This window comes from Helianthus annuus, chromosome 16 (genome assembly GCF_002127325.2).
Source record: "Helianthus annuus cultivar XRQ/B chromosome 16, HanXRQr2.0-SUNRISE, whole genome shotgun sequence".
Classification (NCBI taxonomy): Eukaryota; Viridiplantae; Streptophyta; class Magnoliopsida; order Asterales; family Asteraceae; genus Helianthus; species Helianthus annuus.
The window spans coordinates 28,631,206-28,703,294 of record NC_035448.2 but is presented as its reverse complement, the minus strand read 5'-3'; the positions used below and the strand labels follow the sequence as shown (position 1 = coordinate 28,703,294).

Sequence of the window (72,089 nt, the reverse complement as noted above, 5' to 3'; positions counted from 1 at the left end):
AGGCATACACCTGACAGTTGCATTATGTAAAAACTGGTAATCCACTTAAAGGAATCAACCTTGTGGGTATTATACCTGTGGCGTGTCAGTTAATCTTAACCGGCTCTTCTAACCGGCTTTGACGGACGACAAATAAGTAAAACTGTATACAAGATTATTTTTAAATAATTGTCCCAAGTTATAAAAGATATTTTGTGCCTTGTGCATTCAAACTAATTTTCTTAAACTCTTTTCAAAATGAGTCAGTTAATTGTATTTACCAGTGTAAACTGACGTATTTTTCAAAAAGGCTAAGTGCATGTACTAGACGAAATAGGCTGGCTACTCCTGGCATCATTACTCAAGTCTTGCAAGCTTTAGATGTTAAAGTCTGTTGAACAGTAATCTTTTATCTTTTGATCCGCCTGTGGATCCTCTACAGTCCGGTTGTAATACTTTGATATTACTATTTATTCGGTTGTAATGTGATTCATCTTTTGCTTCGGCTGTGCATTTAAATTGTGTTGTTTGACTATGATGATATCAACTACGTCACGATACTCCCCACCGGTAATACGTGGAAATATCGGGGTGTGACACTCTTATATAAATTGTTGTTTTTGTTTGAGCATTTCTGCAATGTTGTTAATTATTACCTACATAGGTGGTCAAGTGAAAGGGAATTCAAGCTCTGCTACATTAACATCAACAAATATTTGCTTACTTGGGTTATGTTTATTTCTTTATAGAAAATTTGATTTAAAGGATAATTATTTGATGTTTTCCCTACAGTGACGGTGGATGGTGTTTTATACTGCTCTAAGCTTCGAACATCTAAATCAACAATTACTGGTCGGTAACCACCACTTACATATTTTGATAATGAGTAACTGTATGTATACATTGGTTTTAATATCTTCCTCCTGTTTAACATTTTGTTCTTTCTAACTAATCAATATGTTCTTAAGTTCCAAAGAGCTCCCATTATGTGGATTTATCACAACTAGCTGATTTTCCGACCCCGCGTTGCGGCGGGGATCCAATGTCTGCAAAACGCGTGCCGACAATGCAAACGGATACCGAATATCAAAATATAGATAAAAATGACGTAGTAACGATAGTTACTCCGTCTAAAAACGATTTTAAATAATCTAATATATAATATTAGGACCCACACGTCTTACACGTTGGAAATTCGATTGTTTTCAGTCAGTTATGACGTTACTAACACGTTAAAATATGGATGAGCTTGGTACCGGTAATGGCACCGAAAGTACCGTTCCCGAAAATCATCGAAATTAGGTACCGGGCGAAAATACTCGGTACTATACGGTATGTTATTTGAAGGTAAAAATTAGTAAATACAGGTATGGTGCTAACGATTCCGAAAACACCAAAAGGTGGGTACCAAATTGGTACCAATACGATACCGGTTTGATTACAGGATTTGATACCATTTGCTCATCAATAATTTAAATATCCAAGTTAATTTTACATGTTACAATTCATTCATTATAGAAAAAGACAAAAAAGAAAACAAAAGAAGTTGTGTATATAAAACCTAATTAAAACGAAATACAATTTACTTACCACGTGTATGAAAAGCAATTCAAACGGTGCCATTACTTGCGTTGCTACGTGGCATGAACTCAAAAGTGATGTTAGGAATGAGCTCGGTACTGAAAACCCCCAAAAGTGGGTACCGGTACCGAATATACCTACTACGGCACCGGTAAGATACCAATATTTGAGGGTAAAAACCGGTACCGAAAATATCAAAAGCCGGGACCGAATCGATATCGAAAATGTACCCGGTTTGGTAAATTTGATACGGGTACCAGTACCATTTGCTTATCCCCCTATGTGGTGTTACTATTCATTTGGTAAGTTAATTTTAAATGTTACAATTCATTCTTTACAGAAAAAGACAAAAAAGAAAACAAAATAAGTTGTGTATATAAAACCTCATTCAAACGAATTAAAATTTACTTACCAAGTGTATGAAAAGCAATCCAAACGGTGCAATTACTTGTGTTGCTACATGGCATGAGTTCGGTACCGAAAACCCCTAAAAGTGGGTACCGGTACCAAATATACCTGGTACGGCACCAATATTTTAGAGTAAAAATCGGTACCGAAAATATCAAAAGCCGGGACTGAATCGGTACCAAAAATATACTCGGTTTAGTAAATTTGATATCGATACCAGTACCATTTACTTATCCCCTATATGGTGTTAGTAATCATTTGACTGTGTTTTTAATATATAAGTAATAGATAATATCTACCAGGTACATGTATGGTTTTAATTAATTAATTAATATTCTTGGCTTACTAAACATGAGTAAATATGATTTTAAGCGAATATATGGTCCTGAAATTAATAATAAATAAATAAATGGTAATTAGATATCGAGTACGAGCTAGATTGGGATGGATTTCTGAAATTAATAATAAACCTGTCAGGTCGACCTGAACACGACCAGCTTAGCCATACTTGTTCACCGGTTTGACTCGTAACTAACCAGAGGTTATTTAGACTAATCCCAACCTAAGAATTTTTGTGTCATGTTAGAATGTCTAGTCGAACATGACCAGCTTAGCCAAACTTGTTCATTGGTTTGACGTGTAACTAACCAAAGCTTGTTTAGACTAAACCCAACCCAAGAATTTAATAATGTGTGTATTATTAGAACATGGTAATGTCAAACTATGAATTATTATTTTTTCAAAATAATATAAATACATATATGACGTTACGAAAACTATTGAAAATCCCCAAATTCCATCCCTAGACATACAAACCCTAGCCCTAAAATATCATCAATCAATCTGATCGGAATTTGTCAATGGAAGGCGAAGGTACGTAAGATCCACGAATGATTGGCTCTTCTTATTCACGGTGACTTGTTCCGTTTTGGTGGTTTTTTTTTTTTGAACGGAAACTTTCATTAAAACGCAAACAAACAAGCCGACCCACAGACCGGGACGACCAAAAACAAAACAAAAATTACATAATTACAAATCTACACCACTCCACCCAAGAAACTCCCTTAAACTTCGATCTATTGTGAAACCAAAGATATACCAATGCTTTTATTTGGCTGCAGATGTTGTCGACTTTAACCGAAATACCGTTAAACCTGGCATCATTTCTTGCCAGCCATAAGCACCAGCAGGCGACAATAATGATCCCTTGGAACGCCACTTTAGCACCCTCCGAAAGGCCCGAGAACAGGTGCCATTCCAGCAGGTCCTTTACCAAGAAAATCAGAAAAACGGGAACTTTACACCAGGCCGTAATCCAGCTCCAAACCCTCTCCGCCACCGGACACGAAGTAAAGATATGATCCACAGATTCGTCACAGCCATCGTAAAGGCTGCAGGCCACACTACCAACAGAAACATTCCTGTATCTAAGAGCTAAACACGACGGGAGCTTACCCATTTCCGCTCTCCACGCAAGGATGTTACACTTTAAAGGGACCAAATTACACCATTGAAAAACAAATCTACTGCTAACATCCAACCCAAAAATAAGAAGCTTTCTCACGCTTGCAACAGAGAAATTACCTTTAGAATCGGCAATCCAGCGCCACCTGTCTCTCCCGCCCGAAAACACAGCCCCCTGACTTAGCTCAAACAAATCTTGAAATTCCGTAATTTCCGAAACCGCATCTGGAACCCTCTTCCACCGCCACCTGAAAGTACGGCCCGAGTCATCTTCTACAATACGGTCCGAGACCTTGCATCTCTTATCCATCTCCAAACGGAAAAGATCCGGAAACATAATTCTTAACGGCTCATCCGCAAGCCACGGGTCCAACCAAAAGAAAACATCATTACCATCACCAATGATACCTTTGATACAATTACGCAACGGGGACCCGTTAATCCTGAATTTAGAGAAGAGCTTCGCTATGTTACCCCACACGCTCCGTTTTGGTGGTTGGTTTCAAATATTGGCTTGTATAGTCATTCGTTGTTATAGTTTAATCCTGTCTTGTTAATTGAATTCATTACTCTGTGTGTGCGTGCGTGTCTGTAATAATAATAATAAACAAAGAAAATAATGAACAGTAGTTTCCTTCCTTCGATGTTGTTATATATATACGTGTGTAGGGGAAGGTTCATTTCGGAACACAAAAAAAGTGGGGAACATCGGGAAACCGACTCAAACGAACTCTGATTGGACTCATTACAGCGGCGTTGGAACCGGCTCGTCAAACCCTAACTAACTAAGATCTCTTAACCCTAAACCCTAAATCCTAACTCCTAAACTCTAAACCCTAAAGCTAAACAATAAGGCTAAAACCTAAGCTAAACCGTAAAATCTAAACTATAAACCCTAAAAGCTAAACCCTAAAGGCTAAACCTAAAGCTAAACCCTAAAGTCAAACCCTAAACCCTAAAGCTAAACCTTAAAGCTAAACCCTAAAAGGCAAACCCTAAAAGGCAAACCCTAATATATTTAGGGTTTAGGGGTTATGATTTAGGGTTAAGAGATCCTAGTTAGGGTTCGACGAGCCGGTTCCAACGCCGCTGGAATGAGTCCAATCGGATTCGTTTGAGTCGGTTCCCCACTGTTCCCCACTTTTTTAGTGTTCCCCAATGAACCTCACACTATATATATATATATATAGGGAGAAGATCATGCGAGAACCACCTCTTATTGTGAGAACCGCAAGAACCAATGTGAACACACCAAAAATGCCTAAAAATAGCTAAAAATCACACAAAATTTTTTTTTTGAATTTTTTAATATTTTTTATAAAAAAATCACTACTTTTCGAAGGCAAAAAAAAATTTTAATTTAAAAAAAAAAATTCTTTTGGCTTCTAAAAGTAGCGATTTTAACATAAAAAATATTAAAAAATTCAAAAAAAAATTTTAGATTTTTTTTAGATTTTTTTTAGATTTTTTTTAGATTTTTTTAGGTTTTTTGGGGGTTTAGTTTTTAGCATTTTAGCTTGGGGGGGGGAGGGGGTTTAGGTTTTTTTTTTTGGGGGGGGGGGTTGGGGTTAGGTTTTTTTTAGCATTTAGCTTTGGGGGGGGGGGTTTAGGTTTTTTTTGGGTGGGGGGGGGGGGGTGGGGTTTAGGTTTTTTTTTGGGGGGGGGGGGGGCGGGTGGGGGTTAGGTTTTTTTAGGTTTTTTTTAGATATTTTAGGTTGTGTTCACATTGGTTCTCAAGGTTCTCACAATAAGGGTGGTTCTCGCATGAGCCCCCCTCTATATATATATATATATATATATATATATATATATATATATATATATATATATAGGGTAAGGTTCATGCGAGAACCACCTTTATTGCAAGAACCGCGAGAACACAACCTAAAATAGCTAAAAAAACCTAACACTCCCCCCCAAGCTAAATGCTAAAAACTAAAACCCTCAAAAAACCTAACCCCCCTCCCCCTCACGCCCAGCTAAAATGCTAAAAACTAAACCCTCAAAAACCTAAAAAATCTAAATTTTATTATTTTTTTAATATTTTTTTATGTTAAAATCGCTACTTTTAGTAGCAAAAAAAAAATTTTTTTTTTTGGCTACTAAAAGTAGCGATTTTTTTTATAATTTTTTTTGTGTGTGTTTAGCTATTTTTAGGTAACTTTGGTTGTGTTCATATTGGTTCTCGCAATAAAGGGTGGTTCCTAACGGATCTTTGTCCTATATATATATACTAGGTTATAACCCCGTGTATTACACGAGTCGAATAAATGAATTTTATATACTAAATAAGAAAACAATATATCTTTAAAAACCTCTTTTATTGCACGGATTGAATAAATATAATTTTATATATTAAATAATAAAAATTTATATCTATAAGAACCATATTGTACGAGTTGAATAAATATAATTTTATATACCAAATAAAAAAGTTATATCTTTAAAACCGTTTGTTTTACACGAGTTGAATAAATGTAATATTGTTTACCAAATAATAAAATAATAGATCTTTAAGAAACCTCCTTTATTACACGGGTTAAATAAATGTAATTTTATATACCAAATAATAAAAAGTTAAATCTTTAAAAATATGTGTATTACACGGGTTGAATAAATGTAATTTCCGTTACTAAATGATAAAAAATATACACACTTAAAAAAACCCTGTGTATTGTATGAATTGAATAAATCTAATTTTATATATCAAATAATAAAAAGTTATATCTTAAAAAACTTCATCTATTACACGGGGCGAATAAATGTAATTTTATATAGTAAATAATAAAAAGGTATATCTATAAAAAAACCACGTGTATTACACAGGTTTAATAAATCTAATTTTATATACCAATAATAAAAAAATCATATCTTTCAATATACTAATGAATAATACTCGATACGCGATGGATATGGTGATTGTGAAGATGGTTCTTGAAAAGAAGATATATTATTCAAGAAGCAAATCAATATCTATTTGAGTGATAAAATGTTGGTACCAATTCCGAAAAGTCGATTTATAAATTATGTAATAAAATTGATATAATAATTTTTTTAGTAATGAAAATAAAAATATTTCATATATTAATACAAAGTTTGGTTTTCGTGATAAATAATTTGTTTTATTTAAAAATATCTTAAATTAATAATTTAAATTTTAGAATCATATTTTATTGGAAAAATAGAAAAATGGTATTCAAAATTTAAAGCAGGATGAAATTTAATATTAGTTCATTATTCATTTAATTAATATAAGATAAGTTTGGAAATGAGGCGAGAAAATCATTAAAAAAAAGATGTTGGGGTCCAAAAAGGTTAGAAAAAAAGACGTTGAGTGCTCAGATGTTAAAAAAATCATTTTTGGGCTAAAAGGGTAAAAGTGATATAACCACATGGGCCAAAATCGTAATTTACTCTAATATCAAATTAGATAACTAAATGAGGCGAGAAAATCATAAAATAAAAAAAAGATGTTGGGGTCCAAAAGGGTTAGAAAAAAAGACGTGGAGGGCTCAGATGTTTAAAAATTCCTTTTTGGGCTAAAAGGGTAAAAGTGATATAACCACATGGGCCAAAATCGTAATTTACTCTAATATCAAATTAGATAATTAAGTTTAAATTTGAAGTAAATAGATAAATATAAAAGTAATAATTAAACTAAATAATATTTAGTAGGAGAATTATCTATAATTAATTAGAAGAGATTAAATTAAAATTATAATTATCCATAAGACATGGCCTAATATGATGACAAGTGTCCCAAAGTTAGTTTCTTTTATTATATGTATAGATATGTGTGTATGTGTGTGTGTGTATAATAACTTCTGTTGTTAAGTTTTAAAAATTCTTTCATTGTTGTTATATAGTGTTTCTTTTTTTTTTGGGGTGTCTGAGCATTAATTAATCTTCAAGATATCTGCTGCAATGTTGTTAATTATTTACCTATAGGTGGTCAAGTGAAAGAAGGGAATCCAAGTTCTGCTGCATTAACATCTACAAGTTTGCTTGGGCTGTGTTGTTGTATTATTTCTTTACAGAAGAAAACTTGATTATTTCCCCACTTTCCCTACAGTGATGGTCGATGGTGTTCTATACCACTTTAAGCTTTGAAGCTCTGAATCAACGATTACTGGTCGGTAACCACTTGCATACATCTGATGATTTATTTTCTATGCTTCTTATAATGAGTAGTAATAACTGTAGGTAGATGATCCTGTAAAAAGTGCTCAAAGTGTGAGAAGTGTGAGAAGTGTATTATAACACTATATATAATACTATATAACACCATATAAACACCGTATAACAATATGTAACACCATATAATACCATATAACACTATGTAACACTATATATCATTATATAACAAATATAACACTATAGGTTGTCTGATAGCATGTCTATGATAGATGTATAGTGTTATATTTGTTATACGATGTTATATAGTGTTGCATAGTGTTATATGGTATTATATGGTGTTACATATTGTTATACGGTGTTTATATGGTGTTATATAGTATTATATATAGTGTTATAATATACTTCTTACACTTCTCACACTTTAGGCCCTTTTTACACTATCCTTACCCAATAACTGTATGTATACATTGCTTTTAATCAATAGGTTCCAAAGCTCCAAAGAGCTCCCATTATGTGGATTTATCAGAATATCCACCTGGTACAGGTATGGTTTTAATTAATTAATTAATTAATTAATTAATATTCTTGGCTTATTAAACATGAGAAAATATGATTTCAAAAGAATATATTTCATTATTGAGAGCTGTCTCCTGGAATTAATAATAAATCGTTGTAATCAGATATCGAGTACGAGCTACACTGGGATGGATCTCGTGTAGTTTCAAAAGTACCCAGATGGGCTCACGAGAAGTGGCTCCGCAAGTATCAGAATGATCCTCCTGAAGACACCTCACCAAGTGAAACCACCTCGAGAGACGCTGCTGCTGCTGATGGTATTATTAAGATATTTGACCTTTCATTTTGTAAAATGACTATATTGCTGCTGCTGGTTATTACTAACAATGATAATAATTCCTGGTTTTGCCTCACCATTAATAGGTGGAAAGCACCCTTGTGAGGATCATCCAAACTCTGCATTAGGAACTGCTGCTGGTAAACACTCGTTTGGTTGGGTTGATCCAAAAGAGACTCACTCTTTATTATTATTATTAGCTTTTTTTAATCATGTTTCTTTTGAACAATTTATGTATTTATTATTTATGCTTAATAGGTACAAAAGCTCTTAAGAAGCGCCCTCATGAGGATCTTGTTGAGAAGCCATCACCAACTGCTGCTGCCTACGGTAACCACTCGGGTGTATATATTTGTTTTTGACAATTGAATTCATTTACTGTTTTAGGGTGTCTGCTTGTGTGTGTAACAAGAAGTTTGTTGTTGGTTAAAAAGAAGAAGAATTTCCTACTAAAGTCACTCAAAAAGTTTTTAACTTGTAAAGTTTTCATACCAACCAAATAGGACTGACGGGGATCCATTCATATGATCAAATTGCGGTTTTTGTGTTTGTTACTTAAAAACGTAATTGGTATGTTAATTTCAAATCACTCTTTCAACCGTATTTTAATAAGGTAAAGAAAGATCTGTAATCTACGACGATCTTCGCTTGTAGTGGTTGTTTTCTCTCAACGTTTGGATTATTAGTTGATAAGTGGAAAGCAGCGCCCTTGTGAGGATCGTTGGGTTGGGTGATCCAAAATCTCTCTGTTTTAATAAATGTTACTAGGTTTCCCTTGTTTATTTATTATAATATATAATTAATAATTATTTAATTAATTAATTAGTAGGTGGCAAAGCTGAAGTTAGTGGTTTGAATTCATCAGCAGGATCAGGATTTCCATTTTCATATCCATATGCATACGCATACGCATACGCAGATCCAAGTGCATCTGCATCTGATGATTATCCAGGTCACAAACAATCCTGAAATTAAGTTTCATATTCTTGGCTTAAAAGGAAATAATAATAATAATAATAATAATAATAATAATAATAATAATAATAATAATAATATAATAATAATAATAATAATAATGTGATATTTGTTTTAGAGGGGAGCGAGTTGAACAAATTATTATTTATTTAAATTTAAAATTTCCTGGCTGGGTATATTTATTTATGAAATTTAAAAGAAAATAATAATGAATCGTAATCTGAATCTCAGGCAAGTACGCATATTCCGTAGAGGATGATGGTCGCGTAGTTCTAAAAGTCGATGAATGTGTTGCACTTGCACCCCTTATTAAGATAGGTGGTATCTACCCTTCTGAAGTGATACGAGAAGGAGTTTATTACGCTCCCAAGGTATGACTCGCCTTTTATTTTCTACTAGTAGGGTGCCCGCGCGATGCGGCGGGGGCGACACTTTGCATTGCAACACTCGTTTCTGTTAGTTTTCTTATTCCTATAATATTTATGATAACATTAATGTGATGGATATATGTCATAAGTTTACACATATGTAAAAGTTTTGTTTTTTTATAAAAAATAATAACCAAAAGACAAAAAATATTGTTTTTTTTTGTATAAAAATTAATAATCAAAAGACAAAAAATAAAAGATAAGTTGTTATAATTGTAAAGTTTGTTTATTTTATTGGTTAAATTATAAAGTATAATTTTATTCTTTAAAGTTCATAACTTTTTATAAATATCCACATAGTACTCATCCAATAAACTTTAAGTTTAAAATTTTCGTTGTTATAAAAACAAAAAATAGTATTTGACTCGTAAGTACGTTTTAGAGCTTTAACTTAAATTGTTAAATTTCGGGTTTTTACAAATATAAAAAATTTATATTTTTATAAGATTTCATAAACTGTTTTTATAAACAATAGGATGATAAGAGTTTATATCTTTATTAACTTTATATCATACTAAGTTCAAATTTTTAGTTCGTAACTAATCTTATCTATATGAGTCTACTTTTAACTAATAATCCCTAAAAATATGCAACACAATCTACTACTATGTATCTAGTCAAGTTGGTAAATAATTATTTTAGAACTGACTAATATTATCTATAACAATATAGTTGAACTTATAATTCCTAAAAATTTGGAACCCAATTTAGAATTTATCTAGTAAAGATTGTAAATTTCTGGAGTATTTTATTTATATTACTTGTTATAAAAATGTTTATAAAATAATTATTTTTTATTAACTTTATATCATAGTAAGTTCAGTTTTTTAGTTTAGCTTTAAAGTTTATTACTTTATTACTTTTTAATTAAAAAATGCAAATTATTAGATAAATATCCAAGAATAACTGCAATAATTATTATTTTTTATTAGTTGACTTATAATTCCTAAAATTTTGGGACATAGTTTACTATTTATCTACTAAATATTGTAAATTAGTATTAAATAATTCCTAAAATTTTGGGATATAGTTTACTATCTATCTACTAATCCGTAAATTAGTATTAAATAATTCCTAAAATTTTGGAACATAGTTTATCTTCTATCTACTAAATATCAAAGTTTTGTTTTGTTATAAAAATTAATAATAAATAAAGTATACAAAAATTGTTTTAAACATGTAAAGATTCGTTTGTTAATAAAAAATACCAAACAAATGACAAAAAATAAAAAATAAGTTGCCATCGTTATAAAGTAAGTTTATTTTGTTGGTGAAATGATAAAGTTTATAATTTTATTGTTTAAAGTCCATAACTTTTTTAAATATCCACATCATACTCATTCAATAAACTTTAATTCTAAAATTTTCGTTTTTGAAAAAGTAAAAAGTAAAAAATAGTAAGTGACTTGTAGGTACGTTTTTGTTTTGGTCAAAAATCACACAAGGATAATGTAACCAAACTTTATGAAAACGGGGTATGATGCTTGGTTAATTATGAAAATAAAGGATCACTTCTGTGATAAAGATGCAAGGACACGATGATTTATACGAGGAAAAAGCCCTTGATCAATGAATGATCTCCGGCATAAAAAACCTCGGGTGATGGCAACTACCGATCACCAACTTCAATATAACAAAAATATGATTACAACTTTGGATGATAATGAGCTGAGTACAAGGATCACTGAGTGTCTACGTGTTTGAGAGTTGTGTCGTACGTCGTGTGTGTTCTTCCGAATGAAGAAGGGTGGTACTTATACATGTGTAGGTGACCTATTTTAGGTAAAATGACTAATTATCAGCTCATTACCCCTTTAGAAATAAAGACAATCTAGCCTAAATTGCTGCCCATAAATCAAGCCTAGTTTCCATATCCTGTGCAACGTCTTTCTTCGATTAAGCTCTTGCCATATTTGTGAAGACGCGTTCCTGGATCATGATGTCTAGAGCATATCCTGCTAGATGTTCCTGCAAAACAATATTGTATTGAGTGGGAGTGGCCGTTAGTATGAGGATCACCATAATCCCCCATGATCCTGATCTTGAAGTTCTGCGGAGGATCACTGTCTGCCAAAGAAACAAGGATCACTGGTTAGGATCATGTGTAAGGATCACCTATAATAAAAATCCAGCCCAAACAATTGCCCCCAAAATATAAGGAGTTAATTGTAAATAGACGAGTTATATTTTGTTTTGATCTTATCTCTAACGGGCGATTCCGGATAACTAGCCGTTACACATGGACTAGCCGTTGTGATAATTACGTCACAGATGTGACAATCCCTGCAAATCATCATTATAAATAGGAGATAGGGTTAGGATCATTCGGTATTTAAATTCGAGGTATCTTCCCTTTATAATCACAACCGAAGACTTGATCAGGTATCCTCTTCTTCTCTCTTTCCCTTCTTCCTTCCCTTTGCTCTGTTTTTTGCTTCTACTCTGTTTCCGTCTTGTCATAAACATGTTGCTCCGGAATTCTCCACACAAGGATTCTAAGAAGGATAGTCCTTTAAAAAGCCAGGGGATTATCAAGGATTCTCCTACGGAGAGGTGTTGTTTTACTGATGTTCACATAGACAGAATTCGTCATTGTTTTCCGGCGAATGCGGTTTTCAAGTCCTTCACACCTACCGCTCTGAGTGATTCTGTTTCGGACACCTGGGTGGCTTTTCCTGCTACTCCATTCACCATAGGGTATTCATATCCTTTTCCATCCTTCACCCAATCTTTCTTTTCTTTAACCGGCATCTCTTATATCCAAGCTATGCCGATGATCTGGAGGGTTCTGTATACCTTCGAAAGGATCATTGAGCAGAGAGGGATTGATCTGGGGATGACGGAGTTGGCCGAGTTTTACGATCTTACCACTTTTGGCTCTTACCGGTATCTGCTGAAACGGAAAGCCGGGGAGGATCACCCTGTCTTCAAGGTCACCAAGAATGATCCTAACTGGAAGCGTCGTTTTTTCTTTGTTAGAAGGGATTCCATCCCGGATGGGAAGGATCTGCCCAAAGAATGGGCCACTCATGGTAGGATAGAGGATCCTCTAAGGATCATTGTCAGCCTTGTCCCATATGATGAGGATCACTAATATCTCTTTTTATTTCTTGTGTAGCTATATCCATTGCTCATCTGAAATTAAGCCCTGCTGCAAAAGAGAGAGTTCTAGCTTTTAAAAAGCTTGATCCTGAAGTTAGAAGCTTCCAAATCACTTTCCAAGATTCTCAAGAGATATCCTCTGCATCTGCCACAATGTCAAGTAAGTATCCTTATAGAAAGTAAGTTTTATGTAAGAGTATTTAATTTAACAAGAGAACTTATCTTGTTTTTGAATTGTGTAGGTGCTGGAAAATCTGCCAAGTCTGCCAAATCTGCCTCCTTGTTTGGGATTGATGATCTTGCCAAGGTCACGTCTTCGAAGAAGAAGACTTCGGTTGCTAGTCCTTCTGCTTCAGCCCCTAAATTACCCATTAGGGGTAAGGGAAAGAAGAGGAAAGTTTCTGAGGATCTTCAAGGATTCTCTCTCCTCCGTCAGCAATTTCTTGATTCTGTCAACGAGGTCAGGATCACTGCCCCTGTTGGTTATCCTGATGGTTTTTGAGGATCACCCGTGTCTGACGTTATATCCTGTTGTTTTTGCAGAAACTTAATGAAATAGAATCTTATGTTGGCCACGTTGAAGATCAGGATCGCCAGATTGCCGACCTTCATCAAATGGGTGTGCTGAAGGATCTCAAGATTACTGATCTTGAGAAGAAGATCCGGGCTGTTAAGGATGAGGCTGTCAAAGCATTGATCAAGTTCGATTATAAGAAGCATGACATTACTCAGGACGCTAAAGTTTCTGCCGCGATAGCTATGTACAAAATACAACTGCAGATGGCCACGGAGGCTCAGGATCCTTCTTTTGATAAGAGCACATGGAACATTGAAGGCTGGAAGGCAAGGCTAGCAGAGTTGGAGGATGACGATGATGTTGAGGATATCCCTATGCTTGAAGGTAGAGATGCTGGTAAGGATCAGGGGGAGGCGAGTGGAGCTGGTGGTGATGGTGCAGAGAAGGTTTGAGCTGCAAGATTGGGCAATGATGGAAACTTCTAGACATAGCCGGAGCCCAATTTTTTAAATTTTGATAGTAGTTTGTGGTTTTGAAACAATTATGGTTTGTAATCTTCGAACAATAGTTTTTAGGGTTAAGGATCCTGGATCCTTCGAACAATGGGTAGGATTGCAAAAGGTGGAGGGATCCTCTGTTTGGGGGATGAAGCCTTTGTGATCCTGCCGCTTTTATTTCCTGCAAAATGCTAAGACCGCATAGACAATGGACACCCTTTGCCAACCCATGTGGACGGGCCACGTTTTGCTGGTAGAAATGTGGGTTGGCAATTTTGACAATCTTTTGAAAGGGTTAATGATCCTTTTGTTTAATAATATAACTTAACTTTTCTGGCTTATCTTGTGTTGTTATCCTTCAATAATCCTCTTATTTCTCAATTGCTGTGTTTGTTAAAATAACAAGAGTTGAAAAAGTGTTTAATAATCTTAGGATATGATCCTAGATCAAATATCCTCATATTGAAAATTCTCAAAGAGTTTTAGTTCATAGGTTCGGTTGTCAAAGTATAAGGGTTGGTTAGGATAAAGAGTATAATCAAAAATAGTCAAGGGTCATACCTGAGGATCCACGTTAGGATCCTAACCTTCAATCAAGATAATCGTAGATAAGACTTTGATAGTTAATAAGGATTAAGGACCCTTATATGTTTAGACTTCCAGAACCTGAAAAGCGAGATATAACTTGGGACTAAGCCAATGTAAAAGATAAATTAGTAACTGGGGACGTGCCCAAAGGATAACTGAGAATGATCCCAGAGGATCACTGGGGACAAGCCCATAGGATAACTGGGGATGATCCCAGAGGATCACTGGGGACAAGCCCATAGGATAACTGGGGACAAGCCCAAAGGATCGTATGTAAACTGGAGTATGGCCCTTTCTGGCAACTATCCAAACTTAGTGACATGAAAATGTCAAAACCTTAGCTAACGTGAAAACGTTAGAAACCTTAGGAACGGATGTATGGTGCGTCCACCATTATACGTAGGATCCTAAATATAGCCAGTACGATGAGGTTGTCAGCCCCGAAAGTGGGTACTGGTCCCAAAGACGTGAACTATACCAGGATCATCGTGCGCTGCTGGTGGAAACTGGGGATAATCCCAAGGATGACTGGGGTTGTACCCAAGGATCTGTGGTGCTTTTGGAGATCTTTGACGATTTGCTGAAGATACCTGAACTATCATAACTCAAATGGTTTGTGAGTAGAGGATGAAGGATACATGATCCTTATCCTTAGGAAAAAAGTAAGAAAATGCAATAGTTTTAGGATAAGCATATTACCAGAGTAAGGATCACCGATATCTCTAGGATCCTTCAAGGATTCTTCAATGTAAGGATCACATGCAGGAAGGATCATGTTCACATGAAATATTTCTTTAAGTGAACAGCATTCCAGGCTCTTGGTAACAAGTTTCCTTCCATGGTTAGCAACCTGTATGCCCCCTTTCCTGCTTCAGCTTCAATCAAGTAGGGACCTTCCCATTTTGGTGCTAGCTTCCCGTCAGCAGGATTGATAGTATTTTGAAATGCTTTTCTCAACACCATATCTCCGACTTGGAACTTCCTTATCCTGACATTCTTGTTGTAGGCACCAGCCATCCTTTGTTGGTAGCTTGCCATCCTTATCCTAGCTAGATCCCTGTTTTCCTCAATAGTATCCAAATCCTGAGCTAGGATTGTAGCATTTTCTTCAGGATCACGAGCACTTGTTCTAGCAGTTGGGATCACCATCTCTGTTGGGATCACTGCTTCTGCCCCAAATACTAAAGAGAAGGGTGTTTGACCGGTGGCATTCTTGGGAGTTGTCCTATCAGCCCATAGCACATAAGGTAACTCTTCTGCCCATTTCCCTTTCTTGGATCCTAGCTTCTTCTTCAGATTGTTGATGATGATCTTGTTGGATGATTCTGCTTGACCATTGGCTTGTGGGTGAACTGGTGTTGATGTGATCATCTTGATTCCCCAACTGTCACAAAAGTTAGTGGTTCTGCTTCCAATGAATTGGGAGCCATTATCACATACAATTTCAGAGGGAATGCCAAATCTAGTTATAATGTTTCTTTTAATGAAGGATATGACTTCCTTTTCTCTGACTTGAGCGAAGGCTTCAGCTTCTATCCATTTGGAAAAATAGTCAGTCATGGCAAGCATAAATACTTTTCCACCAGGTGCTTTAGGGAGCTTGCCAACTATATCCATTCCCCATCTCATGAATGGCCAAGAGGATGGTATGGGGTGTAGTAATTCAGCTGGTTGGTGAAGGATATTGCTATGTCTTTGGCAAGGATCACACCTCTTAGCATACTCTATAGCATCCCTTTTCATGGTTGGCCAGTAGTATCCTGTTCTAAGGATCCTCGAGAATAATGCCCTGCCCCCAGTGTGGTTTCCACAATCTCCTTCATGGAAGTCCCTCAACACTTCTTCAATTTCAGGATCCTCAATACATCTTAAATATGGTCCTGCAAGGGATCGTTTATATAGCACATTATTCAAGATTGTGAATTGAGATACCTTGATCCTGAAAGCTCTAGGATTTTCTCCCATTGGAATCTCTCCGTTTTGCAAGTATTTCATTATTGGTGGGATCCATGATCCTGAATAAGGTTGAGCTTCTTCACTAGGGATTACTGCAGTATCCTCTACTATTTCCATGGCCACCTGATTTTCAATAGCAGGAGCCAGGATATGGATGATAGGGATACTTATATCTTCTGGAATCTTTAAGGATGATCCTAGGTTGGCCAATGCATCAGCTTCCGTGTTATCCTCCCTTGGTACCTGTGTCAAGCTGAAAGAAACAAAAGAGAGTGCCAATTCTTTGACTATCTCTAAATATTTGGTTAGTTTTTCACCTTTAACAGCATAGGATCCGTTAAAGTGATTAGTGATCAATAATGAATCTACATATACGTTAAGATACTTTACCCCCATATCCTTAGCGATTTGTAAGCCAGCAATTAGGGCTTCATACTCAGCCTCATTGTTAGTTGCTTGGAACTCACAGGCTATGGAGTGGGGTATTATGTCCCCCTGTGGCGATTTTAGTAGGATCCCTAGCCCTGTGCCTTTGATATTTGAGGATCCGTCAGTGTGTAGGATCCAGGGATCCTTGGTCTCATCCAGCTGCTGGACCTCCAATTCTGCTTCCTTTTGTAGATCACTACTGAAATCAGCCACAAAGTCAGCTAGTGCTTGAGATTTAATGGCTGTTCTTGGTTCGTATCTTATATCATGGGCACTAAGCTTCACTGCCCACTTAGCCATTCTCCCTGACATATCCGGTTTCCTAAGGACATTCTTAATTGGAAAATTAGTTTTAACAACAATAGTATGGGTTTCAAAATAATGCCTTAACTTAGTCGATGCCATGATTAATGCAAGGATAAGTTTTTCGAGGTGTGAGTACCTGGATTCGGCATCAAGTAGGCTTTTACTTACATAGTAGATAGGATATTGTGTACCTTCGTGATCCTTAACAAGGACAGCACTTACAGCGGTTGAGGATACCGCTAGATATAAGGATAACACATCTCCTTTTTCCGGTTTTGCTAATGCTGGTGCTGAGGACATATACTCTTTTAGGGCTTGTAAAGCATTCTCATGCTTCTCGGTCCATTCGAACTTCTTATTCTTCCTTAGGATATCGTAAAATTCTCTGCATTTTTCTGAGGATTTCGATATGAACCTGTTCAAAGCTGCTATCCTGCCTGTCAGTCTCTGAACATCCTTGGCATTGGCAGGAGATTTGATATTTATTAATGCTTTGATTTGTTCCGGGCTTGCTTCAATGCCCCTCTGGGTTACCATGTACCCTAAGAACTTTCCTGCCTTAACACCAAAATGGCATTTTGAAGGATTAAGTTTCATGTTGTAACTATCAAGGATATCGAATGCTTCTTCCAAGTCCCTTAGGTGATCCTCAGCTTTCTTTGACTTGACCACCATATCATCTATGTACACCTCCATAGTTTTTCCAATTTGATCCTTGAACATCATATTTACCAGCCTTTGATATGTTGCACCTGCATTTCTTAGTCCAAAAGGCATGGCAATATAACAATATAAACCGGTTGGGGTCATAAAGGCTGTATCCTCTTGGTCAGATGGTTCCATCTGGATTTGTTGGAATCCAGATGATGCATCCATAAAAGTTAACAGTTCATGCCCCGCTGTTGCATCCACCATAGAGTCAATGTGGGGTAATGGGAAAGGATCCTTGGGACATGCCTTATTCAAATCAGTGAAATCGACACATACCCTCCACTTTCCGTTTTTCTTCTGGACAACAACCACATTGGCTAACCATTCTGGATATTTTACCTCTCTGATCATACCTGCTCGAAGTAGTCTCTCTACTTCTTCTTGGATAATGGCATTCCTTTCTGGTGCAAACTTCCTCCTTTTTTGATGGATTGGCTTGATAGACCTGTCAATGCCAAGTTTGTGAGTAATAATATCCTTAGATATACCTGTCATATCTTCATGTTTCCAAGCAAAGGTAGATTTTCTTCTTTTGAGGAAGGATATCATGTCTTCTTTCATTTTGCTAAGGATCCCTGATCCGATATAGATTTTTGATTCAGGATCACTAGGATCCAAGAGGATTTCATCTACATCTTGTTCCCTTGCCTCCAAGACATTCCTTGGAGGATACTGTAATTGCTATTGCTCCCTTGGCTTCGAGGTTGGCTTCATAGATGAGGTATAACAATCTTTAGCCTCTTGCTGATCACTGTCGATCTTGATTATTCCCCATGGGCTAGGGAGCTTCACACATTGATGGTAGGTAGATGGAACTGCTTTCATGTCATGTATCCAAGGCCTGCCAAGGATAACGTTGCAACAAGACAAACAGTCAATAACACAAAATTTTTGGTAATTATGTAATCCTTCCACGTAGATTGGGAGTTTGATGTCCCCCAGAGTTTTCTTCGTTTCCCCACTGAATCCAACAAGCACGGAAGATCTTGGTATGATGTCTGATTCTGGGATTCCCATCTTCTTCAAGACATCAAGCTGGATAATGTTCACTGAGCTCCCTCCGTCAATAAGGATCCTGCGGACAAAATGATTAGAGATAAAGAGAGTGATAACTAAGCTATCATGGTGAGGATCCTGAACGTTAATGCGATCATCCTCATCAAATGTTATCATCTTCCCTTCTGAGACACTTGAGGTTCTAATAGGCCTTTCTCCATTATCCATTTTTGATTCTTTTGCATGTCTTTTGGCCGCTGAAAAGGATGTACCACAAATGTCTGATCCTCCGGATATGAAGTTAATCACTTGTGCGTTTGCCGGAGGTGCTGGAGCCTTTTCAGGGATCCTTTCAGGATCCTGGATCCTTTGCTTTTTTCTCCCCAGCAATTCTTTTAGATGCCCCTTGCTTAGCAGGTATCCAATTTCTTTTCTTAAGGCTATGCAATCTTCAGTTAGATGCCCGAAATCCTCATGGTATGCACACCATTTGGACTTATCCTTAGTCCCGGATGGTTTATCATTCTTCCTGGGCCATCTGGCTTTTTCACCTAGATTCTGCATTGCAAGGATCAGTTCATGATTATCAACGGAAAAACAATATTCTGAGATTGGAGGATATTCTTCATCATCCTCCTCTTGGTCAACAGCATGCACATTCTTGTTCTCGTTTCTATGGTAGGATTTGAACTTGTTGCTTTTGAAGGAGGATCCTTGCTTATCTTGTTTTGAGGATCCTACTTGTCTTTCCTGGATCCTCTTGTCGTCCTCTAGCCGGATAAACCTGAGTGCTCGAGTTCTTACTTCATCTAAATTCCTGCATGGTGTCATAACAAGATCATCATAGAATAATGAATCCTTAAGCAGTCCCATTTTGAAGGCTTCAACAGCCGTAGCCATATCCAAGTTGGGAATGTCCAAGGATTCTTTACTAAATTTAGTTATATAATCCCTTAATGATTCGTTATGATTTTGAGTTATCCTGTACAAATCACTAGTTAATTTTTCAAATTTTCTACTACAAGAGAATTGGTTATTGAATAAATTAACTAAATTGGCAAATGAAGTAATAGAGTAAGGGGGAAGACTTAGCAGCCACTTAAGAGCTGATCCAGTAAGAGTAGATCCAAATCCTTTACATAGGCATGCTTCCTTCAATTTTTCTGGGATAGGATTGATCTCCATCCTCTCCCTGTATTGTGCTATATGCTCCTCCGGATCCGTTGTGCCATCATACAACTTCATGGTAGGGATATGGAACCTTTTGGGTACCTCTGCGTCACAAATTGGTGGTGCAAAACGAGATACCTTGTGGCTTCCATCTGCAATCTCTGGGATAGGCTTGACTACCCCTGGAACACTTGAGATCATGTCCTTTAGTTTCTGTAATTCCCTGGCCATAGCATGATTGGTACCTGTATCCTGCATGAATCCAAGGTTAGTAGTAGGATAATTATTTAAAGTGTTACCTCCCATTGGGTTCAAGTTAGGGAATCCATATTGCTGGGATTCTGGAACAACGGAGGGACCAGTGGAAGCAATGGTCTGCATTGGAATGAAGTCCCCTTGATGGACATCTAGACTTCCTATTTGCAAACTTTTTAGGGATCCTGGCATCTGTAAGGATCCTGGTATCTGGGATGATCCTGGAACGAAGGAGGATCCTTGAACCTGGGATGATCCTGGAACAAAGGAGGATCCTTGAACCTGGGATGATCCTGGAACAAAGTAGGATCCTGAAAACTGCTGTGTCTCCGGATAGGCTCCCGAATTCCTGAAGGATCCCATGTACTGAGGATAGGATCCTACGGGCTGAAAATGTGAGCCTGATGTCTGAGTCATTGCTGCCGAGTTGAGATGTGATCCTCTTGACTCCCCTATAATTTGCACGTCCGGGATCCCTGATGGCTGGGAAGTGATCATTGGAGTATCAAAGCTCAAGGATTTGGGCATCAGTGGAGAATGATCCTCTGCCGCTTTCTTTTGTCTTTTGAGATCTCCAATTTCCCTGAGGATCCTTTCGTTAGTTTCATCTTGCCGCTGCATACGATCCTTCATCTGCAAAATTAAAGCAAATACATCACTAGTACTGGGAATAGAAGAATTCATAGCAGAAGAAGATAGAGGTTTAGAGGAAGTGGGAGTTGATCTCTTCTCAGTATTTCTCTGAGATCCTGCCGGTGGAGGAGGCAAGGTGATCTGTGATGAAGTGACCGCAGACATCGCTGTGGACGTGTTCTTCAATGATGAAGCCATGTAACTCTCTGAAATGATTTCGAACAAAAGATTTTCTTATGAATGAAGCACCAATTGCCCCACGGTGGGCGCCAAACTGTTTTGGTCAAAAATCACACAAGGATAATGTAACCAAACTTTATGAAAACGGGGTATGATGCTTGGTTAATTATGAAAATAAAGGATCACTTCTGTGATAAAGATGCAAGGACACGATGATTTATACGAGGAAAAAGCCCTTGATCAATGAATGATCTCCGGCATAAAAAACCTCGGGTGATGGCAACTACCGATCACCAACTTCAATATAACAAAAATATGATTACAACTTTGGATGATAATGAGCTGAGTACAAGGATCACTGAGTGTCTACGTGTTTGAGAGTTGTGTCGTACGTCGTGTGTGTTCTTCCGAATGAAGAAGGGTGGTACTTATACATGTGTAGGTGACCTATTTTAGGTAAAATGACTAATTATCAGCTCATTACCCCTTTAGAAATAAAGACAATCTAGCCTAAATTGCTGCCCATAAATCAAGCCTAGTTTCCATATCCTGTGCAACGTCTTTCTTCGATTAAGCTCTTGCCATATTTGTGAAGACGCGTTCCTGGATCATGATGTCTAGAGCATATCCTGCTAGATGTTCCTGCAAAACAATATTGTATTGAGTGGGAGTGGCCGTTAGTATGAGGATCACCATAATCCCCCATGATCCTGATCTTGAAGTTCTGCGGAGGATCACTGTCTGCCAAAGAAACAAGGATCACTGGTTAGGATCATGTGTAAGGATCACCTATAATAAAAATCCAGCCCAAACAGTTTTAAACACCTTTAACTAATGTTAAATTTCATTTTTATAAATATTTAAAAAATCGTATTTTTATAAAACAGTTTTTATAAAAAAATAGGATGTAAAAGTTTATATCTTTATTAACTTTATCTTTTTATTTAAAAAATACAAATTATTCGAAAAATCTATAATATTATATAATTATTTTTTCATATCTCGTGTCGTCCAACAGTTTTTTTTATAGAAGGCACTAATGGATATATACGAAATCCTCGTGGAACATGACTGTTAAATAAAATAAGTTTAGTGTGCTTTGTAAATACAATCTTGAATTTATTCCAAACCAAGAGGTAGTTTTCATGTTTTGGCCATTCTTGGTAATCGAATTTATCTCTTTGGAAATGATCAAGTACGAACATGTAAAATATATAATACAAACATGATTAAGTACTAAAGTATATTAGTTCAATCGAGATGTAAATTATAAGTGCAATAAAATAACACAAAACATAAACTTCAAATATAAAATAAACTTTATTATTCATGGAATAGTCTATATCAAACAAAAACAACTGAAAATAAAAAAAACATAAAAACACTTGATATATTTCATCTAAAATCTCTTCTTTTTTGATCCGTTTTTCTTGTTTGTGCTCGAATCAGCAGTATCATCTAATTCATCTTCTTTCTCATCGTCCTCAGAATCATCTAAATTTATAACCTCGACCCATTTCATTCAGAGAGTCTCTTAGATCTTTTCTTTTGATTCTCATATTTCTGATCCTTAAAAAACAAAAATTTAATAAAAAAGTTAAAAAATGATTAAATAAATTTAAAAAAAAGAACAAATATTGAATAAAAAATTAAAAAAGATTAAATAAATTTTAAAATTACCTCTTCACTAAACTGACGTTGAAGCTTAGACTTGTATGGACTGAACATTGCACCATAAGAAATAATTTCAACACTATTATCACCATCATCCTACAATAAACACACCAAATAATAACATAACGAACTTGTTAATATGGAAGATTATAAGCGAAAATATTACTTTAAAACTAACAAAAGCTTGTTCGACAACCGGGGTGTTTAAATTGGTGTGTTGAATCTGAAAAATCAAATAAGTTAGTATTCACATAAAAGTAAATAAAAGAAAACAATTATTCATTATTGCGATATAACAAAACTTATCATAGAACCGACCTTAGATTTTTCAATATCGCATGCTTGTTTTTTCGCATCAAGTGAATTCAGAACTGGCTCCATATTTTAAATCTGTTTAGCAACAGAAATGTAGAATTGTGAGTGTTTGCTATGTATTTATAGTAGTCCATTAGGGCTTAGTTTTAGATTGGTCATCCATTTATTTAGGAAGTTTGTTGTGAGTTTTAAGTTTTTAAAATAAGATGCACATATCCTGTTTAGTTTGTTGTGGCATGTTTAATAGGAAGTTTGTTGTGAGTTTTATCTATACTTACTAATAAACATGCCACAACAAACTGACTCTGTACAAGTAAAATTAGGGAATATTTTAGTTTATTAATGCCGTTCAAAATAAAAAACCTGGGTAAAAAACAAATGTTAATGCACGGTAGCTAGGTAATAGTCAAAGTTGGCTTGGGTAAAAAACAAATGTTGGCTTTAATCAATTGTACATTTACGCATCGGCTATTTGTACTTTATGAACGCATGGCGAAACTAAAAAAGACAACTATCGAAACGTTTAAAAAAATGTGCCGATCGTCATGGTACCCTCGGATTTTTTTAAAACATTACGGGTTGTAAGATATCGCAGGAATACATTAAAGAATTAAAGAGGGGGGGGGGGGGGAGTGTAACTAATTACCCATAATTATGTTAAATGTCAAGGATTTAAATGTAATAGATTGAGGGACTAAAAAATAATTATGGTTTAAAAGACCACTTTACCCTCATTCTAGGGATTTATTTATAAATAATGGGGGAAGAAGTTCTTAACTTTTGGGAATCTTTCCCTCATGTATTATAATATAGTATAAATATTGAATTGATAAAACTATAACGCTTGCATTTTTTGGTTATTAGGTGCCAGAGATTGTGGTGGTGGACGAGCACACGGGAGACCTCGTTTATTTACAAAAATCTTAACCGCCTTGTTACATGTTTTGGACTTTCTACTTGACAATCTAAACCCTGGTGAGGTCAAAGGCCCAGTGTGAAAATTAAAACAAGAGTAAACTTCCGTTTTGCTCCACGTGGTTTGGTCGTTTTAATGGTTTTGCCCCAATCCTTTAAAATAGCCATTTTACTCTAATAGTTTACCATGTTTTTTTCCATTTTGCACCCCGACTCTTAACTTAGTTAAATCATTCAACTAAGGGTAGGAGTGTTTCAGTAATTTTATATATAAGTAATTAATTATATATTATTAATTCTTCCCCACCCCCATCCCACCCCACCCCACCCCACCCTTCCATCTTCGTCTCTGTGAAACAGAGGACCACCACCCCATTGAAAACGCCGACCAGCCCTTCCCCTTTGTTCCGACAACCATTCCGGCGATAGCAACAAACTCATCCCCGTCGCCAGGGCAAACAATTAAAACTAGGTTTGATTCGCGTAAGCAAGATCTTAAATCCCTTCCTAGCAGTTTTGTGGCGAGAATTCAATATCGATACATATCCAATAAACAAGAACACCAAATTTGCATTCTGGTAAGTTAATCCCAATGCCAAATCTTCTCCAATAAATCATTACAGACTTAAATCTACAAGTATATTCAGCCGTGATTTCAACGGTAATCAAATAAAATCATGTTTAATTCGTATAAACAAGATCTGAAAACAACACCCTAGAGAGAGGGAAAGATGAGGTGATAGAGTCACCAGCGACGGTGGATCTGCAGTGACACCTAGGCCTTGGATTTCAGTTATACCTCTGTTAGCATCAGCCATCCTTGCCGGGTTTGACTACCGAACTGTAGGTGGTGATGGAAGTAGTCGATGTTCCAGTAGCACCTAGGGCTCCGATTTCAGTTGAATCTTTTTTTTTTCCGCTATCATTGGCCAGTGTTGCCGGGTTCGATTACGGAACCCTAGGTGGCGGTGGTGTCTTGGTGATGATGTTATGGTTGCAGGTGTGGTTGTGCTCTATGATAATGAAATTGAATACTGGTGATGATGTTATAATGATGTTAAGGTTATGGTTCGACGGTGGTGCTCGGCGTATGCCTCAAGCGTTTTTTAAAACCGTGTTCCTAAGTGGATATTACTCTTAATATAAAGTGTTGTTTTGTTTGAGCATTTCCTACATAGGTGGTCAAGTGAAAGGGAATCCAAGCTCTGCTGCATTAACATCTACATGTATTTGCTTGCTTGGGTTGTGTTTATTTCTTTACAGAAAATTTGATTTAAAGGATTATTATTTGATGTTTTCCCTACAGTGACGGTGGGTGGTGTTCTATACTGCTTTAAGCTTCCAACATCTGAATCAACAATTACTGGTCGGTAACCACCACTTACATATTAAGATATCTATGACCAGTGGCGAATCTAGAAAATCTTTATAGGGGCAACGTTTCATATAATGAGTAACTTTATGCATACATTGGTTTTAATATCTTCCTCCTGTTTAACATTTTGTTGTTTCTAATTAATCAATAGGTTCCAAAGCTCCAAAGAGCTCCCATTATGTGGATTTATCAGAATATCCACCTGGTACAGGTATGGTTTTAATTAATTAATTAATATTCTTGGCTTATTAAACATGAGAAAATATGATTTTAAGAGAATATATTGTCCTGAAATTAATAATAAATAAATAAATAAATGATAATCCGATATCGAGTACGAGCTACACTGTATGTATACATTGGTTTTATTTTCTCCAACTCTTATGGCGATAAACTATAACGCTTGCATTATTTGGTTTGCCAGAGATTGTGGAGGTAGACGAGTCCATGGGAAACCTCGTTCATTTACAATCGTAACCGCCTTGGTAACAACATTTTACATGTTTTGGACTTTGTACTTGGCAATCTAAACCCTGCATGCAGCAGCCTTGTTTATATTTTACATGTTTTGGACTTTCTTTTTCAACTTTGGAATCCAATTAAGCTAAGGCAAGGAGTTTAGTTGGTTAACCTTCTTTGGTCACCTTAACCTTCTTTTCAACATGTCGATTTCTGTATGCGTTTTAAATAAATTCTGAAATTCAAGCAAGTATTATCAATATTTTGTGTATTGCTCATCCGCTTTTGTGTTTGATTTCCAACAAGCTAAGGTTACCAGTTAATTGAATTTTGATTATGTTTCTTCTTGTTCTCAATGTACTAAACTAGTGGTTAACCCGCCCCGCGTTGCGGGTGCGGTGGTCCTAAATCGTGCTAAATTGTAAGCAAATGACGATCAAAACCGGAAAAAAATCATAAAACAAAAATGTGAATTTATAGTGCCATGTGACGTAAAACGTAAGCAAAGACAAACACGAACTTATACCGCGAGCAAGCGTAAAACATAGAGACACCCAATTTTTTTACCGAGAAAGCTTAACCTAAAGACCCAAAACAGCTAATATAAGGTTTTTAGACAAACCCGAGAAAGCGTGCATGGAGGACATAAAACCGTGTAAAGTAGTAAGCAAACGCCGACTAATATAAGGTTTTTAGGAAATGACGATAAAAGTGACAACTTTGAAATTTAAAGGGATATGAAAGAAAACTCTAAGTAAAAGACAAAATTAAGGGATCAATGTCAAACAAACTTTTGTGGTCAATACAAAAGTACAATTCGTTTTTATCTTTTGTTGTGGTGGACCCACATTTGTTACCCCATGTCTAGCTCTACTCTTTTTTGCCTTGTTAATTGCTAGGCAATTTTGTAATTAATTTGCAAAAAGAGGGGGTATTTTGAGTACTTTTCCTAAGAACTTACTCTAAATATTATATAGAGTAATTTACTTGGTGGGTTGGGTAGCTTTAAGTAAATCCACTAACTGTTACCATTTTTCATGTGGATTCCTACTAACTAATTGAATTTATATTTGCTAAAGCTATCGTATAGCTAATATTTAGTATGATTTCATCTCGGGCGCTAAGACGGGAGATCCAAATGGATGCGTCCTGCAACTTGTCGTCAAGCCCTTAACTGGCGCTTTAAACTCCAAAAAAATATGTGCTCTATCTTTCAACTAAATTAGCTGTGGAAATTCAAAATTTCATTTTACCTATATCTACATATAAACCTTCACATATTTTTAATCTACTCTCTAATTCTTTCAAACTTTATGAAAAAAATGGATCATGTAGAGTAATATCCTGGAAATACGGTCTAGCCCAATGGTTTTGGGCCCAAAGGCATAAAGCTCATGAAAAACCCTAAGTCTCCACTATATAAAGGAGGATTCGCCTCTAAAAGAACACACACTCTCTCTCTCTTTGTTCTCTCTACTCCAACTCTACTCTCACTTACATTTATTGCTTATTAATGGTGAACCGAATACTGTCTTGAGCATCGGAGATCTGACCCTTTCAAACGAGTTTTCTTGGTATTGTAAGTCTGGACCTAGATAGAGAAGTCGAGATGTGGTTAGTTTTTCCTGTTCAGAAGTTATTCCACCTAAGAAGACAAATCCGAAACCATCCGCCATGATTTGTTTAGTCATTGGCGTCATCTGTGGACCAACAACAAACCACAATTTGTTCTTCTCCACTCGATATCCGGATCTGTGATTTCCGGAGACATATGCGAGATCCAGATCCGTTTTCTTCAGATCTGTGTTCGTTTAAGCAATCAACACATCTTGACCTTCTCGGCTCAAGCTACCAGTGTTTTTTTGGCTAGATCCATGTCTTATTTTTGGACCTACTATAGATCTGAGCTCGTCTAGTTTCACAAGAATTTCTAAATCTAATCTATCTTCATTTGAGATCTACATACGATTTTTGGGTTCCATAATTTTCATATCTACGTTGGTTGGGGATCTTTTATCATGTAAGTAACCTGTGCGATTTCAGGATACGAATCCTCTTCAAATCGGGTATACAATTTCTCTTACTAAACTTAATGGAGACGTGCCGCTATGTACAATTTATGGTAATTTTATGCATAACAAACCGTATTTCAAATTTAGTAACTCTCAATTTGCATACTAAAGTCCAGATTCATTAGTCTGGGATATACATCAGATAACCTCATGCTATATATAGTTCTTAACAAGCAGCAAAGCAAAGAGAAACAATGGGAAATTTGTACCTTAACTTCCAGAGGTTCACCAACCTTACAACCCAAGTCTTGAACAAACAATGGTTGTTTCAACACCCGCTTTTGGCTTTCACTGTTCACTGCCGATGTCGTACGTTAGGATCACACATTCAACCTGCCATGTGGAGGAATCCGCACGAATGGGATATTCACGAGATCATCTAGCTATCTTCTGCACATAATAATACCCTTGGATCCTCACGAAATCAATCGGTACCAGAGCCTGTGGTGGATTCAAGCTCGTATCTACGGTTACCGAACACTGACATAAAACGACCGGGGAAGACGGGCCCTCACCATTCTTGTTTGCATGCAATATGCAACCTCCTTAATGTCATCGATGACTACAATGTATCCTTCGTTGCATTAATACATTTGCGTACAATTCCCCCTAGCAACTGTTGATACAAAAAGTGACCAAGGACAAAGATAATTGTCGATTCCCCTACAGGAAGCAAGTCACAGAGAATCTAATGTTGTTCCTCATCCGAGTTAGTTATCATCCTCGTTTCTAGATACGCATCTATGAACCTCAACGTTGGCTCCAATTCATTCGGATTCTAAATGTCCAACTTGTCCATAGATTGAATATAACGAAACCTTGATTCACATGTCTAAAAAGACAATTGGAATCCCGAACCCCCACTATCCTAATTTTGGGAACTTCGCATCATTGAACAGAAAAGGGAAAACTAGAACATGCTGTCTTCTTCCCTTCGCGCTACAATCCAGTGATTCACCTCGTAAAACTCATGGGTTATGTGCCAAATTGGGCAAGGACAAGCAACATTGTATAGCATACGAAACCTAGGACTCCTAACGATGTACCAAAAACGTATACAAACTGCTCTAAGTGATCTCAACTTCGAAAGGTGGAGTCTGACAAATGAAACCTAGGGCTCCTAGCGACGTAGATAAGCAATCATCGGGCAACCTATCATGTATTTGTATTTTTGTTTAATTTAACCGTTAAAATCTATGTTTAAGTGTTTTTTATATGAACGATTCAGTATGTTTTAGAACAACAGAATATCTTAAATAATTTCTAAAAAGTTATTTAGTTATTCTTTTTCACGATAATGTTTACGTTTCGGTCTAGATTCAGCAAGTTAACATTACACAACGCACGTGTATGATTCAACATTTTTTATGTCTATCTTTTGTTCTGTATAATGGTATCATTGCAACGTATAGATCCTAAAAACTCGTTTTACTTAATATTCTACCGGCAAATCAAAAATATCATGAAAAGTCAAATTGTCTTTTCTTCTTCTTAAGGGTAAATGATTAATGAAATGAGAAATTGAAACCGTCAACAAATAAAAGCTCAAGCTGTGGGTTATTGAAACCGATGCACCATCAGTGTTTCAGGATTTTGTGTTGTTGCTCCGTTTTCATAATTAACCGTTAGAATGTGAACAGAGAAAATGTTCGCTTGGAATCAATGGGTAAAGGGTTAAGAGGAGCACAAACACCTCAACAAGAATAAAACTTAGTCAATCAAAATATAGAAGCTTACATAAATCGAAAATCATATTAGTAAGACATAATGTCATGCAATAAGTAATAACAACGTATGTTCAAATATTTTTTTCTATAACCACGAGAACCTCGCCGATTTTTTTTTCAAACTAGTCCGAGTTCAAAACCGATTCAAGTTTTTTTTTTTTTTTTTTTTTTTTTTTTTTTTAAGGATTTGAACTGGTTTTTGGCCAAATTGGTTTGGGCTAGAAATCAGGTTGGGCCAAAAATAAATCGAACCTCCTAAAACCAATTGGGGTTGGGGGAAGCTAATACTTTTTTTGTTTTATTTTTGTAATATTTTAGTTTTAAGTTTTTTTATTAGTATTATTTTATTGATTCATCTACATTTCATTTAAAATCGCTGTGTCCCTTGCGCAAAGCGTAGCGGAACACTTCTAGTAAAAGCTGATTAATAAATAAAATACAGTGTATATATGTATTAATAATGAAATAAATAAATGACTAATTGCCAAGCAATCTATTATCTATATTAAAACAAAACAAACTTATGCCACTTGGCATGTAATTAGGCTACCAGATGCCACGTGGCATCTAATTGTTTCTCGAATTCTTTCTTTGAGCGGCAAATGAATAGACGCTACCTTCACATAGCTTCTCAAACAATCCGCCCTCAATCTTGCCAAAATTATAAAATCGTTTCCTTTTTCAAATGAATTTCATTGAGAAACCCTAATTTCAGTTTCATCTCTAACTCTTGATTATGTTCCGTCTCTCACACGCTTTGGAATTGTTAGGGTTTCTGCGTTATCAATGAATCGCTCTCTGCCTCTCATTCATTCCTCTATGAATCCGACTCTGATCTTCGTGATAAAGGTTAGATTTTGTCAATGGATCAACTATCGTTCTTGATATTTTAGATTTTATAACTAATAATTTCTTTTGTTTTGTATATCTCATCTGAAATCAGTTGTATCCTGGTTCTCCGATTGTTGTGATCCAGTCAGTCCGATAACCGGATCTAATTTGCAATACCAAGAACCCTAAATATAGAATTAACACAAGCGTTTCTTTTCATCCTTTGCCTCCAATTAGTTCTCTTTTTTTTCAATTGAAAGAACCTAGATCTCATCTCTCTACGGTCAAAAGTAACCTGGTAAGTTTGTTTTTTTAATTTGTAACCTGATTCATGAAAGTTTCTAATGTTAATTTTTGTTTCATGTCTTTTTTAATATTGGTTTTTCCTAGGAACCCTTGATTGTGAGACAATGTGACCATCGGTTTCTAAGGTTTTTGTATTGATTCTTGAAGGAGTCATCGGAACTGGCGGCACTTGAAGCATCCAAAGGATTCGAGAGACGATAATGTTCCCTGTTTCAAATCTTTTTGAGGTATTTCATATTTTCGATTTGATTGCTAATATTTTACTAGGTTTGTTGTATTTGATTTTGATTACATATTTATATGTGGATTACCTTAATTTTGGGGATTTTATTTCGCCTGATCTTATGTGGTTTATGTTATTTGGTACTATGATAGCAAGTTTGGATTCAAAGTGTAAATCGGGTTAATTTTATTTGTTATTCCGATTGTTAATTTGTTATATATTTGATTGTTCTTTCCGATTTGTTAGGTGCTCAGTTTTTCTGTCGACAAGGTGGTTGTGGCGTTTGATTTATATGGTTAGGGTTTTCCAGAATTGGGTGAGTCTGGTGGTGGTTCAGAGTATTCATAAGTACCTTTTCTTATGTCTTAATTTTTACATTTATTTAATATAACACCGATAGTTTTGTTCATTTGTAGGCTGACGGGAGATCCGGGCACTCCAAATAAGTGAGACAGGCAAGAGTAAGACAGCCAAAAATATCCTTTTTTGTACCTTTTTATGTATTATTTTTAGTTCCCACTCACTTGATAATAATGGATTTAACTTTATTTGTTAATTTAATTTTTTTAATAGTGTCATGAAGGAACCAACTTCGGGCGTACTACTGGTGGCCCGTTTATTGCTACAAGCTATGACTATCATGCTTCTCCTAATGAATTAACGCTATTTAAATATCAACCATTTACGTTTTCATGAGTGTTTGTTGTTCTTAGCTAGCATATGTCTTTACTTTTGAGTTTCAAAGTGCTGTGATAAATTAAGCGAATAGCCAGCCATCAACTAACTACTACTTTCTTGGACAGTTAATGATGTTGTTGGAGATGTGTATTGTTTCAGTTATGATGATTAAATAATGCAATATCAAATCTAATAATTTTGATATGGTGTAAAAAGTTGATAAAAAGGTTAGGGTTTATGTTTTAGCTTTTCTTCTTCTTGGCTGTAGTCTCGAAGGGCCTAAGTTATTGTTCTGCCTCATCTCTCTTCTAAATATGTATTTAAGTGCTGAAAACTATTTGCCGCATGTAAGCTTTTTGGGTATATGTATAAGCCTCTCAATTTTAATAGCTATATGTATAATCTAGAAGATGTTCTCATAACTTGATTACGTGTAACTATAGGTGAGCTACTTCCGTACCAGCTTGAAGGATTGAATTTCTTACGTTTCTCATGGTCTAAAGTCTAAACAAACACATGTGATACTTGCAGACGAAATGGGTCTTGGTAAGATTTCCTTATATTTTTTAAAAATTTGTTTTTATATATTTATGAAAAAGTAACCTTTACCTTTATAGTATGCTTTATAACATTCAGGGAAACGATACAAAGTATTGCTTTTTTGGCATCGTTGTCTAAAGAGAATGTCTCCCCTCATTTAGTAGCACCGCTTTCTACATTAAGGAATTGGGAACATTAATTTGCTATATGGGCTGCTAATATGAATGTTGTAAGTTACAAAATCTCTTGAATTCTAATATTTTTATATGACCAAAGTTTATTTACCAGTATACTAAGTTAATGGCAGTCGCATCTTCTCCACACGAAGAAGAAACAACCTTCACTTTCAGACGTTATTGCGGTAATTATATTCCAGTTTTCTCTTCTTACTTCATATTGCAGTTTTATTCGCTGTTAAAAAGTTGTGTTTTTCAAGCAAACAACAAAGAAATAGGATGTTTTGTTTACGGTGCTACAATTTTGAAGAATATAACAACAGCTATTTGAAGGTGATGTGTGTTTTATATCCGTATTTTTTATTTTTATTTTTTTGCCTATGAATAAAAAATAATCTGATGTATCAAGGATTTGTGATTTTTAATGTGGATTTTTTATTATAGTAGATATTGCAGTACTGACCAAAAGTACCGGTACCAAAAATGCCAAAAAGTGGGTACGAATCGGTACCGAAAATAATTTGGTACAGTACTGGTCTCAAGTACCAAATGCCCATCCTTACCTTCTATATATTAGTAGGTTATTTTTTTTGTATTTTAAACGGGTCAAACATATTATGTTTTAAATGATTTAACTAAAGAGAATTGCTTTGAACAAATCTAACTGGCTAGATGAGTCAAGCTTGATCAAACGGTTTGAAACTCAGCGGAAGTGTATGTAAATACACCAAAACCTAAAACGAATCCTCATTAATGTTTAGAATACATTGTAATAATACAGATTTTGTATAACCAAAAATGATAAATGATGTGTTTGTGGTCCGACTACCCAACCCATTTCAGCTCACACTAATGATTACCTGTGTTGACGCATTGCCACCTCCACTATAAAGTTTACATAATTTATGTATGAATAGAGGCGTTCACACCTTATTTTCAAATTGTGAAACCATCCAAGCCGTTTATCATGTCTAGCAACTGCAACATCGTGTCCAGTAGCATATGCAACAATGGCACAACAACGAGCAAAGGTAAAATTACCATTTTTATTCTGTTTGTGTTTTCAAAAGTAAAGCAAATGTTATGTATTACTTACTGAGTTTTTTAATTTTTTAATTTATGTATATATCACCAATTGAAGCAGGTAGTCATCCACTTTTTACAAGGAATGTGGTTCTATATTACGCACCGGCTAGCTGAACAGGTCGATAGGGTGCGCACCAGCTAGCTGGGGAGTTTGATTGGCTTTTACCCTATGTTCAGGAACCGCTTGATCATATCCTGTTCAAGGTTCAAGTTTTCACCTTTTTAAAATTTTTATTGATTGATCAACTGAATGTTATATGAGTTTGTTGATTGAAAGTTTTATTTTACCATGTTTGATGTGTAGATGGGTCTTTCTAAAATCAAGATTCAAGAGCTGATCTCCAACTAAGGTCTCTTTTGCTATGTACTTTACCTGAACTTGGGGATTTTTATATTATGACTAGATTAGCCATATGGTTTAGCTGGTTGTTGACTCGACATGTTTCACTATTTTTTTTTACATATTTTAGCTATAGTAATGATATATTATGTTCATGTTCTAAGAATTGAGGTTTTCAATTTTATTCAAATTCACTACAAATACCATTAGTCGATGTAGGTCAAAACTCTAGATATCACTTTCTTCTTCCTCTACTTGAAGCATCTACAATCCAATTGAATCGATAATCTTCTTTTAATAATTGTTATTCCACAGAGAATCATCAATGCATTAAAAGATTCGAGGGTCTTGCGTTTTCTAGAGCATGGCGACTCCCAATTGAAACATCGGATATCCATTCTCAACTGAAACAGGTTATTTATTGTGTATTTCTTAAACTTTATAAATAGTTCACATGTAAAATACAGTTAAAAGAAATAAGTTACTAAATAAAAATAGTAGTTTTTTTAAATAAAATAGATTTCGACGACTTTTGATTCCTATAACCTGTTAACACGTCTGAACATTTTTGTTCATTGATACGATTTTTCCTTCAGTTGATCGGTTATTAAACAAATAGAATACACAATAACTCATTTATATTAACAGGTTGACATTGCCACCTTTATTGGTTACATTACGGTTGTGCTATCCTTTTTTACTTCTTTAATCTTTTACCATGTCCGATACTTATATTTGGCTATATGCATTGACCTCATTATATTGAATGGGTTTAAAGACCTCAGCTTTTTCACTATAATTTTACCTGGTATTATCAGTAATCCCTATTTTAGTCTTACTTTTTGGGGGTTTCACTTTGTTTGATGCTCCTGTAGGTGTGGAGATTACTTCTAGCTGCTATGAAGTTTTCATTTGCTAATGGCATTGAATTGCACGTGTTTTGTGAGCTGGATAAGTATTGTCATATGTGGAACTTGCATTTAATTATATTGTGCTTCCTTTGTACACCTACTACATGCTTGAAGCATTATAAAAATTACCAACTTTTGCAATTGGTGTAACAGCTTGAAGATATTATCTGTGATGATTTTGAACATAGTGGTGATCACATTCATGCTCTACGGTTAATAAAGACCTGCACAATCACATTTTCTTCAGTCTCCTTGGTGACTGGGTTAGTAATTTGATCTCAACTGTTGCTCAAAAATTGATTTTGAAGTTTTGTAATTTGATATTGATATGTTAAGATATGGAAATGGAAATGGCTGACAACGATTCTATCACTTGTAGCTACTTTCTTGAGTCTCCTTTTAACTATAATGTCCCTCTTCAATACTAATTTTTATTCACAAAAGGTGTTAGAGACATGCTGCATGTGCTAAAAAGATATTGCATGCTTGATGATGAATATTAAATGTTATACAACCATTTTCACTTTAACAAAGTTTGCAGTTATACCTTGTGTATGAAAGAAAAATGTAATAAAGTGTCTATTGTCTTCTAATTGAATTTAATTTCTGTCTTTTTTAATCTTCTTTTCATATTTTTAATTGTAAACTACACCTTCCAATCATGATTAAATTTTAACAAATGGGTCGATTTAGATCATTACTTTGCTAAATGGGTTGAATAAGGCTACTCAGGTTATACAATGCATCTGAATTGGTCACTCTCATAAAACCAGCTCAGTTATGTTAATTGGTTAAATCCTTCAAGATGCTTTTGAACATCTACTTCACTCAAGGCTCATGATATTCCCGGCTCAATGGCTACTTACATATGTTATGCAATGGTACATGAACCGAAACAGACTAATGAATGACGTTCATTGTTGGTTCACATGTATATCGAAGGGAACTTATACACTAATGTTTTATGTAAATTAGATGATCAAGTCCATTAAGTTTACGGGTTGTTTCGAATTTTGATTTTGTCTTGAAGGTGAACTAAGTTCCAGCTTTTCAAGATGAAGTTCATGAAACTTGGATCAAAACCGGATTTGTTTCAGTCCAATAGCGAAAACACTCGGTCAAAGAACTCCACCACCCAATCCTACCGGTGATTACTTTGTAGCAAAGAGTATTTGTCAATTAGCATGTGTAACGAATAAATTACTTTTTGTATGATTTAGTTATGTGTTAATCATAAATAGCTTTACTATATGATTTATTTCATTGATTATTGATTATATGTGTTCTGCTCAATATATGTTAAGGTCAAAATAGGTTCGGGTCAGTCAAAACGGGTTTTGCTCAAAATAGGTTCATGTCCATATGTGTTCTGCTCAATATACGTTAAGGTCAAAACTGGTTAAAAATGCTTTATTTAAAAAAAATATATATCAAATAACCAAAGTTATAAAAAAATAATTAAAAAAAATGAAATCTATCCGGGTTCTAAAAATTGCTATAAAATCATTTATATAATAACATCTCAATACCTATAAAAAATAAATCAAGACATATTTACCTAAGTGAGAAAAATTATATTTTTATACGTTTATATTGAAAAGTTCTTTCATTACAAAGCTCATCTCATTGCCAGTATATATTATATGTTTGTGTTAAACCACCCGCGAAGCTCGCGGGATCTTAAGCTAGTTACTCAATATAACAATTGTTGTACATTAAAACCTTATTAAAAAGCAACTCTTTTATGCATATACTAGATGTATAATTGGCTTTGGGAGTTTTTCAAAAAAAATTGAAATTTTCATTTCTAACCCTAAAGTTTCAATCTTTGTCAAGTTAAGTTTAAAATTTTAATCTTTGTTTCCTTTTTAACCTTAAAGTTTTAATCTTTGACAATTTGAGTTTAAAGTTTTAATCTTTGGCAATTTAACCCTTTCATTATTTGATTTTTCACTTCTAATTCAAAAGTTTCCATCTTATACAATTTACCCATTTGATTAATTTGATTTTTCATTTCTAATTCAAAAGTTTTCATCTTTTGCGATTTAACCACTTTGATTTTTTTTACTTATGTGTTGTAATCTTGGTTTTGTGGGTTTTTTAAAGAAAAAATGGTTATGCATATGATTGTTGCAATCTATCATCATAACTTTTTTTATTTTCAACATTGGTCCTTTATAGTTTTCATTTTCTACAATTTTTTCGTTTTATGCTTTGTTCTAAATTTTGTGACTTAACACATCGCAACGTGCGTCTTTTGTTTAACGTTTTTACGTTTCGTTCTAAATTTTGCGAGTTAACACGATGCAACGTGCGTGTGTGGGTGAACGTTTTTATATCGTCTATTTTTTTCCCGTTTGACAGGTTCAACATAACGTACGCATCCTAAATCGACTTAGTTATAACTAAAGAATCCCCGTCGCAATGCGGCGGGTCGTAATTCTAGTTGTTAACTAAAGTGTATTATTTAGTCAACTATGAAAGGTTAATTATAACTATGCCACTAAGACTTTCTTTAGTTATTTACCAAAAGTCCCAAACCACCACCTAGAGTTAAAAGTTTATTATGCACCTGTAAGTTTGGAAATTGTCACTTTTGTGTCCCTCTATTTTCTAATTTTTGTTTGTACTCCTCGACTTTTTAATATGTGCCGGTATAAATGCGATTTCGTCTATCTTTTACGTCATGTGAGTTATTTGGTGTTATAACTTCGTGTTTTTCTTTTACGTTTTTCCTGGTTTTGGGCGTTATTGGCTTGCTACTTAGCACCGTTCTACACCCAACTCCCCCTCCCCACCAAAAAAAAAACCGGTAGCACAATTTTGTACGCCCATCCCGCAATGCGTGGGGCTTATAACTAATTAATCAATAAAATGTGTAAAGTATTATTGGATTTCAAGCAATTAATCATTAAATAATGCACATTTCTGTCTAATTTATCTCTAGTTGCCCTATAACATGTTCACAGGTTGACGGGTCAAACCTAACACAAACCAAAAAATTGACTCGAACCCAAAAATAATATCATACACATTGTAACACCCCAAAAACGGGTTTGGTAATCAAACCACGTTAATAATAATGAACGAGTGAAATACCGTTAGTGGTAAAAATTAACCCGGTAAATATTAGAATTTAAATAATTGTGACCTAATATTAAATAAAAAGAGAATAAAAGCTTTTGAGAAAACAAAGCTTATAAGGAGCCCGAGTTAAGGGGACTTAAAATAAAACGGGTTATAACTTTCCGAACCCATTAAGTTAACTAGATAGAATTAACCTAGCTAGTAATATGTGTTTAAGTGATAACTAGTGAGTTATGGCTTCATGTGATAAAAAACAAAACATGAGGGACTAATATTGCCAAGTGAGAAACTTGTTTTATCTATACTATTATAAAAAGAAGAAGTGACGGACACAAACGTAATTTTACATTATGTCTAACTCTTAAAGCTATTTGTACAATTAAAAAGAGTTTTAAGAGGGTAAAATTGTAAAGACTTCAAGTTTTTAAGACACTAGGAGGGTATGATAGTAAATTCCTTCTCACTAGGAGGGTATGATAGTAAATTACACTTGGATACTCACACACTCACAATTGTTTCCTTCTCTGCCCTCAACAAACCTAATCGACACCCTCTGTATGAAACCCTCGTCCTTTGATTATCTCACATATTCAATTAAGAATTCCAAAGATCTTCCTCCTTATTTTTCTTCTCAAAACCATCCATTGCCATATCAGTTGCGTCTGAATCCAAATCAGAGACTAGGGATTTCACCCCTGCTCTAGCTCATCTCGATTGTTGAACATCAATCGTCGTCCTTCAATGCTCTATTCACTACCTTTCTCTTCTGGTAAGCAACTGTTAAGTTGCAGATGCTTAACTCCACCCATTTTCTTTTATTCCTCCTTCCAAAATCAAACCTAATCATGCATCTCATCTTCTTTGACGATGTCAGATCTTCTATGACATCGCGATTTCTCCATCACTACGAACTCTTCATCATGAAGGTATGGTTTCTTCTCTGTTTTAGGGGTCGTGCTATATTAGATCTCTTCATCAAGGTTCAATCCTTTGATTTTAGACATACATGTTGCTATTATGTCAGCTACGACACTTGATTTTGAAGGATCTGGACGGGTAGAAAGCTTAAGGTATTATTATGCAGTATAAGAGCTATGTGTGGGGAGGATTTAGAAAGAAATAGCGTTAATGGTTCAGACTCACGTGAATCAGCTGCAAGGGAAATTTCATTTTTCTTCCCTCATTTACTTTCAGGTGAAATTTCTTTATCCGAATCTTTATTACATTTTTTATTTAGCATGATAGTACTCTTTTTGTTCTTATTAAATAAGTAACATATTATATATGTTCACCAGTTGAAATGAATTCAAAGGTTATACAGTTTTCTTTTAGTTTTTTATGTTACTTTTCACCAGGAGGAAGTAATGAACATAAAAAGAGAATGAGTTGTACAGTTTTTCTTTCTAATGTTTATCGTGCTAATTGTATACCACAACAGGAGGAACAACACTGAAGCATGACGAACAACTGCCAAACACTACACATTTGAGGGTCATGGAGCACCTGTTTATTTCGTATGTCCGTATTTTAAAGAAAACGTTGTATATGGTATGATACAACAGATCAGAAATCTATTGTTTTGCAGGTCACAATTGGCCGATCGACGGACGACACCGAGGTTGATATTGATCTAAGAAAAGAAGGTCGTGCCAAGAAGATATTCAGGCTGCAGGTGATAATCATTGAAAGACCATTTTAACCCTGTACTAATCCAGCCAAATGAAACATCACATCTATTGATCCTCTAACATCACAGTTTTCACTTATAATGTTCAAATACGCAGGTTGACTATTTTGTTCATTGTCATTACATAGTCGTGGATGATAATTTATGGGTTATAAGCGGCACAAATAGCGGTAGTAAGGGCTACTTTCCAGTAGCCCATAGTGGAGAAATGCAAGTTTTTTTATTATTAGTTAGGGTTTGAGTTGATTTATTAGAATTATAGGAAGAAATTGTAATTTAGAATTTTTTTTTTAAATTTAAGTTGTGTTTAAAGGTTTCACTGAAGTTTGTTAATGGCGGAGCTGTTAATGTCGGTAAATACGGTCCGAATTGCACTCATGTTATTGTTAATAAGCTTGTTTATGTAAGTTTAACTTTTATTTATGTTAAAACCTACCCCCATTATCTTGCCTTTACAGCAGACGAGATCCCGGATGGCGATACATGTTTAAGTGTGCATCACCCGTTTGCGAAGCAGAAAACAGATAAACTCTGGGAGGCCTTAATGGTTAGTTCAACATCCATACACAAGCATCACCATATTTGCACTTTTAATAACAAAAAATAATAATAAAAATGTTATTATATGTTTGCTATAAATGTAGGATGGGGATATTGACATTCTAAGCTCTGATCATTCACCATCAGACCTAGAGCACAAACTATTCGTTGAAGGTGATTTTTTTAGGGCATGGGGTGGTATATCTTCATTTCAAGTTCATTATTTTTTTAATGAAATTTGGCATTAAGTTTTAATTGTGTTTGTAAGGGATAATGAACAAAATTTATATTGGTTTCATATGGGCATAAATATGGTGCAACTCTAGAGAAATTAGTTTCATAGCTAAAGTTTTAATAGGTATTGTTGATTTGTTGATTCTGTGGGTCAATTTTCTTTTATTGGTTTGTTTAACTTAACGGCTTAAACTAGACCTGGCAAACAGGTCGGGTTGGCCCGGGTCATGGGTCAAAACGGGTTCGGGTCAAAACGGATCAATTAAAAAGGGGTTGTTTTGGTTCGCTTCAAAACGGGTCAATTAAAAGCTGCAGGTTGTTTGTCGAATTTCGGACAATTTCAGTTGATTTTCAATAAGTTTCGGTATATTGTATGTGTATTTCAGACTGATTCAATGTGTTTCGGTGTGATTTCGACGAGTTTTGTACTGAATTAAGTGATTTTAGGTGAATTTTGAATAAGTTTTTGATCTGTCTCAGATCGATTATTGTTCATTTCGATCTGTTGCATTGATTTTCGATAAAAATTTCAATCATTTTGAACTTGTTTTCTGGTTGTAGTTTCAAATATTTTGAACTGTGTACATTGAGTTCGAAAGACTTTCACAAAAAAAGAAAAAGAATTTGTCATAATATTTGAGTAGATTCAGGGGGCATTTTTAGTCATTATACAAATTTAGATGTGAAAGAATCTTTAAATTGAGGGGCATTTGTCATTTTACAATTTTTCGACAAGTTTTTTCGATGCCGGAATCATCATAACTGAAACCAAATCCATACTTGGGTGGGCCTACATAACAATATACCAAACTTTAATTGTATATAAATTACTATTACTTTTTGAACGTTATACATAATATATTTCTTGAGATCTAACAAGTTTTATTTTATGTAGTTGTTTGCATTGTTACTTTTTGAATTCAAGTATCATGTTCATTTAAAGGTTTTGATGCACATCGATGCAGGTCAAGTTAGGAAAAGCCTATCAGCTAAGCCACATGCAGATGGTTATTTCATATCTTTAAGTAGGTTATTTTTCTCTTCTCATCCGCATGCTCATCTTGGGTTTATTTTGAACTTTCCTTGATACTTCTACTTTGTAATATGATAGGACAGTCATTTAACTTTTTTGGTAATATTGATACTTTACCTAATCTTTGATATGATCTATGTTGCTCCTATGTGACTACACGAAACCAGAGGTTGAGCAGAAGAAGCCCACAAAACCAGAGAATGAACCGAGCAAACCTGGTTATACCTCAAGTGTAGCAGCAGCAACAACTTTTAGATGTTTCTAAGGTTAATCTAAAGAAGTCACCGCCATTAAGGTTCATGCAACTTTTTGGCGTTTTTTGGTAATTTTTTCTGAGTAAACTCCCCCTAAAACTGTTATATCATTTCATTTTAAATACGCTAATACAAAGATTTTGGTTGTTATTAGGCACGAAGAAAGTTGCGAGCTTTCAAATGGCATGTGAGGTTAAGAGTGTTGGTTCAAAGCTACATAGTTATTGAGCTCCAAAATCAAAAACCGGTCACGGTCCGCTATTCAACTTGGGATGTTTTATTTCCAAAATGTTACTACCTGAGCCAAATTACATTTCTAAACATTCTTTGGTTTATAGTCAATTGTTATTTTTTTGTTTTTTTGTTTTTTTTTGAAATGATATATTAGTTGTCTTAGCAAATTGATATTAAAAATAAATTACATGAAAGCCGTGAAGCAACGTGCGTCTAGAAAACATAATTACCCGCGGCAACGCGCGGGCATTCCCACTAGTTAAAATTAAAAATAAAACACAACACACACTTAGTGTGTGTGTGCGCGCGCGTATGAGCGGAGCAAAAAAAAAATGGGTGTTAACCCTAGTTCAGCAATTCCTCAAAATTGAAGGAGGAATCGAAGACCAAATTCGGGTTTGAATATATAATAACGATCACCTAGTCATGGGAATCATGAGGTATGCCGAAAATTTATATTTTGGTGATATTTTGAAATTGTGATAATCATGAACGAAATTCTTGTATGAAAGTTGAATGTTTTAGTGAAATTGATGTGAGTATAAGTCTAGGAACAAAACCCTAGATGCAAACTTGTTGAATTTATGCCATAAACTAGTGGTTAGTCAACTAATCAAGTTTGAGCTAAGTGGGTTTTATATCAATATGATTAACACGTGAAATCGAGTGTTGAAATCGTGAAAGTTGATGTTATAATTGAAGTTCTTGATGTTGTTCATGTACACTAGACATAGGGGCTTGATTTTGATGCTAAAACTTAGTGACATATGTGTGTTTGTAAAGACATGTTGATAAAATTGGGATAAGGTGTTCAAGAGATAGGTTAGAGACTAATCTTGCATGCGAAACCCGCCAAGTGTTCGATGAAATGCTTAAATAAATATGGGGCAGACCTAAATTTTGAAAATTCACAATAAATCACAGAAAAATCGTATGGGTGTGTACTTTATATGCCTAGAAAGGTCTCTGAGTAATCTGCATTTCGTTAGTTAACATGATGACTTGGTTCAGATGTTAAATGGGTCAAAATTGATGAATTCAGTAGCTGGGTCAAAAGGACAGCATGTTGTTTGAACTAAAAATAAGCTGCTCTAAACATGTTAAAAACGGATGTGAACAGGCTGCACAGAAAAGGGCAGCACTGAAATGCGTTTTTGTGAAATTGATTGAATGGTTTGTTAATGTAAATATAAATGCATATTGCTAGATGATGGATATGTGATAATGAATCGATATGAAATACATCTATATTATGCATTTTAAACATTTGAAGGTTGACTTTATGTCAAGCTAGGTACATTGAAGCTTGGGAAGTCAACAGGTCAAACGGGTGGCAAGGTAACAACCACAACCTATGGGCTAAGGAATTTTGGATGGAACTCACTTAAAAGAATGAGTGATGGATTCAAATAATCGTCGTAAGTAAAGCTTACACCCTTTTCGTAAGATAAGTATTTAATTATAGGTTATAAGTATGACATAGATTGTATTTGAAATATGGTTCCGACACGAAATGATACGGGTTGGAACATATCAAATGATGAAAAATCCATGTTTAATGGTAAGAGATGAAATGATAATTTGGTCATGAAGTGACATATATAAAATGCGTTTTCGAATGGTTACTTTATAAGTAAGCCTAATCGGATAAAAAAGGGGTAGAAACGGTGATTTAGTCGCTTATAAATGAAATGGGTCAAATGGTAAAGTCGATACCATTTGACAAATAAAGACTAATAATTGCTTGTCGAGATGCTCACAGGATGAAATGCCTATCAATTAGCATATTATGGAGAAAAGGTATTTAAAACGGGTTAATATGTTGACCCGAGCCAGGTACGCATAATTAAGTTTATAGTTAAAAGTGCGATTTTGGTCAAATTAATTTGTGAAAGTCCTTCGTCGTAAAATGAGGGACTTAAATTGACCAAAAAGCCCTTGATGGGTAACGACCCTTAGAGGTTGTTTAAGAACATGTAATATGATCATGTAAGTGTTAAATAAGCATAAAAATTCTAGGCATAATCCTTTTTGGGTCAAATGTATCAAAATGATTTCTGTCGTAAATTGACAATCCGAAATGGTACAAATTGGAATAAGAAATCCATATTATAATCATCACAATTATAGTTGTGGTGGCGGATAATTTTTGTTTTAATACGGAGTTGAATGTATGTAAAGAAAAGGAAAGATTTAAACTTAAAGGTTTAAATCCTCTAAATGGGTCAAAATAAATTAGGTGATAAAAATGTTGGTTTAGTGTAAGAAAGTTACAAAATAAACTAGCGAATGAAGATGTGTGTGCGAACCATGTAATGGTAGCGGAAACACTAATGTTGACAAGCCCAGGGATGGGTAAAAAGGGATTAGAAACAATCATCGTTGATAAACATGTATTGTTGATAAACATGTATTATGTAGATAAATGAAACGGGTCGAATAATGGCGTGAAGGATTGATAAGCCTTTTGCTTATAATTCAGCTTTTGATGTGAATTAAGATGATAAACGGATCCGTAATTAAATTACGGACGCATAGGAAAAAGAATCACACAAATCGGATAAGTAGATAAAAAGTTATGACATTTGGAAGTTGAATTTTGGTTAAAAGCCATAGTTGGGCAGATATGCAGGTCTAGATACGGACCTGCTGGAAAGTGGTCTCTCCCGCGGCACGCGAGGGGACATAGTGGCACCGGCGCGACACGCGACGGGTGTCGTGGCACACGAAAGGGCAAGGGAAGCCTCTCGCGTAGCGCGAGAGGCATGAATCCGGAAAAAATATTTTTATTTTGTTGTTTGATGCTATAAACTTGTTTAAACTCATTTTTAAGTTATCAAAACTAACTTTTATGTTGATTTTGAAATTAGGTGAACGTAGTATGCTCCCGGATGAAGATCAAGTGAAGATCAAGAGCCGAACACACGACTAAACAAAGCTTCCGCATTGATCTAGTTTTGCTTTATATAATTGATATGTGTAAACACCCATAACATAGTTTTTGAATGATTCAAACATGTGTGAACGTTTGGATGAAAAAGTTTTTGCTAAGTCGCATCTTTGATATATATTGTGTATTTTAATGATATACTTATGTTAAAATTTATAAGGGTCTTACACACATAAACCCAAATAACCTAGAATTTTATTTTATATCATCCATCTTGCGTTTTAACTAAAAATTTACAACCCAACAAAAATGTGTATAAACTATTAGTGTTTAACCTAAAGAGCTTGGTTTTCTTTTTATCTTTAGGGGTTTGGGTCTAAGATATGTAGTAAGGTTATGGCATAATTGTTTTTAAAAATAATTCTATATTAACCCATGAATTTGTCAGGTTCACCCGAACACGACAAACTTAACCTAAGAATTTTATGCTATGTCCGTGTCATGTTAGAATGTCTAGTCACTAGTGTCTCCATAGTCGTTTAAAGCATTCCAGTGTATTGTAAAATCTTTTAAGAAAAGAAGATAATATCTGATAAAAGAAAGTTTCCTACAATTACCCCATTGGAAGTTTGAGAAAGAAATGATCCATAAATGTATGTGCATCATGTACCGATTTCAAGATTACAATGAAAAAATGGGGTGAAATTCGGTTGTTTGTCTAATAATGCCTCTAAGTTTGTTTTACATTCCGGATCTACTATACATATTTATATACTTTTCACATCTCCTTGCATCAATTTCCATCATTAAAAAGTGCACCCAAAGAAATATGAATCCATGCCATTGTTTTAAACTCATCATTCATTGAGGAGTGGAAGGAGTAGGAGAACTTGGAGGCTTCAAGTTTTCATACCTACAACAAGAATAATGTGAATACTATCATTAGTTCTAACAAAGATAGTAATTTGGTCTGCTTATTGTAAACATATCGATTTCGGTTGTGTTTTATTACTCTTAGACGACCTTATATATAGATAAAGAAAAAAGATGTAGCTAAACGCGAACATGCCAAATTGTTAACCGGGTTGTAAGTACTGACATACTATTTTTAACTCACAACCTCCCAACATCATTTTGTTTACAGTTTTAGATTTTATTGTTGTATCAATATTATCTTTGTAACCTAACTAACACATTAACTGCTTATATTTTTTTAAGGATATTGTATGAGAAACCATCAAGTATTCAACTTTTTACATTGATTTCGAAAAAGCATACGATAATGTTAATTGGAATTTTGTGATAAGCATATGATGAAACAAATAGGGTTCCCAGACTTGTGGTGTAAATGGATATTAGGAGTATTGACATTGGCGAGGTCCTCCGTTTTAGTCAACGACGCTCCTACGTTCGATTTCCAATGCGGTAAAGGTATGAGACAAGGTGATACCTTCTTATTTCTTATTGTTATGGAAGCGTTGTCTTGTATGTTTGGTAAAGCAGGTGAGGGAGGAGCGATACAAGGAATTCAAGTGTCTAATGATGGTCCTTTAATCTCGCATCTCTTCTATGCAGATGAAGCAATTATTCTTGGAGAATGGTCGGATGCTAACATCTTAAATGTGGTTAAAATTCTTCGTGTGTTCTATCTATGCTCAGGTTTAAAGATAAATCTTTCCAAGTCAAACCTTTACGGTATTGGTGTTAATAGGAGAGAGGTGAGAAACAAGGCTACGATGGTTGGATGTAAAGCGGAAAGCGCTCCCTTCAAATATCTCGGTTTAATGGTTCGGGCTAATATGAATCGTATAAATTAAATAACTGGAAGCCGGTGTATGATATCTTTGAAGCTAGACTTGCAAGATGGAAAGCTAATCTTCTTTCTATTGGAGGCCGCATCACATTGACAAAGTCGGTTCTTGAAAGCTTGCCGAATTATTACTTCTCTTTGTACAAAACTCTGGCTAAGGTGATCAAGGATTTGGAAGCTATGATTAAAAGATTTTTTATGGGGAGAGTCAGGTGAAATCAAAGAGATGCATTGGGTCGCTTGGGACCATGTGGTGGTTGATAAAGATGAAGGGAGCCTTTGGTTAAATAAGTTGAAACATATTAATATTGCCCTCCTATCCAAATGGGGATGGGGATTTAAGACTAAGAACCATTTGTGGAGGAAGGTAGTGGATGCGCTTCATACGGGTAGGAGAAATTGGGATTTCTTCCGGTGAAAAAGAGTTTGAAAGGAGTTTGGCATAACATCGCTAAAATGCTGGCTCGAACTATGGTGGACGGTACTCCTTTATGGAATTTTTTTTTAAGTATAGTCGGTAACGGTCGTGACACATCGTTCTGGCTGGACCCATGGCTTTGTAATGAACCTTTGAAAGATATTTATCCTAATATTTTTAATCTTGAGTCTAATAAAAAATGTAGTGTGGAAAGCAGGTGTTATAGGAACGAGGACGGTACTTGCGGGATGAGATGGAACTGGAAAAGTGGCCCAAGAACCTTTTTGGAGATATCAGAATTAAATTGGATCAACAGGGATCTAGATTCAGTGAAGATTGAAGATCGGGGAGATAGGTGGACGTGGATCGGAACAGAAGACTATTCATGGGGGCGGTTAGAAGAACGCTAAAAAGAGGGATGGATAATAGCAATAACTACGTGCTGAAGTGGAGCAAATGGATCCCTGTGAAGTGCAACGTGCACGCTTGGAGAGCTGAGATGGATAAAATCCCTACCGCTATGGCTTTAATAAGTAGGAACATAGAGATTGAAGATACCATGTGCCCGCTGTGCGGCTCTGATGACGAAACGAGCAACCATCTTTTCACATCTTGTTCTGTGGCATGCAGAGCATGGCTTTTCGTCGCTAGATGGTGTAAAGTTGCTCCTTTCGCTGTCAACACTGTTAGGGAGCTTTTCGATATTCATGATCATATTGGGTTGCATGGCCTAGCGAAAGAGATTTTCCACGGAATTGTTTTAATCTGCTGTTGGAGCTTATGGCGGGTTAGAAATGGGGTCAAATTCTCTAATAGTCAAGCGCGCATAGAAGAAATAAGTAGTGGAATTAAATCGGTTAGTTTCTTGTGGTTTAGTAGTAGATCCAAAAATAGGACCTTGTCTTGGTCCGAGTGGTGTAATTTTGTAATTATGTAGTTGTGTTGGCGTGTCTCACCGTTTCGTGGGTTGGCGGTTTTCTAATGAAGTTCACTTTTCAAGAAAAAACTTTTTACATTACGGTCACCAATACATGGCGATATACCACCGAAGAATGTATGTGGTTTCATTTATACCGACGTAGAAAACATGCCTAATGAAGAAAATTCGTTTACCTTTTTTAGAAGACAAAATACCCTTTTATTGATCTGTCGAAAAGCAACAATTCAACTTAAAAAAAACTAGGGTGCTCTTAGTATTTTAACAATATTATTAGTATTACATGGTTTTGGTTTAGTTTGGGATTAAATGAGACCATATACATACCTGGATGGCCTCCACGTTTATTGTTTCAAAATTTAAAAAAAATAGATAAAAGGTTGTGGGTCGGCCTAACCCACCCGTCCAATTATGACCCCTACTAAAACAGGACTTGTTTCAACCCAAATTGGTTTTGACCCGTTACCCAACCCATCCTATCCGTCCATCTTGCTACTTTAGTTCTAGATATAATGCATAGAAGACCAAAAAATCATCTAATGAAAGAAAACATACATGGGGTACGGTGAAAGTGGCCTAGGTTTCACTGATGCGTGAGCTGGGGTGTCTTCGGGTTTGTCTTCTGGTGTGGAAGCAACAGGAGACCCGTTATCTACAAGGGAAGGTGGTGGTGGTGGCGGTGGTGATACTGATGGGGTACTTGGACATGGTGATGTAGGAGGCTTCAGATTTTCATACCTAAAAGAAAAAATGACAACAGTTACTACAATAAACTGAACACAACAGAATATTTTTTTATATGGAAATGGGTTACTTCGAGATGTATCTTATTCATAACAAGCCAAGCAGGTAAACTAGTAAAAATAACTAAAATTATGTCGAACGGGTTAATCAGGCTAAAAGTCATCAAAGGTGTAATTAATTGTTTTGGACGTCCTAAAAAGTTTTATACTTGCATACAATACACTATTTACGAAAGACCAGAAAGTGCTGCTAAGACGTCTCGTGTAGAACCCACATAAAGTTGCTAGTTTTAACATGACCCGCTTTACATGTGAACCCCACCCACACGTTTTGCCACCTCCTAAAAAAAGTAAAAATCAAGTGGAAATAGAAATGTATTCAATGTGATCAAAGTCTCTTTAAAGATAAACATACACATAGTATGGTTATGAACTATCCAGGCCCAAGGCCCAATCAATAAGGGAACCATAGCATTTTCTCTATAAAAAACGACTAAAACTTATGTTTTGGCTTCAACTAAAAGTGACATTTGGACCAATTTACTTGCCAATAAGTTAAGAAGTAAACATACCAAATGGATCTAAGACATTTTAATGCTTAAAACCCCATAAATCATTTTATTCAAAAAGATAAATTATTATTGAAATAATATAACTTTTGTAAAATATCTTAAAATAATTAGTTTAAATAGTAAAAATGAATCCATATGCCACCCAAGTATTTAAACTTTGTCATTAAGGCCACCTAACTATTTAAACAAATTTTAGAGGTCACTCAAGGATCAATTTAGTTTCGTTTAAACTTTGATTCCGGCAAATAAATTTGCTGGCAAATCGCAAAATGACAAATTGCAGTTGAATTTAAAGCTTGTATCAAATTTACAGTTGAATGAATGACAAAATTGCCCCTAAATCTACTCAAAAGAATCAACTTTAGATGGACTGTCATAAATATTTGAGTAGGTTCAGGGGTATGTTTGTCATGGGAGAGATTGAGGTTGTAATTATTTTTATTTTTAATATTGATTAGTGGTTTTATATCATTGGGAGCGTTGGTTTACCTATCGAAAGTCACTATGGGAGAGCCGATTGACCTCTCGAAAGTCGATTAATTTATCTTTTCAATCTGTATGTTCTATTTTCGGTTCATTTGCATTCTAATATCGATTTGGTTCTTATCAAAAGTGTCATGGGTCAACCAACCCATACAAAAAACTATCCTTGTTAACGTGTCAAACATGAAACAACATATCCACTTTACCACCTCTATGATCAACTTATAACCACATATATTGACTTACGCGGTATAAGGAGAGAGAGGTCTGGGTTTCTGCAATCCTGCAGCCACCGGTGCAGGTTCAGTTGTAATAGTAACTGTTTCTGATTCTGTGCTAATTTCAAGATCAGCAGGAGGAGCTGATACTGCTTCAACCACAGCCTTTGCTTCAACCACAACCTTATTGCCGCCAGGTGCCGTTGGAATTGGGGATGAAGGGGGTTTCAAACCTTCATAGCTATAACAATAATAATAAAATCAGTGTCTAAAGGCAGCGATGTGGGCCCAATTTGCTATGAAATGGGTCCATATGTGTTGTGTTTTATTCAAACGGGTCAAAACAAAACAAAAATACATCAGAAGGGGAATTGTTTGAATTTCACGAACGTCCATTTCTAAGCCTTTTTTCACTTATATAACTACGCGTTTCTCATCAACACCTAACTATTTAAACAATTTTAGAGGTCGCTCGAGGATCAATTTAGTTTCTTTTATGTCGACTCTAGCAAATAATATGCTGGCAAACCGTAAAATGACAAAATGAAGTTTAATTTAAAGCATCTAGGGGTGTATAACGACAAAATTTCCCCTGAACCTACTCAAAAGAAATAACCTCAAGATGGACTGTCATAACATGTTTGAGTAGGTTCAGGGGTATCTTAGTCATGCGAGAGGTTGAGGTTGTAATTTTTTTAAGTTTAATATTGATTGGTGTTTTATATAATTGGAAGTGTTGATTTTCCAGTCGAAAGTAACTATAGGAGAGCCGAAAATAAACCAAGGGAGAGCGATCGACCTCTCAAAAGTCAATTGATTTATCTTTTTTATCAGTATGTTTTATTTTCGATTCGTTTGTATTCTAATATCAATTTGATTCTTATCAAAAGTCTTATGGGCCAACCCACCCATACAAAAAAATTATGTGTTGATGTGTCAAACATCATATCCATTTTGCTACCTCTAAGAGCATCCACAACGCTAGTCAAAGTCCAAAATCCAAACCCGCCACTTCATTCCAAACCTCCGCATCACAACCCACATTTTACACTAAAAAAAGGCTTGTGTGTATATGGTCCCCACTTGAACAAATTGGACCGGTCCGCTCCACCAAACCGGACCACCATAGTCAACCACCTACAACGCAAGGGTGGTCCGGAAGTGTTGGTCCGCTTTTTGGACTTCAATTCCAAACTACACGATGTGGATGCTCTAAGATCAACCTGTACCCACATAGATTGACTTACGCTGTATAAGGAGAGAGAGGTCTGGGTTTCTGCAATCCTGCAGCCACTGGTGCAGGTTCGGTTGTAATAGTAATTGATTCCCACTCTGTGCTAGTTTCAAGATCAGCAGGAGGAGCTGATACTGCTTCAACCACAGCCTTTGCTTCAACCACAGCCTTACTACCACCAGGTGCCGTTGGGATTGGAGATGAAGGAGGTTTCAAGCCTTCATAGCTGTAACAGTACTAATAACAATTAGAGTCTAAAGGTAGCAATTTGGACCCACTTTGCTATGAAATGGGTCAATTTGGGTTGTTTTTTATTCAAACGGGTCTAAACAGAATAAAATACATCAGAGAAAGGAACTGTTTGAATGTCACCAAAGTCCATTTCTAAGCCTTTTCTTTCACTCATATAACTATGTGGTTTCCTTCACAACACCTAACTATTTAAACAATTTTAGAGGTCATTCTAGAGTTGTATAAATGACAAAATTTCCCCTTAATCTACTCAAAAGAACCAGTTCAGGGGTATGTGTATGTTTGTCGTCGGAGAGGTTGAGGTTGTAAATATCTTTAAGTTTAATATTGATTAGTAATTTTATATCATTGGGACTTGGGAGAACCGATCAACCTCTTGAAAGTCCATAATTTTATTTTTTTGATAGTATATTATGGGTCAACCCACCCATACAAAGAATTATTCGTGTTGAGGTATCAGACAAAATATCCATTTTGCCACCTCTAACATATACCCACATAGATTGACTTACGCAGTATAAGGAGAGAGAGGTCTGGGTTTCTGCAACCCTGCAGCCACTGGTGCAGGTTCAGTTGTAACAGTAATTGTTTCTGATTTTGTGCTAGTTTCAGGATCAGCAGGAGGAGCTGATACTGCTTCAACCACAGCCTTATTGCTACCAGGTGTCGATGGAATTGGAGACGTAGGGGGTTTCAAACCTTCATAGCTGTAACAGTAATATTAACAATCAGAGTCTAAAGAAAGCGATTTCGACCCACTTATGAAATGGGTCAATTTGAGTCGTATTTTATTCTAACAGGTCAAAACAATAAAAACATAGATCAAAGGGAAACTGGTTGAATGTCACCAAAATCCATTTCTAAGCCTTTTCTTTCACTCATATAACTATGTAGTTTCCTTGACTAACACCTGAAATGGTGTTTAAGTGTTTAACTAATGCATACAACCTTTCAGATTCAAAGATTTACATTATTACTGTAAGTCTGCACTATATTGTTTTATTATCATAATCAATCCACTAATTACTTATATATTCCTTTGAAAACAGACAAGAAAGCGTTTGTTTGTCAGTGATATTGGCCCATACTAAAAGTGATCCCTTTTAGCATGAACACATTTTTGACCCACTACCCTATAAAGAGATAATGAGATTAATGATATCTAGATAATTGTTTGGTCTTGCAAGTGGGAATTATCGACAATTGCTTTGCAGGAAGCATAAGAATAAGTAAAGGTTTTACAAACTAATATGGCTTACACGGTATATGGGGAAAGTGGTCTTGCGGAAGCAGTTTTTGACTGGGGTTGTGTTTCAGTGGCAATGCTTGAACTCTCAGATATGGTGCTTTTTTTAGGAACAGGTTCGGGTTCTTTAATAGCTTCCGGTTCCTGATTACACGCATAAATATTTATAGACATTTTAATAATCAAGGATATCAAGGGAATGCAAATTATTTTAAATTATGCACCTTAGGTTGGACAGGTATGGGGCGTTGAGGTGGTATTTTTGTTAGGAGGTCACCCATGGGGGTCAATGGTGCTGTTGTTTCCGCAACTACTTCTAGTACTTTACAATATGAAAGATTGGGGTTTTTAGCCATAAACGCAAGGAGTTCTGCCACCTGAGATCAATAACGATACAAATAAGCAATATTAAAGGAACAAAAGCTCAGTTGGCATGGAGCTACTCATTTATAAATCATAAACCATGAGCAAGAAGACATGAGTAATACATAAGAGTAAAGTACACGGATGGTCCATATGCTTAATCAAAATTTTGGATTTGGTCCCTAGCTTTATAAAAGTACACGGATGGTCCCTGTGGTTTGCACTTTGTAACACATTTAGTCCCCAAATTTTGCCAAAAGTACATGCATGGCCCCTGTGGTTTGCACTACGGATTTAAAGATTTCAAAAGGTCCAAGTTAGGAACTAAATGCGTTACAAAGTGTAAACCACTGGGACCATGCATGTACTTTTGGCAAAATTTGGGGAATAAATTCATTACAAAGTGCATACCACATGGACCATCTGTGTACTTTTGAAAAGCAAGGGACCAAATTCAAATTTTTGGTTAACTTTAGGGACCGTCTGTGTACTTTATACATAAATATGCAATAAAGGTTTGATGGAAGAAAACCTGTAAATTCGAAACTAGACCACCAAATAAAGTATCTCCTGGAGAGAGGGTAAGATTATGTGTTTCCTTGAAGGAATCTGTAGGACGCTCCATGCCTCCGGGTCTCACTATCTGAAAAGAAAAAAAAAAAAAAAACAATTTAGTTTTGTAAGTGTCTAGGTTACCATGTAAGGCACGGTTTGATGCAGAGGTGGCAAAATGGGTAGATTGTGTAATGGGTCAAAACTGGTATTTTTGTTTGCTTATCAGTCGTTTCTGTATGGCTATATACAGCACAATGTGTTTACGTTCAATACTTTAATGACATAATTTCCTCCAAATGTTGTTCTATCATTTCAAAATTTGCACATGTAACAAGTTCAGGGACTTTTATATGTCAAAATTCGGTTGAGATTTTTCCTGCAAAATCAAAAAGTATGCTGATTGTTTTACGGGAGTAAAATCGCGGTTTCGCCCCTGCGGTTTGACCAGTTTTGCGACTTTCGTCCAAAGGTTTGTTTTTCCGCATTTGGATCCAAACGGTTTGAAATCTTGCCATTTTCATCCGGCTCGTTAACTCCATCCATTTTTCTCCGTCAAAACAGGGGTATTTTCGTCTTTTTTGTTAACTCAAAGGGCAATTCGGTCTTTTCACTTTATGTACAAGCATTTAGCATAATGTGTGTCGTAGTTTTTAGACCGAATTGCCCTTTAACTTAACAAAAAAGACAAAAATACCCCTGAATTAACGGAGAAAAATGGATGGAGTTAACGAGCCAGATGAAAATGGCAAAGATTTCTAACCTTTTGGATCCAAATGCGGAAAAGCAAACCTTTGGACGAAAGTCGCAAAACTGGCCAAACCTTAGGGACGAAAATGGCATTTTACTCTTTTTACAGTATTAAGATATTAACCCAACATCCATATGTAAATGGATCGAAATTGCCACCTCTGGTTTTATCTAACTCACAGTGTAAGGAATCCCACTAGCAAGCAGTGCTTCTTCAGCCTTCCTTTTCCAACATAGGACACCCCAAAACAAACTCCAAACAGAAAAAAAAATTATAATAATCAGTCCATCATTTCATTGCAGAAATTATGGTTACTAAAATCTTCAATTAAAGGGGTTTATAATATGGAACAATCACATAATCATAAATTTGAACTCACTTCAATACAGCAGCAGGAAATCCAAACTTGTTAGTTCCCAAAGAAGTAACCAAAAAAAAGTGTTTCGCTTTTGCAGCAGCAGCTATACAGTTAAAGAAACACTTCAGTTCATCCTCTATATCAATTAACGATTTGATTAAACTTAAATAGCATGTCATCATTGAGAAAAGTGTATGAAGTATTTTCTATATGCAAAAGCAAAAATCAGTCAAATTCTAGATAGATGCATATATGTTCATTTCATTATTTATTCCTTCTACACATTTCATAACTGGCTATAAAAAACAGAAAAATAGTGATAGTTAATTTTAAGTTATGAAAAAAAAAATGGAGTAAAATGTCATTTTGTTCCTGAAGTTTGGCCAGTTTTGCGACTTTCATCCAAAGGTTTGTTTTTCCGCATCCGGATCCAAAAAGTTTGAATCTTGCCATTTTCATCCTATTCGTTAACTCCATCCATTTTTCTCCGTTAAGTCAGAGGTGTCTTTTTTGCTAACTTAAAGGGTAATTCGGTCATTTTCACTTTATGTACAAGCATTTAGCATGATGTACAAGTATTCAAAAGACCGAATTGCCCTTTAAGTTAACAGAAAAGACAAAAATACCCCTGACTTAACGGAGAAAAATGGATGGAGTTGACGTGCCGGATGAAAATGGCAAGATTTCAAACATTTTGGATCCAGACGCAGAAAAACAAACCTTTGGACGAAAGTCGCAAAACTGGCCAAACCTCAAGGACGAAAATGGCATTTTACTCAAAAAATATATAATACTAGATCCTTTTCTCGCAAAAGGTATCAAGTATTATGTGAGCATGACCTTTTGAAACTGAACTTGAGATTCTTCTTCATTCATGCCATTTCAAGTTTAATGCAAAAGACAAAAGTATATTAAACCTTAAATACCTGCATCAATAAGGTTTTTTGTGGCTAGAAAGTCGATTCGGTAGGGCCCGGTAACATCAAATATTTCCTTCTCGCTCGCCCCAATGCAACATATAACCGTTGAAGCATTGGCCAATGCAGGCTTAATTTGCTCTGGTTTCTCCAAATCACACTCCACAAGCTGAAGCTTCTCTATAGCTGGACTACAGAGTGGGTATCTTTCCTTACATACTAACTAACAAATGAAACTTCCAAATTATCGTCAAATTGAAATGAATAAAATCTTACGCTGACTTCCATCGGATAACGCGTCGTCAAGCTTCATCTGCTGCACACTCTACAAGTAATAACAACGGTTTTGATTATTTACAGTTCAAGAAATGAAAGAACATTATTAATCTAACCGAACGTTCATGAACTATTCGTGAACTTGTTCAGTGGGAAGTTCGTTTATGTTCGTTTATTGCTTATTTACGAACACAAACAAAATTATTTGTTCATTTAATTAAATGAACGAACATGAACACACGTGTTGTTCGTTCATTTATGTTCGTGAACGTTCGTTTATGCTTGTTCATTTATGTTTGTTTGATATTCTAATAAATACATATGGAGTTATATTTATGTAAATATAAACATAAAAGAGGCTTTCTAACTGCTTATATACATACAACTAACTGATAATTGGGCTTTCCAATAAAAAAAACAAGCTTTCCGATAGAACTTATCATAATTAATCAATAATTTATATAAAAAAGCTATCTTATGTTCATTTATGTTTGGTCATTCATGTCCATTTGTGTTGTTTTATGTTTAAATTAAATTATGTTCGTATAGGTTTGTTTGTTTATGTTCGCATTCATGAACTGTTCAAACGAACGAACATGCCCATTTTCTTAATGAACGAACAAGAACAAAAAAATTTGTTCATTATGTGTTCGTGTTCGGTTAAAGTTAAAGGAACGAACACAAACATGCCTCTGTCCGTGTTCCTTCGATTCGTTTACAGGCCTACTAATAACTAATAAAAGTTATACCTTCACCAAAGGTTCTGCTCTTTGAGTACTTCGTACACCAGCTCGAACGTTAAATCCTAATTTCAAAAGCTCCCTGCACAAACCATCAGTCATTTAACAATTTTCAAGATCAAGTGCAAAATGTTTAATGAGACTATATTACCATTTGTAACCAACCTTACTGTTCGTGAACCAACTTTTCCGGTTGCTCCTGCAACAAAAACAAGATTTTCGTCTTTTTCGCCATCTTTTGTTTTCGTTTCAGCAGGCTGTAAACCAACTGTTGTTGCACCTTACATAAAACCAGCAGATAATTGTTATTCATGTTATCATACATCACTGAAACCAAATTCAATACAAATATTAGAGGTGATTTCCCCAATACTAGTTATTATTCTGAAAATGAACATTGATTACTAAACAATATCAGTTTTTCAATTTCAGTCAGATTAGCCAATGATTCAGAATTAAAAACATCACACTCTAGGGTTAACAACAACCACAGATGTTATAGTGCTGTAAACGAACCGAATGTTCAGTGAACCGTTCGTGAACCATTTAGCGAGAAGTTCGTTTACATTCATTCGTTTAATAAATGAACGAACATGAACACGAAGTTTCATTCGATTAATTAAATGAACAAACACGAACAGAGGTCGCGTTCGTTCAAATGCGTTCGTGAACGTTCGGTGATATGCTCGTTTACATCCCGTTCATGGTCATTTGTTCAGTTTAGTTTATGTTCAGTCGTTAGAAACTTAGATCTTTGAAACATTATTTTAGAATAATTATGTTTATGATTATTATATCAAGTGCTTAACTAGGTGATTATGTCTAATGTTCGAGACTAAGAATGTTTTTTTTAAAGCGATATGTCTGTTTTTGTTCGTGAACAAGTTCAATTCCTTAATGAACGAACACGAACAAGAATTTTCGTTCAATATGCCCTAAACCATTCGTGAACAAGTTCAATGCTAAACGAACGAACATGAACAAGGCTCTCTTCAGTTCGGTTACAGCCCTAACCACAGTAGATAACAATTACACGCCAAATCACATACAATCTGAACTCACAGCTCAAAAACATTCTAATTAATCAAATCAGATTACGTCAACGGTCAATCACAAAAAGTAAGCTACGAATTCAACCTAAAACTCATCATAATCAACAAATCACATTACAAAACAGAAGGAAAACATGCAAAATCGAAGATAAACATACAATCACGAAACCTAACCTACAAATTCAACCCAAAACTCATCATAATCAACAAATCACATTGCAAAATCGAAGAAAAACATACAGCAACGAAACCTAAACTACAAATTCAACCAAAAACTCATCATAATCAACAAATCACATTGCAAAACTGAAGAAAAACATGCAAAATTGAAGTACAGCACACAACATGAAACCTAAACTACAAATTCAACCTAAAACTCATCATAATCAACAAATCACATTGCAAAACAGAAGGAAAACATGCAAAATTGAAGATAAACACATAATCACGAAACCTAAACTACAAATTCAACCTAAAACTCATCATAATCAACAAATCACATTGCAAAACAGAAGGAAAGCATGCAAAATTGAAGATAAACATACAATCACGAAACCTAAACTACAAATTCAACCTAAAACTCATCATAATCAACAAATCACATTGCAAAACTGAAGAAAAACGAACAGCATTGACGTAACAATACCTGAGGCTTGAATGTTGAACCGAATAGGTTTAAACTTCACAGCATTTGATCGAACAGCTTTCTTCGCACCAAACGAGCTTATGAGCTGGCGGTTACAAATGAGCTGGCGGTTTTCAATGGAGCCTTTTGTAGGTATGCTGCTGACAACCGGCGATTGAATTGACCGGAGCTCCATTAACAGTTCCGATCAAAGTTTGATTTCGGACTGTGTGTTGTATGTGTGAGAGAGAGAAAGGGCGCTAACGAGTGATATGTATTTGTTTGTATGGCATCATGGATGTTGTGGCATCTCCTGCTTTGCAATCTGGATATGGTGGACCCCTGCCAGGAAGTTTTGGAATCACACAGTGGGTTAAATGGGCCGGAGCAGTTATGTTGGGCTTAACTTGGTTGGGCCATTGGCCCGTTTTCAATTTATAAGTTAAATGAAAAACAATATCATCTGTCTTCAAATGTGTTATTACTTTTTTTTTAACGGCAAATTTCTTTTATTCTTGTAGTGTCGTTTGTGGGACTTGAACCCAGGACCTCTCACTCTTAAAGTGTTTAAATGTTTTATCTTTACCAATGGACCACCACCCTATTGGTAAATGTGTAATTACTAGGCAATACTTTATATTCACGCGACGGGGATGCAGACGCTTAGGTGGCACTGTGGGAGAACGAAGAACATTCCGTCGCCATCCTCGTCCCACATGTATGTTTGTTAAGATGATAACTATCCCGCTTGTCACGTGAAAAAATGAAGGTTTTGAAACAGATGTGGAAAAGGAAGGTGATATGGAGACCGAAGCAGTGGAGGTGTGGGTGGTGGGGAACACCCACCACGCTGCTAGTGTAGCATGATGTGGGAGGCAAGGAACACACGAATATGAAATAGTAAATTAGAGCTTTAATGGGCTAATTCCATAAAAAAATCAATATAATTTTTTATTTTAATTTTAAGTTTTTTCACATAATTTTGACATATAAAAGTTCACACACATGTCCAAAAAAACACAAAAAAAAAAATCATCCATTTTTTTTTTATATTGAAGTCCCTATATTTGTCTAGAATCTAACTTATAATAAAAGACTCCAAATAATGTCACATGGCATTCTCTCCTTCAACCTCATAAATTTTATTTATATTTGTTTAATAAATTTCTTTTAATATTAATATTAATTAATAACCAATATATAGATATCATTTATGGGAAAGGATGTATAGAAAACTTATTTGTAGTAAGAAAACCTAGTAAACTCTATGATAACCATTGATCAACATAATCCAATGGTTGAAATTATTAGATAGTAATTTGATTTAAATTTAATAGCATTTAAGTGGGTGGAGGGGTATTTTGGTCTAGACATATTACATACAAGTACATAAAAATAATATTTAATAACATTCTCTCTCCACCTTTCATTTCACTAACACTCTATCTCCACCTTTTTCTCTCTCACCAACATTCTCTCTCCACCTTTTCTCTCACCAACATTCTCTCTCTACCTTTTTCTCTCACCAACATTCTCTCTCTACATTTTTATCTCACCAACATTCTCTCTCTTACTTTATCTACAACTTTATTTTTCATTCAAATCAATTTTAAATTTCAGATTAAATAAATTCATTTTATTATGACAAGATTTTTTTGTTCGTAATTATACTAGTAATTGTTACATATGTAACTAGTTAATATGTGAGACTGGTATAACAAAATAAAGGGGAGACATGGATTGTATAAGGTAGGGCGTCCAGCCACTTCTCACACCATTTTTCCGGTTTCACATCGTGGTGACTGATTTTCAGATCTGAAGTTATGGTGACAAATTTTTAGATCTAGAAACGTCTCGTACCAGCAACCGACTTCTTCCAACAACTAACAACCACTAACACAATCGTCTTCTTCCTTGCTGGCGTTAAGTAAAACCGGAATCGGCAACACCATCAACAACCACTAACACAACCGTTTTCTTCCTTGCCGGTGGTAAGTGAAACCGCTATCGTTAAACGTTGTAGCCTTCAATCAGTAAGTGAAACCACCTAGTGTACTTTAAACAAATCGTCTTCTTCCAACAACCACCGTTGTTAAATGTTGCAACAGCCAATCGGATGTTGTGATTGCTGAAACCACATTCGATTAGTGGCTAATCGGTTGTTTTGTGGGATATGATTTCAAGCAGTGGCTAATCAGTTGTTTTGAGCGATATTATTTTTTGGGTCAATGTGGCAAGTGAAAAAAGGATAAGAAAACAATGATGAATCGAATTGAATGTATTAATTGTCTAGGTGAAAAAAGGCAGGTGAAATTGATATGTTGTATCCATTTTAGCATTGTATTCCATATTTTGTATTATTCGAACGTTTAGCATATGTCATTTTGCTTGTGCAATTTAATTTGATCTATTTTTAGTTTGTTACGTGTGTTACCTGGTTTTCCAGGTAACATGTGTTACAATGCTACATCCTATGCAACTACTTTATGTAACATGTGTAACACATGATACATCTTGTTTTCTCTAAATAAAGTTTACATGTGGTAACATGTGTAACGTGGCTATACAAGTGCTAGCATCTGGTGTAGAACATGCAACTACTCTATGTAACATGTGTAACACATGTAACATCCTGTGTTATCTAAAATTATGTTACAATCGGTGTAACGCGTGTTACAAATAAAAGATAATATGTGTAACCTTGCTATATAAGTGTTGGCCTCTGGTGTAGATCACGTAACTACACTATGTAACATGTGTTATCCACTTTGGAGTGACACACACAAAACATGGAAATTGATAAAAAGATATTATCCAATCAAAACCTTCATGAACATATGAGCCCATACGTGGAAATGTTTGACCTTGATTGGTACGTGGAGGTAATGACAAGTCGCCATACTCATCACTCAGTTGATCTATAAAAATGGTGGGAGCGATAATTACGTAGGGCAAGGCTAACTGTGACAATTTATACACATTAAAAAAATTGTAGCATATACAACAAATATACTAGTTAAAAATAATTGAATATGTTGTGACATATGTTAACCAATATGTTGTGGGTTTTGATATGTTTAAACCTTTATAAGATGAGGGTGGAACAAAGATCCCAATATATAACCATGTAACAGATGTTCCAAGCAATGTTGCATGTATTAGGAGTATAAAGTGTCGTACAATCCAACAATATTACATCATTTATGGAGTAAAAAATATGAAGGTGTAAGAAGATCAGAATATGTAACTTGTGCCATAATCCCACCGTTTAAGAATGTAACTTGTGTTACGAGTGTCAAATGTAACTTGTGCTACGTATAACTTTCTAATATAACACATAAACAGATGGAAAAGGAAAATTTATAAGGGTGCAAACACTTCAAATCTAACTTGTGTTACGTGTAGCTTCCTAATATAACACAATGAAAAAAAATATAGTAAAACCGATGCTTCTTAATATAACACATAAACAGATGGAAAAAGGAAATTTATAAGGGTGCAAACACTTCAAAATAACTGATTCTATTACACAGTCCAGATATGTAAAAGATCACACTTTTGTTTTGTGACTTTTTGACTGAAAAATCTGCTTGATCATCGAAAGTTTTATACATGGCAAGAAGAGGATGGAACTGCTTGTCAACAATAAGTGTCTAGGATGGAATTACTTGTCAACAATAGGTGTCCAGTATTTCATGGCTTGGGGCTGTTGTTGATCATCTGTAGAAAAGTAGACATGTTAGAGGTTAAAAAACACATTAACACGTGTATACTCAGGTTGTAGACCAGAGTCTCTAACATAAGGGTGTAATGTGTATATCATGAGTATACATACGTTACCACTTATGTAAGAAATGTAACTCCATGTATGTAAATATATGTTACATGAGTTACACATACATGTAACATATGTAACCTGGATATACATGTGCTATCCTCTGGTATAGAATATGCAACGACTCGATGGAATTACTTGTCAACAATAGGTGTCCAGTATTTCATGGCTTGGGGCTGTTGTTGATCATCTGTAGAAAAGTAGACATGTTAGAGGTTAAAAAACACATTAACACGTGTATACTCAGGTTGTAGACCAGAGTCTCTAACATAAGGGTGTAATGTGTATACCATGAGTATACATACGTTACCACTTATGTAAGAAATGTAACTCCATGTATGTAAATGTATGTTACATGAGTTACACATAAATATAACATATGTAACCTGGATAGACATGTGCTATCCTCTGGTATAGAATATGCAACGACTCTATGTAACATGTGTAACCTGGATATACATGCGCTATCCTCTGGTATGAATATGCAACGACTCTATATAACATGTGTAATATGGATATACAATAATTATAAACCAGATTAACACAAAACGTTGGTCATGTCATTCCTTTTGTCCAGGTGTGTAACATTGAAAACAAAGATAGACAATTTTAAGATGCCTATTGTTATTTGAAAAGATATTAAGATGCCTGTTGTTATTTGAAAAAGATAGACAATTTTAAGATGTGTAACACATGTTACAACTACCTATTGTTTTGAAGTAACAATGAAAAAAGATATCTTTACTGTTAACTCAAAACAATAAGCAATTGTAACATGTGTTACACATATTAGGAAAGATTGTAATATAAGAGCTACATGTGTAACACATGTTACAACTGCCTATTATTTTCAAGTAACAATAAAGGAATCTTTTTTCACAACATTATGCAGGTACATGTAAGAATGCCTATTGCTACTTCAAAACAATAGATAATTCTAACATCTGTAACACATCTTAGAAGGCCCACATGTAAAGGTGTCAGAAATGTAAAAAAATGCAGATCTGTAACACATGTTACAAATGCTTATTGTTTTGAAGTAACGGTAAAGATATCTTTCTTCACAACCATTTATCTTAATAGTTAGATGTGTAACACATGTAATATGCCTAACGTTTGTTAGGAGACATTGTAAGACAAGAGCTACATGTGTAACACATGTTACAACTGCCTAATGTTTTGAAATAAGAATAAAGGAATCTTTTTAAAATGCCCATTGTTACTTCAAAACAATGGACAATTTTAACATGTGTAACACATCTTAGAATTGTCTATCGTTTTGAAATAACAATGAATTTATCTTTTTTCCAGAACCACTTAGAGTAAGGGTTACATGTGTAACACATGTACAACTATCTGAAAATTAAAAAAGGCAGATCTATAACACATGTTACAAATTGTTTTGAAGTAACAGAAAAGGTTGTAACGTAAGAGCTACATGTGTAACACATATAAAACATGTTCCATATATTAGGTGTAATATATCTACTAACTTGTTTGTCTGGTAAGTAGCATCGAACGCTAACACATCCCCAAAAGCCTTGTAGTTTAGCTTGGAGATCTCATCAGCCCAAAACACAGCATTCAATTTCCCATCAGATACAACGAAGTCATAGTAGAAGTTTGGAAGACTTTCCCTTCGATCACGAAGGCGATCCAGACAAAGTTGAGCATCTCGGTTACCTATAAAAATCCTCAACTTCTGGCTAAAGTTTTTAAAGTCGTCGGGAGTACCATGCACATTGTGATGACCACCTTTAATACTTACATATAGTTGTGTTACACATGTTACATATAGTTGTTGCATCAAAAAAAAATTGCCTTCCCAACAACATCCGTATTCATACTAACAATGAAAATAAAAATGAATTTTATATCAATAGTTGTAATGCTTCTAAAAATGGTCATCACAACAACATCCATCTTTACAACACATAGCAGCCAACCAAAAAACACACCATCATCACCACGAAAACCTGATGATGCGTTGTAATGCTTCGGCGGGCTTCGCTTCTTGATAACCATCTTCATCTTGAACACAAAACATCTTTTCACCTATGAACAAAACAAGTAGATCAATATTAATCTTCTATAGTTAAAACTTATTAATCTCCTATGTAACATGTGTAACGTGGCTATACATGTGTTACCTCTCTAGTGTAACACATGTTACAAACATGTGTTACATATGTGCAACCCCCCTTTGTGTCTAAAAAAAGGGTTGGGGTAACTATAAGTAACTTGTGTAACGTTGTTGCTACATATGCTACATATGTACCTAATTATCCCACAAAAAAACATGACTTTTTATTTGTAAAATAAACGAGATATTCCGAATAAATTATGAAGTTTATACATTTTGTATCATTTTTATATATTACCATTTTAATGATGTTATGGGTAACATTTAATGTTATATTACCCTTTTCTGACATTATAGTTTACGTGTTTCATTGAATGGTTTACAACAACATTTTTATGGTTTACTTTTAATGATGTTATGTGGTACATGTAATGTTATATTACGTTCAACAATACTCCTCTTTACGAGATGTAATACTTCTTCTGATTTTAAGAGAATCTACTTAGAGTTAATTACTGTTTTCGTCCCTGTGGTTTGTCAAAAATCACTATTTCAGTCCATTAGTTTAAAAATTACGATTTCAGTCCCTGTGGTTTCACTTTCGTAACCATTTCAGTCCCTGTGGTTTCACTTTCGTAACCATTTCAATCCATTATTCTGTTAAGTACAGGGACTGAAATGGTTACGAGGTGGACTAAAATGGTTACGAAAGTGAAACCACAGGGACTGAAATAGCAATTTTTAAACTAATGGACTGAAATAGTGATTTTTGACAAACCACAGGGACGAAAACAGTAATTAACTCATCTACTTATGTTAACATATGTAACATCTTCAGGGTTTTGGTTCCTGGAAGTTGTAATGTAATACATAAGGTAACAAAAGTGGCAAAAGTGTTTTATGTGGACTTAAATATATAAAAATGATCCAAAAACTATTATAAGTTAACAAAAATCTAGCTATGCTTTTCTTCTTGATAGCCATCTTCATTTTGAACACAAAACAACCATTCACCTATGAACAAAACAAGTACATCAATATTAATCTCCTATATGTTATAACTAGGTTAAACCCCGCGTATACACGCGGTTTAACAAATGAAAACACTTTGAATTTGTTCGGATTTAATAGAAATAAAATGAAACCGAGTGAATATTATAAAATAACCTATTGGTATAATTAAATATTGCTTAAATGTTATATCTCAATATTAAAAGTTTAAATAAGAACAAAAATCACCATATGACGTGTCGATACAGTTGTCACATTTCCAAGCAACACACTATATTTCTTTGAAAAGATTAATGCATAGATGTGCAAACTACTTACACCATATCTTTCCATTGTTAAGAACTATGAAGCTTGTCAAGACTACTATGAAGGTTTATATAGTTTATAGGAGTTGAAAGTTATATATGATAAAAGTGACCAATTAAATAAGTAGAGTTTCTGTAAAAAAGGATTAAACTTACAATGAAAGTATCACTGAATGATTCAAAGATATGTGCCACATCAAATACAATATTTCCCTCACAAGTTGCAGGTCCTAGAGTGACATTGTCTTCCTTTGGCTCTCTAACGTTTCTCTTCGTCTATAGGAAGAAATAAAAAAGAATTCATTAAACAGCGTTGGAAAAAAATGTGCATACCCAAAAAACCAATGACGGAGAACATTAACAACCTTACTTAAAACACATTTGTTAATACAAAAAGGTCTCGGTATTTTTTATTTTTTACTGGCACCTTTTTCTTCCTGTTTACTACAACCAATTCAAAGATGCAAAGCCAACCCATTTGATGTATAAATTTCAAAACTTTAGCATACTCACATGAGATTAGGCTCATTGAGATGAAACTTCGAACATTTGGTGCTAAAACACGGATAGGGCTTTGACAGAAAGACAATAGCTCATCTATGATTACTATAACCAATTCAAAGATGCAAAGCAACCCACTTGACATAATGGTTGAATAATGAAAATGATATAATGTATAAATCTCTACAGAAAATACGTGGCGCACTACCTCAGGATTTTTCTTGACCAACTAGAATAATGAACCCTTCTATGCAAATTGTATTGTATGTTCATCTACCACTCTTCTCAAACCTTATGTGAATGCCAGCCCATCAGCCACCTACGTTCCATAAAATCATCTTCCATGTTTTTTCTTACATGGGCATTTGACACCTGAATATAGTGTATGAACATATTTATTTTTTAGTAAAAATTAGGTAGATGTGATAATAGAAAGTAAAGGGGGGTTTTTGTTGCATGCCAATCCATCCCTTTCAGGGCGCAAAACCTTAAAATGACATCTTGGAATCTGAAGAGGTTATACATGTAATACATTTTATTCAATCAGATTTCACCTATGAACAAAACAAGTACATCAATATAATCTCCTATATGTTATAATTTGATTAAAATAAGACAGGTTTAACACATGTTACTCTAATATGTTTACCTAATAAGACAGGTTTAACACATGTTACCCTAATAAAGACAGGTTTACCTAATTGTTTTTGATAAAAATAATGCAGGTTTAATACATGTTACCTAATTTGATAAAAATAAGATAGGTTTAACACAGGTTTAACACATGTTACCTAATCTGTTTTTCTGAGTTGAAATTGCACAGTCTCCTACGCAGTTTATGGCCATTATTCTCAACATGTTTTCAAACAAAAAAAAGCAAACAAACCAACAGTTCATCAAACAACCTTTCATCTCCTAGAATATTAAGTCAACATCCTTAGCATATAACAAAACTCGAATTCAACATTATCTCAGCCAAGTGAACATCTCAATACTAACTTTTATAAAACCAACTCTCTAATAAACTAATTAAGCACATAACAGTTGTCATGGGATCCTACTTGAAATCTTATAAAAAATCACAACATCAGTTATGAACAAGAAGGCACATATTTCTACTCTCATTCAAAACAACTAACAATTTTGTATCAAATTAAAAGTCGCAAAAACACGAGACATTCGAAGCTAAACACCTACCGATCGACGAGCTATGAGACAGATGGTTGTCTGTTCCGTCAATCACCGGAAAAAAACCGTAATAACTACCTTTCCGGCGATATTTATCGGAAAAAACGGAGGAAACTTACTTGGTTCTGCACTTGCTTCATGATTTCTTCCATTTCCGGTGACATTTACCGGATGATAACAACCGAAATGTGGCTCTCGTATCTAGGGTTTTCCTCCAAACGAAAAGCACCGTCGTTTTTTCTTGTTTCTCCAATGATTGCCGTACAATTTTGTGCTCAAATGATCGTCGGCAATGTTTGGATCTGCAGTGCTTTCTTCTTCTTCTCCGGTGGGTTTTGGGGTTTTGAATGTTGAGAGAGAAATAGTTGAGGTAGAAAGAAAATTGGGGTTTGAAAATTAGGGTTGGGTTTTGACTAAAAAGGTGATGGATTGATGCCTGAAAATCAGCCATGAAAGATGGGAGAAAGCAAAGGAATTAGGGTTTTTGAAGAAGAAAGGAATGGGGGATAAAGAATGAAGAAAGAGATGCAAGTTCTGTATATATTGTTTGGTTTAAAAAAGTGATGAGATGATGGGTAATAAATGACTTGATGGGATGGGGAAAATGGTGAAATGATGGCTTAAACAAATGACTAATTTGCCCTTTTAACATGTGTTTAAAGATATGATGTGGATCAATCTTGACCACACAATTCAGGTTTGCCAAGTTTTCTAGATTAAATGGGTTTTTCATAGATACTTACATTATCATTTATTTTTTATCTTTATCTTTATCTAAAATTAATAAAAAATTTCAATTATGCAATTTAGACCCTTTGTTTTTTTTTTTTACTTTTAACCCAAAGTTTTTCATCTTTACAATCTAATCCCAACTCTTTTTTATTTTCAATTTTGGTCCACCATACTTTTCATCTTTCCCAAGTTTTTCGTTTCGTTCTAAATTTTGTGAGTTAACGCACCGCAACGTGCGTGTGGCATTCAACATTTTTTCGTATATTTTTTTCCTGTTTGACTGGCCCGTCGCGTCACATCTATTTTTCTGCGTTTGACAAGTTCGTCCAACACGCGGGCCCATGATGGACTTAGTTATTTTTTCTATGTTTTACGTTTCGGTTTAATTTCTCTGCCACGAGCGTGCGTGATTCAAAGATTTTACGTCTACTTTTCGCTCGGCCTTATTATTTTCCCGTTTTTATTTATTTTGTTTTTACAAGCTTTTTCGGTGTTGGTGGTCCCGACAATGGTATAGTATTGTACTACTTAACACAGTTTTAAGACAACCGCTGCAATGCATGGTGTTAATACTAGTGGAAAAAAAATACATAAAATAATGATCTGCAAGCCACTAGCTCTTTACAAGGTAACAAGTTACTAGTTGAAATAATTTATTGATAAGTAGATGCATTCTATACAAGACTAGAGAAAGTTTTTGAAAATTTCGTGTAAGGACTTCTCTGTCTTTTTTTCTACAAGTGCATGGACTTTTATATAAAAAAAAATATGTCGAGTGACTTTTTCATAAATATTGAAATACTGAGAAGTTGTGTTGTTTTTTATTATATTACTATTATCCTATTATTACATGACTTGGTAAAAGTATTAGTTGGAGCCTTTTTTTTACTTGCCAAATTCAATTCTAGTTATCCAAACTATGATTAATTAGTCAATAATAATTCGTTGTGGAAGTGTGACAAATGACACTTTTAATTTTCACTTTTGTTGTTAAGATCAATCTCTCTCTAATTAGAAAGGTAACTTTGTATGTCCATAACATATATTTATGTCGTTCTCAAATAATTTACAACACCATAACCGTAGTAATTATCATTTCCATATAGTGGTATCATTATTGGCACCGAAAGTATTAGTTAGAAGTCCCATTAATCATATTATTAGTATGAATCATTATTAGCCAATGTACCTGAAGAAACAGTGATCTAATTAAGGTATTAATTAGAGGGGTTTATGTTCCTATCATAGTGGTTAATCTTCTTTGAGGTATTTGAGCTTCGACTGGTTAATCAACCTGCAAAACAGAACACCGTTACTCGTTAAGAGGGGAATGTGGGGGTTTCCCTCTTAACCGGGCTCCGGCGTGAGAATAAGCGACTGCTTTGAGAGTAATTAAGTAGTCAAGAGTAAGAGCCGAGAGAATAGAATGAATAACCTGAGGAATGAAGGTCCCTATTTATAGCCGGAGAGATGTAAGAGGTTGTGGGCTGATGGGCCTTGGGCCAGAAACGGACAACAACGAATATGCTCTTTGCCTTGCTGGCCTCGACTGCTTAGTGGCTTCTAGATGCTCGTCGGTGCTGGCGCACCTTGATTGGAGCCACGTGTCACTGTTGTCGGCCTTGTTGTCCCTTCTGTCATCAGCAGACAAGTGGAGATCGTGGGACAGTTGTCCCCGTCTCTTGATCGGTGCCATGTAGGCGTCCTTGTGTACTTATCGTCAGAAGATCGTGGCGCACGATTGAACAGAGCCTGCTGGACGTTCATTGGCTCTTTTTACTGCCACTTGTACCCTGTGTACCTCTGTAGGTAACAGCGCGTCTTCTTATGGAGAGGATTTTGTTTGGTGGCAACTAACCCGCGCGGGGCTAGTGTGCTCACTTATACCATTGTTTTTATGCTAAGTGTTGCTATCTGACTTTATTATGTGCTCTTCTTCGCGCGGGGGTGAGTCATAATGTGACGTAAGCTGCGCGAGGTTGTTATTATCAAGTTGTTATGCTAAGGAGTATGGTCTCACGTGCAACCTGTTATGAGGTTTGCGCGACTTTTTGGGACCATACCCCTTCAAGTCCCCCCAGTCCAGTGCTGCACCATGCGCAACGCAAGTGGTTGGAGCTCTGGACTTGATAAAAATAAGAGAAGGGGAAGTTGTCCTTTTGGTCTTGACTTGTAAGGCGCATGTAGAAGACTGTTGTTTTCGATGCGCAGGTACTAGGCAGGTGTCGAGTGATATCTTGTTTGTCCTTTTAATCGCGCGAGGTATTAGTAGTTTACGTATATCTGGCGCGACTCTTGTGACTTCTGCATGAAGTTACTTGCACGTTTTATGGCGGGAAACTTCGAAATTTGAACCTCTGACAGGTTGGTGAGATAAGTCGCTGAGGGCGACGTTTGAGTTGACCCCTGGCACGGGTGTCATCATGCCGCCTGCGGCGGTTGCACTTCATGTCAGGAGAGTGGGTGCCACGCGCGCGTGGTAACCGTCGTCCCTGTTTTCCCGCTCGACGTGGCAACCTCTCGTTGGTTGCCCTTGCGGCTAGTGCGGCACGGTTACCCATCGCATTAAATGCGATGGGTATAAATATCCGAAGAGAAAGGTGAGAGATTCACTTTCTCTTCGTTTCTTCTCCAATTTCCTCTCAACACTCTTTGAATCTTCAAAGTGTTCTTCATTTTCTTCAAGATTTCTTCAAATCTTCAAACCTTCTTCGAGCCTTTTTCCAGATTTTCTTACGAATATGAGTGAAGAACATCAAGAGGCTCCTGTTAGTGAGGAGGGACCAGTTCCTGTCCTCAGGTGGGATTTAGGTCTCTTCGAACAGATTGTTCGAAGTTTTAGGTTCCCACCGGAGTGGGATGCCCGGTATCCGGCTCAGGGCCAAACCGCGGCTGATGCCCCACCAGGCTATATTACCCTTTATGAAGATTTCTTTCTTCAGGGTAATTTCCGGTTGCCGGCGACCAACTTCCTGGGTAGTATCCTTTCTTACTACCAGTTTCACATATCTCAGATGAGTCCACCCGGGATGGTGAGGGTGCGACACTTCGAGTTCTTATGCCAATCTCATGGCATCGAGCCAACTGTCGACAAATTTCGATCATTCTATCAACTCCAAAGGACGATGGGGTTCTTTTCGTTTGCAAGCCGAGGTGCGGCGAAAAAGATTTTGTTAAATCCACCAAAGAGTTTCCATGACTGGAAACCCAAGTTCTTCTTCATCAGGGAAGAAGTCGTGCCGGTCGCTATGACCTTTAGGGAATGGACTGAGGCCATACCCAAGGAAGACCTGCCGATCCCGAAAACGGCTTTGTGGTACCAACAGCTGACCCCAACCCCTAACCGGGTGTTTGGGGAAAATGTTTTAGTTGCAGCCAAGATGAGTGACCAGTGGTCACCTAGCAGCAGGGAGGTTCCTGTGCTAAAGCTTGGCGATCAAGGTTAGTCCTTTGTTTGTTTTTTTTTCTTTTCTAAGTAAATTTGCTGCAAATGCTTCTTACCCTTTTTTATTTATAGAAGCGCAACTCTACCAAGCTGCCTTCACTACCTTTGGTGGCTCCATGGGTGTTCGCGCAGTGCGCGATGATGAAGAGGGCTGGTATGACCAGATTAAAGGAAACTTCATGTTTCCAGCTGCTGATGCTTTCGCTTCGCCGCCCACTGCTACTGAAGGTGCGCAATACCCAAAACCTCGTCCATTGCGCTCTGTGACTCTCGCTGGGAAAGAAACTTTTTATCTTTCCAGCGAGGAGTCCGTAGGATCTTCCAACGGCGAGCTAAGCTCTTGGTCTAAAATATTTGCAGGTGTGTTGCGCGACCTGGGGATTGACCCAGAGGAGAAAAAGAAGAAACCGGTGAAGAAGAAGAAGAAAGCGGAGCCGGAGGTGACCAGCAAGGGCACTGGCCCTAGTCGCGCAACAGCTGCTGCTGGCAAAGGTACTCTTCGCCTTCGTCAACGTGACTTGGATGATTATGTGATCATCAGTGACTCATATGAAGGTTTATCTCATGTAGCCAAGGGAAAAGCTGGTGCTGGTGGGTCAAAGAGTTCTGGGAGCGCGGGTTCTCGTAACCCCGATGCTGGCGCGACCCCCAGTTTTCCCGAAGATGTAGAAGAGGAGGAAGATGCCGGTG

At 35.6% G+C, this 72,089-nt stretch overlaps 3 protein-coding genes and 1 long non-coding RNA gene across 21 annotated transcripts; 2 read left to right on the top strand and 2 right to left on the bottom strand.

The window, feature by feature from the left end:
* Positions 1 to 2,989: 2,989 nt before the first annotated feature.
* On the bottom strand, positions 2,990 to 3,769 carry LOC110914238. The gene has a single exon (XM_022159043.1). It carries the CDS (start codon positions 3,767 to 3,769, stop codon positions 2,990 to 2,992), a length of 780 nt encoding a protein of 259 aa, XP_022014735.1.
* A 27,137-nt stretch (positions 3,770 to 30,906) lies between these two features.
* Positions 30,907 to 34,934, top strand: LOC110917825. The gene is made up of 10 exons (XR_004884280.1): positions 30,907 to 31,066; positions 31,309 to 31,378; positions 31,479 to 31,523; positions 32,184 to 32,286; positions 32,377 to 32,509; positions 32,588 to 33,487; positions 33,601 to 33,746; positions 33,847 to 33,892; positions 34,198 to 34,295; positions 34,758 to 34,934. It is a non-coding gene; the product is annotated as an uncharacterized LOC110917825 (long non-coding RNA).
* A 3,458-nt stretch (positions 34,935 to 38,392) lies between these two features.
* Positions 38,393 to 44,928, top strand: LOC110915733. 14 transcript variants are annotated; one of them, XR_002579182.2, is made up of 10 exons: positions 38,396 to 38,806; positions 38,905 to 39,074; positions 39,319 to 39,394; positions 39,466 to 39,552; positions 40,026 to 40,114; positions 40,212 to 40,281; positions 41,307 to 41,366; positions 41,542 to 41,696; positions 41,783 to 43,280; positions 44,733 to 44,928. XR_002579182.2 is itself a non-coding variant. In XM_022160479.2 (6 exons), the coding sequence occupies exons 3-6, from the start codon at positions 38,975 to 38,977 to the stop codon at positions 39,806 to 39,808; spliced, it is 411 nt and encodes a 136-aa protein (XP_022016171.1). In that variant the 5' UTR covers positions 38,393 to 38,649; positions 38,755 to 38,806; positions 38,926 to 38,974; the 3' UTR covers positions 39,809 to 40,019. The 14 variants fall into 14 exon arrangements, 3 of the variants coding, with proteins under 3 accessions (XP_022016171.1, XP_035841651.1, XP_022016170.1); XR_002579181.2 differs by having other exon boundaries at positions 38,401 to 38,806; positions 41,783 to 42,302; positions 43,157 to 44,928; XR_002579186.2 differs by having other exon boundaries at positions 38,403 to 38,806; positions 41,542 to 41,669; positions 41,783 to 44,928.
* Positions 44,929 to 45,340: 412 nt separating this feature from the next.
* On the bottom strand, positions 45,341 to 58,594 carry LOC110917821 (protein TIC 62, chloroplastic). 5 transcript variants are annotated; one of them, XM_022162264.2, is made up of 15 exons: positions 58,321 to 58,594; positions 56,788 to 56,902; positions 56,632 to 56,704; positions 55,883 to 55,931; positions 55,616 to 55,792; positions 54,711 to 54,792; positions 54,511 to 54,583; positions 53,561 to 53,671; positions 52,890 to 53,042; positions 52,679 to 52,809; positions 51,932 to 52,126; positions 51,181 to 51,393; positions 49,962 to 50,174; positions 48,473 to 48,655; positions 45,341 to 45,665 (listed from the first exon to the last, which is right to left on the bottom strand). In XM_022162264.2, exons 1-15 carry the CDS (start codon positions 58,493 to 58,495, stop codon positions 45,614 to 45,616), a joined length of 1,995 nt encoding a protein of 664 aa, XP_022017956.1. In that variant the 5' UTR covers positions 58,496 to 58,594; the 3' UTR covers positions 45,341 to 45,613. The 5 variants fall into 5 exon arrangements, with proteins under 5 accessions (XP_022017956.1, XP_022017957.1, XP_022017958.1 ...); XM_022162265.2 differs by having other exon boundaries at positions 56,788 to 56,890; positions 58,321 to 58,589; XM_022162266.2 differs by lacking the exon at positions 49,962 to 50,174 and having other exon boundaries at positions 58,321 to 58,589.
* Between the last annotated feature and the right edge of the window lie 13,495 nt (positions 58,595 to 72,089).

What these genes read in the sequence shown, in the direction of transcription:
- LOC110914238 (XM_022159043.1), bottom strand. Translation starts at nt 3,769, where the DNA reads ATGTTTCCGGATCTTTTCCGTTTGGAGATGGATAAGAGATGCAAGGTC.
- LOC110915733 (XM_022160479.2), top strand. Translation starts at nt 38,975, where the DNA reads ATGTGTGGGGAGGATTTAGAAAGAAATAGCGTTAATGGTTCAGACTCA. An exon ending in CTTCCCTCATTTACTTTCAG is followed by an intron (nt 39,075 to 39,318) that starts GTGAAATTTCTT and finishes ATACCACAACAG; the next exon opens with GAGGAACAACACTGAAGCAT. An exon ending in AGAAGATATTCAGGCTGCAG is followed by an intron (nt 39,553 to 39,664) that starts GTGATAATCATT and finishes TCAAATACGCAG; the next exon opens with GTTGACTATTTTGTTCATTG.
- LOC110917821 (XM_022162264.2), bottom strand. Translation starts at nt 58,495, where the DNA reads ATGGAGCTCCGGTCAATTCAATCGCCGGTTGTCAGCAGCATACCTACA. An exon ending in GTTGGTTCACGAACAGTAAG is followed by an intron (nt 56,705 to 56,787) that starts GTTGGTTACAAA and finishes TGGTTTGTGCAG; the next exon opens with GGAGCTTTTGAAATTAGGAT. An exon ending in CCTCTCTCTCCTTATACCGC is followed by an intron (nt 48,656 to 49,961) that starts GTAAGTCAATAT and finishes TTTTTCTTTTAG; the next exon opens with GTATGAAAATCTGAAGCCTC.